General features: G+C 32.7%; 4 protein-coding genes and 1 pseudogene across 6 annotated transcripts in view; 3 read left to right on the top strand and 2 right to left on the bottom strand.

Annotated features, from left to right (window-relative positions):
- The first annotated feature begins 1,597 nt into the window (after positions 1-1,597).
- On the top strand, positions 1,598-29,828 carry LOC111298868 (uncharacterized). 3 transcript variants are annotated; one of them, XM_089746902.1, is made up of 6 exons: positions 1,598-2,251; positions 2,668-2,780; positions 3,013-3,171; positions 27,783-27,875; positions 28,284-28,328; positions 28,547-29,828. In XM_089746902.1, the coding sequence occupies exons 2-6, from the start codon at positions 2,670-2,672 to the stop codon at positions 29,171-29,173; spliced, it is 1,035 nt and encodes a 344-aa protein (XP_089603028.1). In that variant the 5' UTR covers positions 1,598-2,251; positions 2,668-2,669; the 3' UTR covers positions 29,174-29,828. The 3 variants fall into 3 exon arrangements, with proteins under 3 accessions (XP_089603028.1, XP_089603027.1, XP_022749321.1); XM_089746901.1 differs by having other exon boundaries at positions 1,599-2,251; positions 3,010-3,171; XM_022893586.2 differs by lacking the exon at positions 27,783-27,875 and having other exon boundaries at positions 1,603-2,251; positions 3,010-3,171.
- A 2,311-nt stretch (positions 29,829-32,139) lies between these two features.
- Positions 32,140-45,774, top strand: LOC111298869 (uncharacterized). Its single transcript, XM_089747777.1, has 7 exons — positions 32,140-32,307; positions 32,426-32,482; positions 33,162-33,323; positions 44,205-44,249; positions 44,469-44,531; positions 44,673-44,735; positions 44,957-45,774. The coding sequence occupies exons 1-7, from the start codon at positions 32,140-32,142 to the stop codon at positions 45,137-45,139; spliced, it is 741 nt and encodes a 246-aa protein (XP_089603903.1). The 3' UTR covers positions 45,140-45,774.
- Positions 45,775-49,262: 3,488 nt separating this feature from the next.
- LOC111298870 (multiple organellar RNA editing factor 8, chloroplastic/mitochondrial-like) lies at positions 49,263-51,975 on the bottom strand. Its single transcript, XM_022893589.2, has 4 exons — positions 51,491-51,975; positions 50,232-50,329; positions 50,078-50,143; positions 49,263-49,957 (listed from the first exon to the last, which is right to left on the bottom strand). Exons 1-4 carry the CDS (start codon positions 51,904-51,906, stop codon positions 49,404-49,406), a joined length of 1,134 nt encoding a protein of 377 aa, XP_022749324.2. The 5' UTR covers positions 51,907-51,975; the 3' UTR covers positions 49,263-49,403.
- A 13,905-nt stretch (positions 51,976-65,880) lies between these two features.
- On the top strand, positions 65,881-68,054 carry LOC111298871 (ABC transporter G family member 10 pseudogene; annotated as a pseudogene).
- Positions 68,055-68,181: 127 nt separating this feature from the next.
- Positions 68,182-72,089, bottom strand: part of LOC111298872 (cold-responsive protein kinase 1-like) — a 7,123-nt gene continuing 3,215 nt past the window's right edge. Inside the window, exons 6-7 of the mRNA XM_022893591.2 lie at positions 71,512-71,662; positions 68,182-68,909 (exon numbers count right to left, since the gene is read on the bottom strand). Of these exons, the coding sequence (XP_022749326.1) occupies positions 68,544-68,909; positions 71,512-71,662 (517 nt within the window). The 3' untranslated portion in view covers positions 68,182-68,543. The remainder of the gene's footprint in view (positions 68,910-71,511; positions 71,663-72,089) is intronic.

Consider the following 72,089-nt stretch of genomic DNA (forward strand, 5'->3'; position numbering starts at 1 on the left):
ATTTTTATATGTTTTGATGAAATAAAGCTTGCTTTGCTTATATCATGCAAAATTTTAGATTTTGAATTCAACCTAAAACTCATGATCAGCTCCTAAGGTTTTATCCATCTGGACCATTTGTTGAAGGATGTTGGGTTTCAATTTTTGGCTTGGTGGACACGTTATTTTGGGTTTCAATGTGAAGGTTTTGTTTAGATACAATTTTCTTATTTTTTTATTTTGATTTTTATTAGCATGTTTTATATTATGTCAATAATATTTTTAAAAAATACCAACAAATGATTGATTTTCTCGATTAAGAGGTCTTGGGTTCGAATTTTGTCGATAGTCATTTGTTGAGGTCATCTCGAATATATGATCTGCAGTCACATGTCTTAGGCTGTTAGGTATGGCATATTTTGTCCTGATCTGAAAATTGAGCAATCTATCTACCTATTAATTTTTTTTACCAAAAAAATATTTTAAAAAAATGTAATTAAAATAAATAATAATGCTTATGAAAATAAATATTTTAATTTTTTTTTTATTATTGGTATTTATTTTTATTTCTGGGCAAACTTTTATTGTAGAATCTGAAAAAAATTAAATGACTTTTTGATGATGAGACTCCAAAAAATTTGGATAATGATTTTTTAAAATTCCTTAAGTGAGAAAAGTTTTTTACAAAAATTACCAAAAAATTAGAATATTTAGAATAATTTTCAATATAAAAAATTCTTATTTATTTTTCACTTATAAAAGTGAAATTTTATATAATGTAATAGTATCACAAATTAATCCATGTACATCATATTAAAATATATATAATAAATAAAATCTCCGAAAATAAGATCCTAAAGAAATCTAAATAATGTTTTTTAAATAACATTTAGGTAATAAAATTTATCTAAAATGTCGTCAATATATTGAAGCATTTATAATAATTTTCAATAAAAATTTCTCTTTTTTAATAAATAGAATAAGAAATGAAAAATTTTAATATTATTGGATTAAATTATAGTTATCGTATTTTATTACATATATAAATCTTGAAGATAAATATGAACAATCAAGATGAGATATTTGAAAAATTCGATTAATGATTTTTTAAAATTTTCTATGTGAGAAATTTTTTTTAAATGTTACTAATGTATTGGGTTATTTTAAGATTTTTTTTTTCAATAACAAAGTTTTAATATTTTTCTCGAATAAACTAGAATAATAAAAAATTATTAAAATTATTACAATAAAAAAATTAAAAAAATTAATTTTAAATACTAAAATTAAAATTTTTTAGTCAAAATTAAAGAATAAAACATAATTAATTAATATCGTTTTAGATTGACGCTGTGAGAATGTTAATCATTTCATATGCATAATCGATTCTTGAACCTAAACTATTTTTATATATCTAAAAAATTAATTTTTTATAAGTTTTAATTAATTTTAAATTTTTATTAAAATATTAAATTTTAATAAAAAATTAATTATACCTAATTAAAAAAAATTATAAATTTTTTTTATTTTTAAATTTATTTAACGATCTCTAAAAATGTTTACGATATCTTATTTTATCTGTTATAAAAATAGTTTTTATCTCACTCTATGAATGTTTTCCTTACATTTAGCAGTAAAAGTCAGTCCTAAAAGTATTTAAGATAAAAGTGAAATTGTAGGAGTTTTCAAATTCAGATTATGGTCACATAAGAATAGCAAATTTTACACAATTACGAGTGAATGATACCAATATAGCGAATTTTAACATTTATAGTTTTAGACTTAATTTTCCCTAAAGCAAGCAAAAATAAGTTCAAAGAAGAATCAATTTATCCATCTCCACAAAATCATAGTACTAACAGCAAACATAATACTCTTTTTAAAAAAAAAAAAAAAAAAAAAGGCTTTGCAATGAAGTATCCTTAGGGAACAATATGAAGAAGGGTTAAAGATTCCAGCACATTCGGCAACGCGGAACGGAGGTTAAAAACGTTCGATCACTTGAGGCTATCGTGCGATTGAAATGTAATAATGCACCAGACGCTGTTAAACAAAAAGGATTGCGCTTTTTTCTCGCCATCTATGATCTAACGGTTCCAATAATCTTCGTGGGGCCTAATCGGATGGTTCACGTTCAACAGCAAGTCTTTTCTGAGTCTTGACTTTTTTGTCGTTGGAAGTCTTTTGATTCCTTTAAGATTTTACTTAATTTGCAAGTTGTTACTGATCAGAAGAGTAAAGGAGAGTGGAGCTTGATTTTAGGATTCTGAAGCAGGTAAGTGTTTGATTTTCCTTGTTCTTGTTAAATCAGCCTCTCAGGTAAGTGTTTGATTTTCCTTGTTCGTGTTAAATTAGCTTCTTTTATAGAAATGAACCAAAGTTGAATCAGTTTCTTCTCTTTTCCTTTTTTTTTTCTTCTATTCTATGGAGATTAGCTATACCCATTCTCTGTTGATTTCATCTCTTTTTCTGCATTTCCCTGCTTTTATGGGTAGAGTTGACTTAAAGTTGACCTTTAGTTGACTCACTTATCGGTTAATCATCCATGATCTTTCTCTTTTTTATTCTGCAAACAGATTAAGGGGATTATTTATTATGATATTTTTTTGTAAAATCAATCAATTGTCTAAATTAAATATTTTAATTTAATTCTATAGCAATAACCAAAGTAATTGGAACAATTTGGCTCAGGGATGCATCCACAACTAGCTCAATCAGAAGCTTCAAACCAACAACACCGAAGATTTTTTCAAAGGAGAAAAAATAAGAGAAAAAATAATGCACTGTATTGGCAAAAAAAGAAGGTAAAGAAAATATGATATCAATTTTTTTTTCTTTTAGCATATAATTATAACTATAAATCAATAAAATATGATATCATTTTTTTTTTCTTTTAGCATATAATTATAACTATAAATCAATAAAATATGATATCATTTCCATTAATGTGATTTGATGCTTCCCTCTTCTGCTTTTAGTTTAGCTTTCTATTGTGCAAATATTATACTGAATGTTGAAAACAAATGCTTGTAGAAGGAGTATGCAAGGGTAGCTGCGGAAAATAGACACTTGAAAGGCATAATTGAGGGGATGATTTCCCAGTACTTGAAAGCTCAAGGCAAAAATTTTCAGAAACATGAAAATTATGTTTCCCACTTAGCCGGCCAGAATGATCATCGAAGCTTTTATGCCCAGGTAATTAATCTTAGCTTATTGGTAGGGACTGATTAAAATCTTATGTCTCTCTTTGATTCTGTTTTGTCTATAGCCTCAAATCAATAATCATTTAAAACTAATAACAAATGCACATAAAGATTTCTTGAATTTTTCCATGTTCGAGAATACAAACTCGGGAGAGCTTCCACTTAATGATCCCTAACTTTTTTTTTTTCTGGATTTTAGATTAATTGCAAAAAACCTTCCCAAACCTTTCTAAACAAATGAAAATGTTTCTAATCTAATCTCAAAGCTAGTTGAATCAAACATGAAGTAGATGAAACCATTATTTTAAGAAAATAAGCATTATAATATAATAATCTCAAGACATATTTGAAAAAGTATGATCATTCATGAGCAAAAAGTTATATATAGCTTCCTTAAAAGCTCCAAAATTTTGTTGGATGCACCAAAGTCTGCAAAGTTGATGCATCCTATTTTATCCACAATACTATTTGCTCTTTGAATATAAATTAAACACAACATCAATCACATACAAAACACAAACATAACAGTGTTTTATGAGAAAAAAAATGAAGTACTTTGATGTCCTTAAGCAAAATTCTATTATTGTCAAAATATTCAAGTTTCAATAACGTCTCAGCTGTCAAATAACATCAATTAGAAGAAAATATTATGCAAAAAGGTTTCAGATTAGTTCTCCTAATGTGGAAATATTTCAGTAACATAAATCAAGAGCTACTTTATTCCAATGAAATATAAAAAATACAAAAGAATTCTTGTAGTTAAAAAAAGAAATAAAGAGAAGATGAAATAAACGTAAAATAAATATTGAAGCACATATTCACTCATTGTATGTTATTGATAACATGTGTATAATAGTTGATATATTAATATTGAGGAAGAATCAACTTACATAGTATAAAACTAAAAATTTTATACTTTTTTTTAATTATTTATTTTAATGTATCTAAGGAATGAGATTAAACTAATTTTTTTTTTTAATTTTTTACATATCTCTTTCATCTTTTTGATCTATTGAGATCAATTATTAAAAAAATGTGTAAAACCTTTTTAGTTTTACATTATATGAATTGATCCTTTTTTATTAATATTATATTACTATATTATTATATTTTTTAAAATGTGTTATGATAAATTCAATATATCAAGAAAACCAATATAAAAGGCATTGATCTTTCCATCAAATCAAATAAAAAATAAAAGTTTGATCTAAACCATTGAATTATTAATCTTGTTGGGCTAAAAGCTTTCAATTCAATCACACTAGCGGAAGCGAAATTAAACAATAAATCAAACACACAAGAGACAATAATTTAACGTGATTCGGTTCAACTGACCTATATTCATGGATGAGAAACAAGATCTATTAGTTGTAGAGAATTACAAACATACATTAAATTAACCTCACTTAACAATCAATACTCATAAGATGCTCTCAATCTCCTCTAGTCTTATGGAGTATTTTAAACCCAAAAAAATATAAATTCAAACCCTTGTGCATCATTTCAACATAACCAAATACATACCCATATGCTCTCATACATCATACCTACGTGGATCCTCTCAGTCTCTTTTAGTCCACTCACAAACAAACATACACACTCATAAGACGTAGAACCCCAATACTTTTATGGGGTGTCTATCTCACAAAATTCTACAACTTTCTTACATCTTTTTCTTATACCTAACCCTGTAGAGACTTCACATATTTATAACCATACAAATTTATCCATTAAGAACCCTCTCTTCTTAGAATACTTTTTTTGTAAGTTAAACTTGCCTATTAAGAATCTCTCTCCTTTTATAATTTTTCTCTTGCAAGTCAAACTTACCTATTAAGAATCTTCTTTCTCTTAAAATTCTTTTTTTGCAAGTCTTCTTATCCATCAAGCAATATCTAACAAATCTCAAACAAATCTCTTATGAGATTTGAGTTAATATTTCAAACAATCTTTATCTTGACGCAAATTTCATCAATCATCTGTCTTCATGCTAGACATGCTTATCTTCGCTTGCAATATAAGTCTCACAATCATCTTCTCTTCTCTTGTGTTTTCACGTTTCATACAAACTAATCATCAATCTTCAAAACTTAAACTCGAACTCTTCTCTTGAATCGAGCTCTTCTGGACTTGTTTCTTTTCATGTCTCAAATCATGCACTTTTCAAACTTTTAGCTCTTTTCACATCTCGAACTTTTAGCTCTTTCATGTCTCGAATCTTTGGCTCTTTTCACATCTTGAATTTTTAACCTTCTTACATTTCGAATTTTCAGCTCTGATACCACTTGTTGGGGAACACCACAACTCTGATATCATTTGTTGGGCTAAAAGCTTTCAATCCAATCACACTAGTGGAAGCGAAATCAAACACACAAGAGGTAACAATTTAACGTGGTTCAGTCCAACTGACCTACATCCACGGATGAGAAAAGATCCACTAGTTGTAGAGAATTACAAACATACATCAAATCATCAACCTCACTCAACAATCAATACTTATAAGACACTCTCAATCTCTTCTAGTCCTATGAAGTATTTTAAACTCAAACAAACACAAATCCAAACCCTTGTGTACCTTTTTAACATAACCAAACACATACTCATATGCTCTCATACATTATACTTATGTGGACTCTTTCAGTCTCTTCTAGTCCACTCACAAACAAATATACACACTCATAAGACGTAAAGTCTCAATACTCATATGGGGTATCTATTTCACAAAGTCTTACAACTCTCTTACATCTTTTTTTCATATCTAATTTTGTAGAGACTTCACATATTTATAATCATACAAACTTACCCATTAAGAATCTCTCTCCTCTTAGAATTCTTCTCTTGTAAGTTAAACTTGTCTATTAAGAATCTCTCTCTTTTTAGAATTCTTCTCTTGCAAGTCAAATTTACTTATTAAGAATCTTTTTTCTCTTAAAATTCTTTTTTTGCAAGTCTTCTTGTCTATCAAGCAATATCTGACAAATCTCAAATAAATCTCTTATGAGATTTGAGTCATTATTCCTAACAAATCTATCACCTGCTAATAATTAATTAGGCAACCTTTCAATTCCTTTTATAATTTTTTTTTCACTTATATTCTCCAAAAGTGTTTTTTTCAAGAATCCTTTAATAAAGACTTAGTAGATGATACATGCCAAGTTCAAAGTCTAATGAAAAATCTACAATTTAAAATTGACAAAGTACTACTTTTAAATAAGATAAAATAACAATTGATATAGCATCTAACATAAATCATGATGTAAGCAATGGTAGCACTTAAAAACATCCGGTCGATGATCACATTCAACATTTTGTGACATGATGAACTCTTTCATTCTCATTTTTCATTCATAATATTTAAAACTTTCAATCGTGAGAGCTTTGAGAACTGTCTTATCATCTTGGATCTTAAATTAAACCATATAATCTTTACTTAAAGTGGTTAAATCTATAAAAAGAGACCAAAGTTTTAACGCTAATTATTAACTTTTTAGGTGAGATGTTGATCCAAGATGGAAGAATTTGATTTCTCTAAATATTTCCCAAATAACGATTTCAAAATTATTGAATGAAAAATTAAAACAATAAGCTCATTAATGAAAATTATGTGGCAAACAACAACAATTAATAAGCCTAGAAACAAATATAAACAATAATAATCAGAAATAGGTTTAGGATAGAAAGATCAAACACAAAGATTTATAGAGGTTCAGGCTTTCTCCTTAAGGCACCTACATCTTTTCTCTTAGTTGTCATCGTCAAGGCTTCAATATACTAATTGAAGAAAGATTACAACTCTATCTTTTTTTTAGGCTTAGATAGCAACTTGACACTCTACTTTTTAGACTAAATAGTAACCTTTCAATCTCACAACTACAAGAAAATACCTTAACTCTATTGGGCTTGAAGCAATAAAAATAATAATGCTAAAGAATATATCATAATAAACCTATAACAATAGACAACAATCAATAATCAAAAACGTAAAAAAAAAAAATAAAGCACACGAATATTTACATGAAAAATCCTTCAGTGTAGAAAGAAAAATCACGGATCACTAAAAAAATTTTTACTATCAAACAATGGATATACAAAGTTCTTCTCGAGTTAAAACTAGAGTTAATCAACAACTACAGAGCTAATTGAAGAAATCTCACCAAATAGGTGATTCAACAAATATACATTGAATTTATTTCTAGAGAGTTTTAAACTCGATCTTCACCATTCAGAATGTAGAACTCTGAATCATAAACATGATGACAGTTTTAGCTCAATTAGATTACGAATCGACTTCCATTCAACTAACTCTCTTTTCTTATTTTTTTTCTCTATTTTTTCTAGCTTTTCTTTTTTTTCTTCTTGGTTTTTGCAACTCCACCTCAAAATAGTCCCACCTCTTTTTATTAAGTAGCTAGGGCTCTGTGTAGAAAGAAAGACCAAGCCCTATGGCCTTTAATTGGTTCAAAATCAATTATATGGGGCTAGAGCCTATTTTTCTAACAATGTCTCCCTCTAGCATCATTAGGAGGAGATTCATCACTATAGCAGTTTCATTGAAAACTTACTTTGGCCAAAGAACTCATTCTGGTCAAGTTACTGTAAAGCTCAAGCTTTTTCTTGAAAAATATCTTAGTTAACATATCTGCTGCATTTTTTTCTGTATGGACTTTCTTCAATAGCATATGTTGCTCCTCAATCACTGAATGTAACTAGTGATATCTAACATCAATGTGTTTTATCCTAGCATGGTATATGATATTTTTGCTCAAATCTAAAGCACTATGGCTATCATAAAATATCATATACTCTTTCTGATTCAACTTCAATTCAAGAAGAAAATATTTCATCCAAAGCATTTCTTTATCTACTTCGATTGCTACAATATATTCAGCCTTTGTAGTTGACAAAGCAACATACTTCTACAACTTAGAGTGTCAAGATATAGCTCCTCTTGTAAAAGTGAACAAATACGCTAACGTAGATTTTTTATCATCAATATCACTTGTCATGTCAGCATCAATAAATCCTTCTAGAACTGATTGTGAAACTTCATAACTTAAACACATTTTTGAGGGGTCCTTCAAATATTTGAAAATTAATTTTATTGCTTTTCAGTGAATCTTTCCTAGATTAAAAAGAAATTTACTTACTATACGAATTGCATGAGCAATATCAAACTGTGTACAAATCATAAGATACATTAAAGAATCAACTGCAGAAGAATAAGAAATACTAGACATAGTTAGTTACTCTTCCTTAAACATCAGATAAGATTTTTTACTTAGATGAAAATGATTGGCAAGTGGATTGCTAACTGATTTAACATGTTGCATGTTGAATCTACTAAGCACTCATTCAACATATTTTTTCTGTGACAACCACAGCTTTTCAGCTTTCCTATCTTGGATAATGTCAATACTGAAAATCTGTTTTGCTATACCCAAATCCTTAATGTTAAAAGATTTAGATAATTGTTCTTTCAACTTGTAAATCATACTAGCATCTTGTTCCACAATCAACATATCATCAACATATAATAAGAGAATAATAAAGTTACCATCAGAAAAGCTTTAACCTACACACAAAGATTCATTGCCATTCTTTTATAGTTGTGACTCACCATAAAAGAATCAAACTTCTTATATCATTGTAGTAGAGTTTGTTTCAAGCCATACAAGTTTTTTTTTAATTTACAAATTAAGTGCTCTTTTTTTTTTACTTTAAAACCCTCAAGCTGATTCATATAAATATCTTCTTGTAAGTCACAATGCAAAAAGATAGTTTTAACATCAAGTTGCTCAAGTTTAAGATTCAAACTAGCTGCTAATCTTAGTACCACTCGAGTTGAATTCATCTTCACAATTGGAGAGAAGATCTCATCAAAATCGATACCTAATTTCTGAGAAAAAGTTTTCACCATCAATCAAGCTTTGTACCTCATTAGCTTGTTACCATCTTTTTTTCAACTTAAACACATTTATTTTTCAACGTTTTTTTCCCTTTTGGAAGTTTAATAAAAGCATAAGTACCATTTTTTTACAATGATTTTATCTCTTTTTTCATTGCTTTTAACCAGTGCTCTCTATCCGAAATAGTGTGCACATCTTGATAGTTTTCTGGTTTTTCAGCTTTCCTTCACTAGTGTCATAACGTCTAGATCTGGGGATCTATCGTTAGACATTGACTTTTGGGAGTCGCCACCAATCTTTTTTTATCTAGGTGCGATTGATCACATAAAGAATCTGTCTTTTCAGGGAACACCCAAGCTTAAGGGTCCCTAGAAGAATAAGTTCAGGTCTGCTAACCAGAACAGGGTTCGGGAGTTCGGTTACGTGTGAGGAAGGTTATAGCACCCTCACAACGCCCATCAAAAGATGGTACCAGCTTAAATTTGTGTTATCCAAAAGCCTTAAAATTTTACCAAGTAATTAATTATTAGAAATTTTTCTCAATTGACTTTAATACGTTTAGCAGAAAATTGAGAAAATTTTCTCACCTCAAGAGTATGCAAGAAAAACTACTGTTTCACTTGCAGAGGCTCCGTTGTCGGATTAGTTAAAGAAAAATCAAAATCAAAATAGGAAGGAAGGAAAGAATGATTGCTCTTGCGTAGGAAAAATTGATACCTTCAACTTTTTTTCGAAAATATTTTTTGGAAATTTATTTTTAAAGAAAATTGATACTTTCAACTTTTCCTTAAAAATATTTTTTTGGAAATTTATTTTTAAGAAAAATTGATACTTTCAACTTTTCCTTAAAAATTCATTTTTGAAAATTTATTTCTAAGGAAAATTGATACTTTCAACTTTTCCCTAAAAATATTTTTCGAAAATTTTGATTCTCAAGGAAAATTGATACTTTCAACATTTCCTCAAAAATATTTCTCTTTGAAAATTTTTATTTTTTTGTAAAAAATAAAAATAAAAATAATACTCCTCAAAATAACTAACACACAAAAAAAAGTAAATAAATAAAATATCAAAAAAAGATTATCTTGCCTTGAGGAATTCGACGTGGCTCCACTAGATTATCCATAGCCTTCACCAATTTGACACGATCTCTCCTATTTTCCACGAAGGAAATGATGGCTTGAAGTGTTGCTGAACATAACCATATACTCCCATTTGTTGCGGATACATAGAAGCCATTTGCTGTGAAAATATGTCCATATACTGTGCTCCCAGAACTGATTGAAGATGAAAACCAACAAATCGGTTTCCCTGAACAGCCTTGTTATTAATTGCTGACAAATGATTGGTTGTGATTGGCTGAATGTACATACCCACCATCTGATCACTTTTCATATGTTGAGGTCCTTGAGGTTGGTCATGTGTTACACTAACTTGAGTAACCATTGATTGAGGATATTGAGCACCCGCAACTGGGCTAGAGTCTGGCGCCTGTACTTCCCAGAGTGGTGGTGGTAGCAAGCCACTTCTCTGAGCACCATAGACAGGTGAAGAAGGCTGCTGTTGTAGAACCAATTGACCATTCCAGGCAGGGCCTGTGCCTTGAGCGTATGACTGCTCAAATCGAGGCAATCCCGTGTTTGGTGTAGCTCCAGTCGCATGAAAATTCTGCTGCTACTGAGTAGGCTGTCATTTCTGGTCTGTAAAATTCTCATCAACAACCTTCATTCCCACAAATATACACCAATCGGTTTTTCCAGAAATCAACGAAGCTCCAACACTGTCGCCTCTGCATGCCGCTACAGTTGCCCATCGTTGATGCTGAAAATTCACCATGAACCTCCCTTCGACCTACTCATCTCCTATTTATGGTCGGTTTCTCACCAACCATCCTCCAACAGCGTAGATCCAGAAAGGAATCTGTGAACTTTCTTCACTGTTTTGGTTCCTTTACACTGTACGATCATTTTAGGTTCTGAGTACGTCAGTGGCCCCTTATTGCTCTTCATTTTTATTATTTTTGATCTTCAAAAGCTCAACATTCGCTATGGTTTGTCACCGACGCTGACAGTGTATGACCAAAGGGCATTGTGGAAACTTGACCTTGAGAACTATTGTCAGAATGGAAAGCCATCTGCTGGAGTTGCTCTGAAGAATGCGATGCTGTCCCAAAAAATAACTTCTGTCGAGGCTTCTATCAAGTGCATCATCTACTCTCTTTTTTCATCGGCTTGGTTGCCAGGGCTGGGAGAAAATCAGAAATATTGGGCAGACCCCAAAGTCTCCATTATTTTCGAGATGACGTACCCGAACTTGGTGCCAAGGCTGGCCATTGATAGGGGATCCAGCCTTGCTGTATAGCCTTGCTTTCTTAACATCCTGCACTCAGGACCATAGGGGTTAGCCGTTAATGTTTGACCAGCAAGCATTCGTGATCTCCTTCGTTGGGTAACTTTGTTTTGGCTCGAGAGGGTGCCTCCAGCACCTCGATCTAACGGGATGCCCCCAGGATTTTGATTTTGCGATAGACCATGATCCTGGACGGGATCATCATTCATTATGGGTGTAATACCCGAGATATACCACTCACTGCTTCTGTAATATTTTATGGATTGCAGGAAGTGAAAATGGTGGAAAAAAGAGTCATGTATGACACCCCGAATACCCTCATGATCCTCTTTCCACATACCACTGTCATAAAAACCAATCCCTGACTTGATCATGCCTTCGCCTCTGAACACACAAAGCATGGGAAAGAACTTGTCTTTTTATCACCAGCTTGAAGTCGCTGAACCCGAGACTGACATCTCCAGAATTCCTTTTCCCTCTTAAGATCCTGCTTCAATGATTTCGCCTTTACATGGTCACACACGGGCTGTCTAGCTAGCTTCTCCATTTCAGCAGCTCAACCCGAGGTTCCAAGCTATGTCACATCTGCCGTTTGCTCAGAGGGCAGTCACAGGCACGTCACAATTGACAAATGCGATGTCTTGGTCTCTAAGCACTTCATGGAAGGGGAGATCGCCCACCAAAGAGAGGCATTGAGGGCTGGTGGAGATGGGGGCTTTCCCCCCTATTTCTTTTCTCTCCTATTCGGACTCTTCCTCTTATTCAGATTTCTCCTCCATCTTTTTTCCGTTTTCTATTCGGATTCTTCTTCTCTCCTATCCCGATTTCTCTTCCATCTTTTTTTCGTTTTATAAAACCATGCTGTTTTTTATAAAATTTTAGTTCTATTCCCCTTAGTCTTCCAATGCTAAAGATTAGCCATCAATCATGCTTTCTGATCATCGTCCAACTTAATCTCAATCTTTCTTTTTTTTTTTTAAAAAAATAATCAGATAATAAAAAAAATGATAAATATGAAATAAAAAATCTAAAATAAAAATCCCTGCAACTGAGCTTGGATTAGTCTCAATTGACAAAGAATCTCGGACAAAATGGGGTGTCTACAGCTGCCCCTCTTTGCACATTTTTTGTGAAACAGAAATTGTGCAAAGACGTAGACACCCATTCAAGACTCAACTAAATTTTTTTTTGCCCTTTTTTTTTTCTTTTTTTCTTTAATAAAAAAAATCTTGATCAAAGCTCCTCTAAACAGAAGTTCAATGATTTTGAAAAACATAAACAAAGCTCCTCTAAATATAGGTAACTTTTTTTGTTATTTTTTTTTATTTTTTTTATATATATATTTTAAATTTGATCAAAGTTCCTCTAAGCAGAGGCTCAATGACTTTGAGAAACATAAACAAAGCTCCTCTAAATAGACGCAATTTTTTTTGTTTTTTTATTTTTTTTATTTTTTGTTTTTTTTTGTTTTTTTATTTTTTTGTTTTTTTATTTTTTTTTCAAAGCTCCTCTAAATAGAGGCTCAACGACTTTGGAAAGTAAATTGCTCCTCTAAACAGAGGCACCACGACTTTGAGAAAGTAAATTGCTCCTCTAAACAGAGGCATCACGACTTTGGAAAAGTAAATTGCTCCTCTAAACAGAGGCACCACTTGCTCCTCTAAACAGAGGCACCACGACTTTGAAAAAGTAAATTACTCCTTTAAACAGAGGCACCACGACTCTGAAAAAATAAATTGCTTCTCTAAACAGAGGCACCACGACTTTTGAAAAGTAAATTGCTCCTCTAAACAGAGATACCACGATTTTGAAAAAGTAAATTGCTCCTCTAAACAGAGGCACCACGACTTTTGAAAGTAAATTGCTCCTCTAAACAGAGGCACCACAACTTTGGAAAGTAAATTGCTCCTCTAAACAGAGGCAACGAACTTGGAAAGTAAATTGCTCCTCTAAACAAAGGCAACGAACTTGAAAAAGTAAATACTCCTAGACAATCATGTCCGAAGGAGTTGAAAGTTATGTTTGAGGGAATTTCAGGAAATCATGCCCAAAGGTCTTATAAATCAACCCTGATACCAAAAGACATCCTATTTCAAGGATTAGAAACTTACCTGACAAGTTTCTTCTTCATCTTGTAAAATATCTTCATATTTATCTTCTTCATATGGGATGTTGGAACACCCCTGCTTGTTGAATTTATACACTATACTTTTCTGAAAGTAGTGTATGCTATGCAATGTGCATGATTTTTAATGCATGCTATGCAAATGTTGGCCAATTAATTCCTGTTCAATGTATGGTACTCAAGTTTCTCAAGCTCTTTTTTTTTTTCTTGGGTGTCAAGCCCTTTGATTCCTCAAGGATCCAATTACACTGCTATTCTAAGATCGAACCAGTGTAGCTCTCAATTGTCCTTTCCACTCACATTATTTCCTTGTTTAATTTCTCAATACTTTGGAATAAGCTTCATCAATCGATCATCCGTTGACCATCATTCAATGAATTTTTCAGCACTAACAAATTTCAAAACAAGTTTCATCCACCATCACTGGGTCATTACTCATGGGTGTCTCAGCATTAACCATTCCAAAACAAACTCTGTCCACTGATTGTTCAATCATAACTTGTAAGTTATATCGATCAATTCATCTTTGTACTCATCACTTTTCAAGATTTGCCCCATTATATTCTTCATTTGATCACATCATATATCTTTCCAAATCATCTCTTTTAGGTTTCTACCATTTCTTCATCATCTTAGATTTCTTTTCAAATGAATGTAAGATTCTTTTAAGCACATATTCATTCATTCATTATCATTTCAAATCTTGACAAGTACAATGCAATCAAGCATTTTCTCAATTCATTTTAAGGGTGTAACAATAAGGGAACAGAAAGTGAACTATGGCAAAGATAATCAATGAAGATCTATTTTGGTACAGAATAAATGGGAAAAGAAATGTCATTGGGATGGATGGTATGTCTAAATGATGAATATTCAGACAATTTTTAACATTAATCTGGGATTCTTTTTCAAAAACTCATTCCATTTACTGTTGAAGTCAACTTGAGCTTGGCGAACTTTGCCCGTCTTTGAGGGATCTTCAGATGTTTTTGATCTTTCATTCATGTGAGCCATTTGACCTAGATCTTTTTTTTGGTACCAAAATCACCCTTTCAGGTTTTCAATTTGAATCTCTTTTTTTATTTTTTCATTTTTTCATTTTTCTTTTTTTTTCATTTTTTTTCTTTTTTCTCTTTTCTCATTTTTCATCCATATCTTTCATGTGGCATGATTCCATTGCTTCATCATGAGCATGTCTTTGCTCAACCTATGATCATTCAAGTTGAGTATTCACATTTGATCTAAATGGACTTTTCAAGGTTGTAATGTAGGCCAAGGTGAAGGGTCATAAAAAAAAAGATATAATAGGCTCAAAACATGTATTAAAAAGGTTCAAAACCAAAAGATCATTTGATACAACTTGACATTTTGCCCCCACATCGTTTCACTACTTTTTTTTTCTCACACAAAAGATTCTCATTACTTTGCCCCAAGTCATGTGTGGCTTTTATTTTTTTTTGCTTTTCCTTCTCTTTTCATTTTTGAGACCTTTTGTGGTGTTTTTTTTTTTTTTTCAAAATTTACCCTCCAGTGTAGATGTTGATCTTTGGTTGGGGTTCTTCAAAAAAAATGATAAGATCAAAGGGGTAACAATAAATAGTTTTTCAAATGGTAAAAGAAAGATGGCCATTTTTCATCTCAATTGTGAATACCTTTCTTGAACATCATCTATTGAACAAAGCTCATGAACTTGTATAAAAGATTGCACATCTTCAAGATATATCTATTTCACCTTCAGTAACAGCTTACTTTTTGCTCAAATCATTTCTTCACATTGACGTGGATGAGTTCTCAAAATTAAATCTCAGAATTATTATTATCATTGTCTAAATATTCATCATCTGAAATCTAAGAAAGGGAGTATAAAGTTATGAAAGGTAACAAAGCATGGAGTAATGGTCAAGTGAAAGAGAAAAATGTAATGAAATGCATTGACTTGCCTTTATTAAAATGATAACAAGTGAAGTCATATTGTAAAAAAAATTTAACATTATTTGAAAAAAAATCCTAAAATGACAGAAGAAACCTTCAACCAGCCTTATCTCCATTTTAAAATTATCCCCCTATGCGATCAGGTGAAGAATCTCTATTGACATCTTGCCCCTGAATTCATTGTGAATCTTCGGATCCTTTCTGTTCTTGACTTTCGCTCAATACACTAACATTAGGTGCTGTTGCTTTTTCTTGATCAAAACTTATCATTCCATCATTGATCAACCGTTGCACCTTATACTTTAAAGCAGTGCAGTTTTCAGTAGAATGGCCAGTAATTTCATAATGATAGTCACAACGGGCTGTAGGATCATACCACTTTGGATAGGGTGGTTTAAGTGGTTTCATATGGCTGGGGGCAATCAAGTGGCTATTATAGAGTTCTCGATATAACTCTATATAAGTCATAGGGATTGGATCAAATACAGGTTTTTTCGAGTAGTCCGTTGATCTCGTGAGTCACTTGCTGGGTTAGCAGGACGAATTTGGGTTTTTACAGGAGCTTGAATGTTAAGGCGGTAAGTGGATGAATAAGGTAGTTGTGGAGCTAGTTGGTAGGGGTAGGATGAGGCATTGTTCACAGCAGGATAGTATGGAGAGTAACCTTGGGATGGATAGGGTTGATAACCCCTGAATTGTTGTCTATCGAAACTCACAGCTTGAGCTTTAGCTTCTTTCTTTTCTGATGTCTTCTTGGTTTCTCCTCTTTTCAACTTACCATTTTTTATGGCACTTTTAATAATTTCTCCAGAGATCATGTCAGCAAAATTTTTTGTTGTATTTCCTATCATCTTTTCATAATAGGGAGGTTTTAAAATGCTAACAAACAGCACTGTGGTTTTTTTTTCTGTTAATGGAGGTTGTACTTGAGAAGCAATATCCCTCAATTTCTGGGCATACTCTTTAAAAGACTCATTTGACTTTTTCTTCAGATTCTGTAAAGACAAACGATCTGGGGCCAAATCGATAATATGTCGATACTGACCGATGAAGTCATGTGCCATATCGCTCCAAGAGTGAATGCGAGTCCTATCCAGTTGAACATACCATCTGGCAGCAGAGCCAGTAAGACTGTCCTGAAAAACATGCATCAAGAGTTTTTCATCATGTGCATGAGCTGTCATCTTCTTGCAATACATGGTGATGTGGGTTTTGGGGCACTTTGTACCGTCATATTATTCAAATTTCGGTACTTTGAACTTATAGGGGATAACCACATCAGGAACTAGGCAGAGCCTAGCAGCATCAACTGACCCATAAAAGCTAAATCCTTCTACAGCCCGTAGCCTTTGTTCTAGCATGCTAATCTTAGAACTTTTTTCAGCTTTCACTCTCATCTTTTCCTTCTCTTTTTCTTTTAAATCATCTAGATTAGGAATCGATTCTGCTGTCTTTTCAGTGAAGACAGGATTTATATAACTATTATACTGCCCTGGGTTGAAAGCTGATGGCATTCCGGGATATGTTGGATATGCGAAGTGTTGTGGCAGGACCTCTTAAGCAGAATGAGTTTAAGGTGGATCAAAAGCTGGAGGGTACAGAGGGTCAGCCACTTCTTGTAATGGGGGAACTTGCTGGCTTGTACTTTCTTCAACTCTTTTTCTTTTATTCATATTATTGAGAGCCTCCAAAATTTTACTTAGCTCACTTTCAATCTTCTCCTAAGCTTTTTCTAGCTTTTCAAATTTATGGGAACTTTCCTCTTCCATTTGCCTTGCTCTGGACTTTGTGTTGTATGGATGAGCAGGGTTTTCGCTAGATGGAGCTATCCTGGGACTTTGAGTACCATACTTATGATTAGAAATATTATGCTATGCTTTATGTATGGTGCTCATATGAAATGCACATTTTTCTAAATGAAATCTAGTATGAAATGGATGCAAATGATTGTGTTAAAACATGGTCATGAAAATAATGCAGATGCATAAAATCAGATAAACAATACAGTTAGTTTCATGGATGAGATGAAAATGATGCTGATGCATAATGTTACATATGGTAATGAAAATGATACACAAAGTTAAACAATCAAAATGATTAGATAAACACATTTTTTGTGTCTTAACTTCAAGGTATATCTATCATTGGGTAGAAAGGGTTCTATCCTAGGTTCAGGCACTCTTAAGGTTCATTATATGCGATTTTAGGGTCAAAGTCTAAAGGTCTTCAAATTGTTCCTTACATCTTTGTCCATCACAGACTAGTAAGGCACCTTAATCTTCACCCATTACAGGCAACAAGCAGAAAAGGTTCAATATGAGTGGGAGTATTTCGCTAGCCACTGCGGAGGCATTAGACCTCACGGAAGCAATAGGTATTTTACTCCTCTCTTAGAGGGACGAAGTTCGGGTGTAGAGCTCATGTTATGCACATGCACATGCACATGAATGACATAATTAACAAGATAAATAAACATGAATGAACAATAACACATATATACAAAAAGGTTCAATTTTATTAGGCTTTTGGATAACACAAATTATTTGCTGGCCTGACTCTCAAAGTCTCCAGTGGAGTTGCCAAGCTGTCGTAACGTCTAGATCTGGGGATCTATCGCTAGACATTGACTTTTGGGAGTCGCCACCAATCTTTTTTTATCTAGGTGCGATTGGCCACCTAAACAATCTGTCCTTTCAGGGAACACCCAAGCTTAAGGGTCCCTAGAAGAATAGGTTCAGGTCTGCTAACCAGAACAGGGTTCGGGAGTTCGGTTACATGTAAGGAAGGTTATAGCACCCTCACAACGTCCATCAAAAGATGGTACCAGCTTAAATTTGTGTTATCCAAAAGCCTTAAAATTTTACCAAGTAATTAATTATTGGAAATTTTTCTCAATTGACTTTAATACTTTTAGCAAAAAATTGAAAAAATTTTCTCACCTCAAGAGTATGCAAGAAAAACTACTGTTTCACTTGCAGAGGCTCCGTCGTCTGATTAGTTAAAGAAAAATCAAAATCAAAATAAGAAGAAAGGAAAGAATGATTGCTCTTGCGTAGGAAAAATTGATACTTTCAACTTTTTCTCAAAAATATTTTTTTAAAAATTTATTTTTAAGAAAAATTGATACTTTCAACTTTTCCTCAAAAATATTTTTTTTGAAACATTGATTTTCAAGGAAAATTGATACTTTCAACTTTTCCTTAAAAATTCATTTTTGAAAATTTATTTCTAAGAAAAATTGATACTTTCAACTTTTTTCTAAAAATATTTTTCAGAAATTTTGATTTTCAAGGAAAATTGATACTTTCAACTTTTTCTTAAAAATATTTCTCTTTGAAAATTTTTATTTTTTTGCAAAAAATAAAAATAAAAATAATACTCCTCAAAATAACTAACACACAAAAAAAAAGTAAATAAATAAAATACTAAAAAAAGATTATCTTGCCTTGAGGAATTCGACGTGGCTCCACTAGATTATCCATAGCCTTCACCAATTTGACACGATCTCCCCTATTTTCCACGAAGGAAATGATGGCTTGAAGTGTTGCTGAACATAACCATATACTCTCATTTGTTGCGGATACATAGAAGCCATTTGCTGTGAAAATATGTCCATATACTGTGCTCCAAGAACTGATTGAGGATGAAAACCAGCAAATCGGTTTCCCTGAATAGTCTTGTTATTAATTGCTGACAAATGACTAGTTGTGATTGGCTGAATGTACATACCCACCATCTGATCACTTCTCATATGTTGAGGTCCTTGAGGTTGGCCATGTGTTACACTAACTTGAGTAACCATTGATTGAGGATATTGAGCACTCGCAACTGGGTTAGAGTCTGGCGCCTGTACTTCCCAGAGTGGTGGTGGTAGCAAGCCACTTCTCTGAGCACCATAGACAGGTGAAGAAGGCTGCTGTTGTAGAACCAATTGACCATTCCAGGCAGGACCTGTGCCTTGAGCGTATGACTGCTCAAATCGAGGCAATCTCGTGTTTGGTGCAGCTCCAGTCGCATGAAAATTTTGCTGCTACTGAGTAGGCTATCGTTTTTGGTCTGTAAAATTCCCATCAACAACCTTCATTCCCACAAATATACACCAATCGGTTCTTCCAGAAATCAACGAAGCTCCAACACTGTCGCCTCTGCATGCCGCTACAGTTACCCACCGTTGATGCTAAAAATTCATCATGAACCTCCCTTCGACCTACTCATCTCCTATTTATGGTCGGTTTTTCACCAACCATCCTCCAACAGCGTAGATCCAGAAAGGAATCTGTGAACTTTCTTCACTGTTTTGGTTCCTTTACACTGTACGATCATTCTAGGTTCTGAGTACGTCAGTGGCCCCTTATTGCTCTTCATTTTTATTATTTTTGATCTCCAAAAGCTCAACATTCGCTATGGTTTGTCACCGGCGCTGACAGTGTATGAGCAAAGAGCACTGTGGAAACTTGACCTTGAGAACTATTGTCAGAATGGAAAGCCATCTGCTGGAGTTGCTCTGAAGAATGCGATGCTATCCCAGAAAATAACTTCTGCCGAGGCTTCTATCAAGTGCATCATCTACTCTCTTTTCGTATCGGCTTGGTTGCCAGGGTTGGGAGAAAATCAAAAATATTGGGCAGACCCCAAAGTTTCCATTATTTTCGAGATGATGTACCCGAACTTGGTGCCAAGGCTGGCCATTGACAGGCGATCCAGCCTTGTTGTATAGCCTTGCTTTCTTAACATCCTGCACTCAGAACCATAGGGGTTAGCCGTTAATGTTTGACCAGCAAGCATTCGTGATCTCCTTCGTTGGGTAACTTTGTTTTGGCTCGAGAGGGTGCCTCCAGCACCTCGATCTAACGGGATGCCCCCAGGATTTTGATTTTGCAATAGACCATGATCCTGGACGGGATCATCATTCATTGTGGGTGTAATACCCGAGATATACCACTCACTGCTTCTGTAATATTTTATGGATTGCAGGAAGTGAAAATGGTGGAAAAAATAGTCATGTATGACACCCCGAATACCCTCATGATCCTCTTTCCACATATCACTGTCATAAAAATTAATCCCTGACTTGATCATGCCTTCGCCTCTGAACACACAAAGCATGGGAAAGAACTTGTCTTTTTATCACCAGCTTGAAGCCGCTGAACCAGAGACTGACATCTCCAGAATTCTTTTTCCCTCTTAAGATCCTGCTTCAATGATTTCGCCTTTACATGGTCACACACGGGCTGTCTAGCTAGCTTCTCCATTTCAGCAGCTCAACCCGAGGTTTCAAGCTATGTCACATCTGCCGTTTGCTCAGAGGGCAGTCACAGGCACGTCACGATTGACAAATGCGATGTCTTGGTCTCTAAGCACTTCATGGAAGGGGAGATCGCCCACCAAAAAGAGGCCTTGAGGGCTGGTGAAGATGGGGGCTTTCCCCCCTCTTTCTTTTCTCTCCTATTTGGACTCCTCCTCTTATTCAGATTTCTCCTCCATCTTTTTTTCGTTTTCTATTCGGATTCTTCTTCTCTCCTATCCCGATTTCTCCTTCATCTTTTTTTCGTTTTATAAAACCATGCTATTTTTTATAGAATTTCAGTTCTATTCCACTTAGTCCTCCAATGCTAAAGATTAGCCGCCAATCATGCTTTCTGATCATCATCCAACTTAATCTCAATCTTTCCTTTTTTTTTTTAAAACAATAATCAGATAATAAAAAAAATGATAAATATGAAATAAAAAATCTAAAATAAAAATGAATAAAAATCCCTGTAACTAAGCTTGGATTAGTCTCAATTGACAAAGAATCCCGGACAAAATGAGGTGTTTACAACTGGTAACTAAAATAAATTTGAATTTGGATACCTGGTAGATGGCTTACGTTTTTTAGTAGATCTTCTAGGTTGAGACTCTATATCACTTGATGTTGAAGGTAGCTCCTCTTGCTCAACACTCTCGAGTAGAGATGATTGCTCTCCCTACTCAAAATTGATTATATCTGGCTCATCACTAACTGTGGTTGGTTTATTTATATCTTCAAGTTTTATTTCTTACTCATTTTCACCATTTGTGGCTATTTCCTGTGGAATTCTTATTGATGTTGAAGCATCACACTCAATAGTAATTTGTGTAGTCTTCTCATTTTTCACAAAGTCTGCTATAGTTTTTTTTTCATGAAATATCACATCTTTGCTTTTAACTATTTTTTTTTCATTGGATCTCATACCCTATAGTTAAATTTCTTATCATTATATTTTACAAAGACACACTGTGTGATTTTACTGTTAAGCTTTGACCTATGTTTTTTCGGCATATGCATAAATACTTTACACCTAAAAACTTTTCAAGTGAGAGTATGATGCATCTTTCGTGTCTACACTTTTTCTGAAATGTCAAAGCCCAAAAGAACTGATGGTGATTTGTTAAGCAAATAATAAGCTGTGTGGACTGTTTCACCTCAAAATGACATCAGTAATTTTGTCATCCTTAACATGCATCTGACTTTTTTTATAATGGTGCAATTCATCCTTTTAGCTATATTATTATGCTATGGTGCTTTAGGGTTTGTTATCTCATGCTTTGAACAGTACTTTTCAAAATTTTTAGATGTGTATTTTTCACCATTATCAGTCCGAATATACTTCAAGAGTAACCTTGTCATCTTTTTTACCATGACATGAAATTTTTGAAAATACTGTAGTACCTGACTTTTGTATTTCAACATATACACCTAAGTCTTACGTGAAGTATTATTAATAAAAGTAACAAAATACATGCTACCACCTAATAACTTAACCTCAATGGGATCACATATGTCAGAATAATTTAATTTTAATATATTGTTTTTAGGACTCTTACAAAAAGAAACTCTATGATATTTACCAAACAAACAATCACACGAATCGAAAGACATACTTTTGGTCAAGGGAATAAGAGACTGTCTTGTCAAAACTTGTAATCCATTTTCACTCATGTGTGCCAACCTCTTGAGCCACAAGTTTGCTGAAACATTATCTTCAACAGCATTTATCTGGTTATCATTCAATTGCATCCATGTCTTATATATTGTGCAACATAATTTTTCTTTTGCAATTATCATAAATCTTTTGAGAAGCTTTCACTGTTCATTCTTTTGTTGACTCTCATATCCCTCTTTATCAAAAACATTAATAGCAAGCAAGTTCATTCTCATATCTAAAATGTGTCTGACATCATTCAAAGTCAACATGCAGCCTGTATTAATTTGTACAATAATATCATTAACCCCAACATCTGCAACATACTTTTGTTTCCTATCTTGGTGTAACCAAAGTCTCTTGCTTTGTAAATTATAAATAACTCTTTTAGGAACACAATGATATATTGCTTCTGTGTTAACTATCCATTCAATGTCGGGATCACTAACATGATTACAATCATTATGTATATAAATCAAAGTAATTGAATCACTATCTGAATTCACTACTGTAATATTACCATCATATGAACTCTTGTTTTTCTCATCTTTTTGTTTTTCTTCAAGATTTTACAATGTGATTTTATATGACCTGTTTTACCACAATGAAAATATTTCACTTTATCTTTGGATTTGGATCTACGTTTAGATTTACTACGACCTTTTGAGTTTTGACCTCTGTTGATGTTTTTATCCCTGCTCTTTATGACTAAAGCTTAATTCTCAAGGTTTACATCTTTTTATCTTGCTTTTTCATTAAGCATACTGTCTTTTACTATCTCCAATGTCATCTTATAATAAGAAGCTGAATTAAAAACAGTCACAATTAGAGTATTTCAGTTGTCTGACGATAAATCCAAGAAAAACAATGCTTTCATTTCATCATCCATCTTTGGCTCCATAATAGTCATTCAATTAAATGTCTTGAAAATCATTTTAAGTGCTCTGTAATCGATCGTCCATTCATGTATTGTAAAGTTGTAAGCTTTTTAACAAGCATAACTTTATTCATACTTATTTTTTTCTCATAGTAGTCAACTTTTTTTTGCCTATTTTCTTTCAGTTTCATCTTTCATATTTGCTAGTTTAGCCGAATTACTTAATACCGGCTCATACAAATCTTTACAGTATAAATGACTTCCATCAAAGGCTTCTAAATTGAATAATTTGATGCTATCAATTTTATTATGGAATTTGTATCACTTTTCATGATCTCAAACAGAATTTACTTCTGTCTTGGGCTATTTCTATATCGTTATCTCAAAATAACCTTCGTTTTAATACCACTTGTTAAGCCTGAAGCAATAAACACAACAATGTAGAAGTAATATATCACAATAAACCCACAGCAATAGGCAACAATCAACAATACAAAATATAAAAAAAATAAAGCATATCAAGATTTACATGAAAAATCTTCTAATGTAGAGAGAAAAATCACAGACTATCAGAAAAATCTTTACTATCAAATAATAGATATATAAAGTTTTTTTTAGCTAAAACTAGAGCTAATCAACAATTAGAGAGATAATTGAAAAAATTTTACCAAATAAGTAACTCAACAGATACACACTGAACTTGTTCCTAGAGAGCTTCAAACTCAATTTTCACCGTTCAAAATGTAAAACTCGAAATCATAAACCTGCTGATAAAGCTTCAGCTCAATCGAATCACGGATCGACTTCTATTCATCCAATTTTCCTTTCTTTTTTTTCTCTCTATTTTTTTTGGCTTTTCTTCGTTCTCTTCTTGGCTTTTGTAACTCCACCTTAAAATAGTCTCACCTTTTTTTATTAAGTAGCTAGAGCTTTGTGTAAAAAGAAAGATCAAAGCCCATGGCTTTGATTGGTCCAAAACCAATTACATAGGGCTGAACCCTATTTTCATAACAACCTTTTGATTACAAAATCACTCAATTGAAATGTAAACTAGAAAACCTATCAAAGGCTAAGTGTTTGCCTAATGAAGCACAAGGATATTGATGAATTAATACAACAAAGATGGCTTGGATACAACAAATATGGACTTTTGACTCTAAAACTCTTGATTTTTTTAAGAGAATGAAAATATGACTTGTTAATGCTTGCTTTCTTGTTTCTTCAACCTTCTTGGTATGTTGGAATTCTCAATTTATAGAGGAATTGAGAAACTAGGCGTTAGAGAAGCTTGGGAAATGAAAACACATGATTTTTTTCTTTTGAAACTAGTCGTCGGAGCTTGTTTGGGATGAAAGGATTGATTGGTTTTGATAGGGAATCGACTGGTTCTTGAATTTCACTAAGTTTTTTATCGTTACAGCTGAGGGATCGATTGGTTTTGGTACCCGATCGATTGGGTCAGCTAGATTTTGGATGCTGAATTATTCTAGATGAATAGTGCCACTAGTTGTCGCTTGTTTTGTAGTCTACTCACTAATTTGATCATATCTTAAGTTATACAAGTTTAAATCAAAAATTGATTGAACATTTAGAAACTAGACTTAAAGAATTTTTTATTCATATAAAGTTCATCATCTAATTCATTGTATTCAAATTATAATAAATTTTCAAAACTATCTCTTGTACAGTTTTTAGACAATCATATAGTGTTTAGTAAAAATTTAAAATTTTTTCTTAGAAAATTTGAATTTTAATTTTATTTGATCCTTTAGAAAGTAAATTCAAAGAGCATTCCAACAATATAAAATTTAAATATTAAAATTTTATGAATTAATACAAAAAAAAAATAAATAAGTTCAATATTAAAAAATTTTATTCTAGTAAAACAACTTTTATAAGTTAATCAATATTATTAAAATTGTATTGAGTTCAAAATGAATAAGTTTACTTTAAAAGTAATAATTGGACTTTCATTTAAGTTCAAATAAATAATGTTTAAAGAATATTTTGATTTGAGAAATAAAGAAATATAAAAAAAAATTTGTTTACACTTTGAAAAATATATTATTTATTTAGTACAAAAAATAATAAAATTTAAAAGCATGTATTAAATAAATTCTTTTAAAAATCTTAATTAAGTTTATTTAGTTTAATTTTTTTATTTTAAAATAAGGATCAATTTAAGTAAGTTCACATTATAAACCTTTACCGTAAGCAGGAGCTAGCCGTATATGTTTAACATTTTTAGATAATTTTCATGATTGTTATAGATCGTTTTTTTGTTTCAAGAACTAAATTGCTCAACCAGTATAGAACATAATAAACAGATTCATTGCCTTAAATCAAATATTAACTTTTTACGTGATTCGAATAGCACGTAAAATCTAGATGTCATGTCTATCCTTGATTGCTCCTCCCCGTCATATAACCATAACAGCCATGTTACTCTTCGTGTCAAACAATGGAAGCTAAAAAATAAGAAAAAGTTAAGCTAATCTTTCGTCCTAAATATTTACTTATTGTAGTAATTCCATGATATACTAAGTATAAAGTTTTAAAGTACACTTTTGAGTAACATATAAACATTTAAATAAATACATTAGAGAAGCAGGTGTAGTTCTAGCTTCCCATACGCAACATAGAATAATGACTATACAAAATTTAGGAAATATAACTTATTGGTTCCAACGTTTAAATGTTTAAGTATCATCTTCAGATGTTAAAGTCAAGTATTATTAGCACTTAAGATACAACAGAGATATTCTCTCCTTTGCTTCAAATCATAATATCATTATGAAAATATCATTGTTTTTAAAACTATTACCTTTAACGGCTAAGGCAACCTGCCATTTCATCAATATTTTCAAAAATATTACTATTAATTAAAAAAAAAAACCAAAATCAAATAGAAAACTAAAATTATCACTTAGATCATTTTTCTTTTACAAATACAAAAAAGAAAAGCTAAAGTAAGATCCTAAATATTTTTCATTAAAAATAAGTAAAAAACGAATCCAAAGTTTGGATCGATCGAAAATAGGCTCTAGTTGGTTGGATCTAATAAAAATAGCAACAAAAGTTTGGGAAACTAAATTGGGTACCTTTCTTTAGTGGGTTACAATTGATCAACTCCTTAATGACTGTTGCGAATTGCTAAAACTTAAGCCTGTAGAAAAAAATCCTTTTGGTGATCGATGATACCAAAAAGTGAGAAATTATCGTGGCAACCCAAAAAATCAAAGAAGGGTTAAAATTTTTTTTTTATTCTATCAAATTTTTTTTTGTCTTATCATTAACTACTCTTTCTTTTAAGATCAAACTCTTTAACCAACTCTGTCTTTCTTCACACAATTATAATGATTAAAAAAGCAGAGGAAAGGACAAATGGTGACACGCAACACAATGGTTAATGGTCAAAGTTGAGATGAAATTAGTAAAATTAAAAGTATGATTTTTATTAAAAGATAAAAAATTAAAAATAAATATAAATATAGTAATTTGTATCTTTTTAAATTAATTTAATTTTTATATAAATTAAAAAATATGATTTGATTATATTTTGACAAATTTAAATATGATACAATGAAATTATATTAAAACGATACGAAAAAAACGTATATGAGTTTTAGAAATATATTTTTTATATTTAGTATGTCAATAAGTGTAAAACACAAAAAATATATTTAATTAAACTGTGTTATATGATTACACATAATAAACACAGGAAACATATTTGTCACATTTGATACAATTAATAGTTTTTTATATTTATTTTAATTTAATATAAATATATAAAAATTATTTTAAAGTTTTAATTATAATACACAATTACATATTTAATATAATTATATAAAAATTATTTTAAATATTTATTTATAATGGACATTTAATATGCAATTATTTTTAATTTTAATAATATAATTACAATATAAATAATGACTTTAGTATAATTGTACATCATTATTCAATAGCTTATTATTTTGAATTTTATTAATTGTAACTCAATAGATAATTTATTTTAAGTTACATGATTAAAAATTCATAATATAATTATATTATAAACATGATATATATACAGAAATCAATGGCTTGTTTTATATATTTTAATTTATTCTAATTCATATGATAGTTGATACTTATGTATAATTATAAAAGATTATATAATTTATTCTAAATGATATATTGATATGTATACCTATGAAAATTAAAAATATATAATTTATTTTAAATCATATTATAAATTATAAAAAAAAATTATAAATAACATAACATATATAAAAATTATATTAGTTTGATATTAAAAATATATATTAATTTAATATTTTCAATAACTTTTATAAGTTATCATTTATATTATATTTATTTGTATTATTTTTAATAAATTAATGTTTTAAAATAAAATTATACTTAATTTAATGTCGAATTATTTTGAATTAATTTTTGTATCATTTTGGATTTGGATCATTTCAGTTCGAGTTATTTCAGCTTCGGATTATTTTGATTCAAATTGGACAGGTTGAGATTATTATTTTTTATAATCAAATTGAGTTGAGTCGAATTCAGGTGAGTTGAATGAATTTTTTGAGTTCAAATCAGAATTGACAAATCTATGAGAATGAATATACTCATGTAAAAATAACTAATTTATATTTAATACAGCTATGCATGTAAGAATTCACTATTTCTTTAATTATTTCACATTAAAAATAAAATGCACACTTGAGAAATTAAACCACAAATTTGAAAATTGGACTTTGAATGATATTCAGGAAACCAAAACTCACCACATAAAGGGGATCAAATGTGAGTCAAGTTAATGGCAAAATTGAAACCTCCATCAAGCCCCAAAACTGTAGTATGTAGAAAAAAGAAACAAGAAGAAATCAGGATTTAACATGCTATCATATATATATATATATATATCATGTGATTTTATTGATGATAATTCCGTTTCTTAATTATAATTTGAAGGTCCAACAAGGCGTGGGCTTTCATACAGCAGGAAATGATGACGAGGTATGATAATTGCTTATAATTGTGTTGAATGGATTTGTTTTGAGATATCTGCAAAGATTTTTATTACTTTTGAGAGTATCTTTTAGACATTTTTACTTAAATAGTATCTTTACATGTTTATTAATGTTATCACATGCATTTTTTTTTTTACTTAATTACAATATTTTTCTTTTAACTCCAGACTTGTGAAATATATATCCCAAAATTATTTATTTCAGTTCGATGTTACGGATGTTTTGGAACTCGATGAATTAGACACTCCGTTGTCTAATGAACTGGAAAATCCAAAGAATTTTCAGACTATCCAGAAAAGTACCATGAGTGACTTTCTGAAGAAAATTGATGACGATGTTGCAAGCAGCATTGATTTCCCTGACTTTATGGTATGCTTTGGCGGGGAGCACAAAAAAATTGGCAGATATAGTTTCCCATCGTCTTTAGTTTCTACCGTGGAAAGAATCACCAAGGTCTATGGTGATGTTTCTGCTGCGTGTTTAATGAACTCAAGTGTTACGGAGAAAATCTATCTATTTTTCTGTGCTACAATTAAAGAGATGGAGGATCTAAAGCTTCAACAAGTTACAGAGGAAAAACTGTTGAAATGGAGGGATGCTATTAAGGATGCTCTTCGCATCAATTTCAAAGTCGATTTTGCTATGCACCATTTGAAGAGAATCGCTCGTGCTTATTTTGGCTTCATAGGAAGCCAAGAGCTTCAGAGCATGGATGACAAATTGGATGCCTTGAAAAAGGAGCGTGTGGAGACGTACCAGGATTTCAAAGACTATATTGCTTATGCAAAAGACTTCTATGGCAAGTCTGTCAGCACTGGTTTATTCCCTTGATCCTTCCAGTTCTCCGGCACCAAGAACTTTCTACATTTCTAGCTATTTCGGGTGTTGGTTCTTTAATTTTGGGCCCTTTTTTTTTTTTTTCCCTCTTATCTGGTTTATGAAGTTGTTCATGCGAGATGGACTAATTTCTCTCAAGGTTCTGATGTTAAGGAGTTTTCTAGATTACGGTCGTTACCTGAAAACAGTACGGTTTACTCACCTTGCCGTACTGTGTTTTATGTGCCGAGCGTAACATGTTTAACTCTTTTAACATTTGATTAGTTTGGATACGTGGTGTGAGAGACGACTCTCATCTGATTGTTGGTGTCGCTATAGGAGTTCATTCAAGATGGCACGTACAATAGACTCTCACCACGCATCCAACAAAGTGGCCTATTGTCAGAGGTTAAATTAAAACCTATTTTTGAACCCTAACTTAAAAACTAAAGTTTTTTAGGTTAAGGGATCAAGAATACGTTTTGATCTGATCTCCAACAGATACATTCATCTTTGTGTAAAAGTACAATGGTTTGCTTGTATTGCATGTTTGGGTATTTGCTATTCCAACTTGACCTCTATCGTATGTAATAACAATGGCCTTTGAGTTTGCAGACAAAGTATGAATTTGATCTTCTATATTAATTATTAAATCCAAGATTTTCATGCATGCTATGCCAATTACATTTTTATCCTTCGTTGGAGATAATCTTTTATCATTCTATACTATTTTGTCATCCATTTGCTGGATTGAGCTCCTTTTCTATTTTTTGGGTCAATTATTTTTTAATATTTTCATTATCACCATTTATATGTGTACGTTAGATTCAAATTGAAATTATGAAAGTCATACCAATGATGATTTAAGATATATTGAAAGGTAATGAACAAAATATAATGATGTCATCAGAAGGGAGAGGATAATTGAAGGCAAAATAGAATGAACAAAATGGAGCAAATAAATATGTAAAAACTTATTTTCTACAATGGTCTTGACGATTTTTATCTGTTTTGCTGAAATAAAGCTTGCTTTGCTTATATCATGTAAAATTTTAGATTTCGAATTTAACATAAAACTCATGACCAGCTCCTAAGGTTTTCTCCGTCTGGACCATTTGTTGGAGGTTACTGGGCTTCAATTTTTGGTTTAGTGGAAACGTTATTTTGGGTTTCAAGGTGAATGTTTTGTTTAGATATAATTTTTTTACTTTTTTATTTTGTTTTTTATTAGTATGTTTTACATTGTGTCAATAATATTTTTAAAAAATATCAATAAATGGTTGATTCAATCGGTTAATGTTGTTTTCCTCAATTAAGAGGTCTTAGGTTCAAATTCTACCGATAGTCATTTATTAGAGTCATATCGAATACACGACCTGTAGTCACATGTCTTAAGCTGTTAGGTACGATACATTTTGTTCTTACTTGAGAGACTAAGCAACCTATCTATCTCTTAATTTTTCTTATCAAAAAAAAAATATTTTAAAAAAATATAATTAAAATAAATAATAATGCTTATGAAAATAAAATTTTTTAAAAAACTTTTTATCATTGGTATTTATTTTTATTTTTGTGAAAACTCTTATTGTAGAATGTGAAAAAAAAATTAAATGACTTTTTGATGATGAGACTCCAAAAAATTTGGATAGTAATTTTTTAAAATTCCTTAAGTGAGAAAATTTTTTTAAAAAAAATTATCAAAAAATTAAAATATTTAGAATAATTCTCAATACGAAAAATTCTTATTTATTTTTCACTTCTAAAAGTGAACTTTTATATAATGTAATAGTATCACAAATTAATCAATGTACATCATATTAAAAATATATATAATAAATAAAATCTCTGAAAATGAGATCCTAAAGAAATCTAAATAGTGATTTTTAAATAATCTTTATATAATAAAATTTATCTAAAATATCGTCAATATATTGAAGCATTTATAATAATTTTCAATAAAAATTTCTCTTTTTTTAATAAATAGAATAAAAAATAAAATTTTTTTAATATTATTGAGATTAAATTATAGTTATCGTATTTTATTACATATATAAATCTTGAAGATAAATATGAACAGCCAAAATGAGATATTTGAAAAATTCGATTAATGATTTTCGAGAAATTTTTATGTGAGAAATTTTTTTTAAATGTTACTAATGTATTGGGTTATTTTAAGATTTTTTTTTCAATAACAAGGTTTTAGAATTTTTCTAGAATAAACTAGAATAATAAAAAATTATTAAAATTATTACAATAAAAAAATTAAAAAAATTAATTTTAAAAACTAAAATTAAGATCTTTTTAGTCAAAATTAAAGAATAAAACATAATTAATTTGTATCGTTTTAGATTGACACTGTGAGAATGTTAATCATTCTATATGCATAATCGACTTTTGAATTCAAACTATTTTTATAAACCTCAAAAATTATTTTTTGATAAGTTTTAATTAATTTTTAATTTTTATTAAAATAATAAATTTCAATAAAAAATTAATCATACCTAATTAAAAAAATTTTATAAGTTTTTTTAAATTTTTAAAATTATTTAACGATCTCTAAAAGTCTTTACAATATCTTATTTTATCTGTTATAAAAATAGTTTTTATCTCACTCTATGAATGTTTTCCTTACATTTAGCAGTAAAAGTGAATCCTAAAAGGATTTAAGATAAAAGTGAAAGTGTAGGAGTTTTCAAATTCAGATTTGGTCACACAAGAATAGCAAATTTTGCACAATTACGAGTGAGTGATACCAATATAACGAATTTTAACATTTATAGTTTTAGACTTAATTTTCCCTAAAGCAAGCAAAAATAAGTTCAAAGAAGAATCAATTTCTCCATCTCCACAAAATCATAGTACTAACAGCAAACATAGTACTCTTTTGTTTTTTTTTTTTAAAAAAAAGGCTTTGCGATGAAGTATCCTTAGGAAACAATATGAAAAAGGGTTAAAGATTCCAGCACATTCGGCAACGCGGAATGGAGGCTAAAAACGTTCGATCACTTGAGGCTATCGTGCGATTGAAATGTAATAATGCACCAGACACTGTTAAACAAAAAGGATTGCGCTTTTTTCTCGCCATCTATGATCTAACGGTTCCAATAATCTTCGTGGGGCCTAATCGGATGGTTCAAGTTCAACAGCAAGTCTTTTCTGAGTCTTGACTTTTTTGTCGTTGGAAGTCTTTTGATTCCTTTAAGATTTTACTTAATTTGCAAGTTGTTACTGATCAGAAGAGTAAAGGGTAGTGGAGCTTGATTTTAGGATTCTGAAGCAGGTACGTGTTTGATTTTCCTTGTTCTTGTTAAATCAGCTTCTCAGGTAAGTGTTTGATTTTTCTTGTTCGTGTTAAATTAGCTTCTTTTATAGAAATGAACCAAAGTTGAATCAGTTTCTTCTCTTTTCCTTTTTTTTTTTTTTCCTTCCATTCTATGGAGATTATCTATACCCATTCTTTGTTGATTTCATCTCTTTTTCTGCATTTCCCTGCTTTTATGGGTAGAGTTGACTTAAAGTTGACCTTTAGTTGACTCACTTCCTGGTTAATCATCCATGATCTTTCTCTTTTTTATTCTGCAAAAAGATTAATGGGATTATTTATTATGATTTTTTTTGCAAAATCAATCAATTGTCTAAATTAAATATTTTAATTTAATTTTATAGCAATAACCAAAGTAATTGGAACAATTTGGCTCAGGGATGCATCAACAAATAGCTCAATCTGAAGCTTCAAACCGACCACACCCAAGAGTTTTTCAAAGGGGAAAAAATAAGAGAAAAAATAATGCAAGGTCTTGGCAAAAAAAGAAGATAAAGAGATCTCTTTCTCTGTTTCTCTATGCTGTATTTTTTTTTTTCTTTTAGCATATAGTTATAACTATAAATCAATAAAATATCATAACATTTCCATTAATGTGATTTGATGCTTCTCTCCTCTGCTTTTATTGTAGCTTTCTATTGTGCAAATATTATACTGAATGTTGAAAGCAAATGCTTGTAGATGGAGTATGCAAGTCTAGCTGCGGAAAATAGACACTTGAAAGGCATAATTGAGGGGATGATTTCCAATTACTTGAAAGTTCCTGGCAAAAATTTTCAGAAACATGAAAATTATGTTTCCCACTCAACCGGCCACAATGATCTTCAAAGCTTTTATGCCCAGGTAACTAATCTTAGCTTATTGGTAGGGACTGATTAAATTTTATTTCACTCTTTGATTCTGTTTTGTCCATAGCCTTAAATCAATAATCATTTAAAACTAATAACAAATGCACATCAAGATTTATTGAATTTTTCCATGTTTGCGAATACAAACTTGGGAGAGCGGTAAATTCCACTTATGATCCCTAACTTTTTTTTTTTTTTTCTGGATTTTTGTTTAACGAGAATCATTTGAATCGGATCATTTAGATCCTAACTTTTCTAAATGGTTATATTTTGCTTTTTTGTCAAATTCTTCTGTTAAAACTAACCTAATGTCCATATTGTAGATTATGTGATATGTCATTGTCACGTGGACAATTTTTTTGGCATTCCTTGCGTGCATGTTTTTCAATTGTCAACAAAATAATGTAATGAAATTATCAAAATAAAATCATTATGAAACATCAAACAAATAGAATAGTTAAAGAATTATTAATATTAAAATAGAACTAGAATATATAAAAAGTTAGGGATTATGAATGTATTTACTCCTTGAGTGAATAAATTTGATTTGATTTGTTATGTAAATTGTGAAGATGTAAATCTGTCAATTGGGCGAGTTGGGTTAGGTTTAGATTGCGTTAATTTAGTTGGGGTCATTTTGGGTCTTAAAAAATTGGGTTAATTTTGGACTGGGTCATTTCAGTTTTTAGTTACTTTGAGTTCGAGTCATTTTTGGTTCAAACCAATTCAATTTTGGGTCATTTCAATTTAGTTGTTTCGTATTTGACACTTGGGTTATTTGGATTTAAATCATTTGAGCTCGAGTCATTTCGAATGCAATTTATTGATTTTTAGAATTAAAATAAATTAAATTTAAATAGATTATTTAATCAAGTTTGAGTAAAATATATCTCAAGCAAATAAGCATTAAACACAATATCAACAGGCATGAGGAATATGTTAAAATCATACATTCAAGAGAAAAAAAATAAATCATACTCAATTCAAGCTTACATATATTAAATAAAATTGGTATATTCAAGATATATCAACAAAGCATATATCAATATCCATTAAGCACTCAATGTTTAACAAGAATAGGCAACTAATTTCATGTTCACTTAAAATAAGTTTAAAGGTTACTCATCTCCATTGTGTGTCTAGAGTATTCAATCTTCAATCTCACATTATAGTTTCTTGCTCTAGTGCACCCACAAAAGACATTCTTCATTTAATTTTTGGTATTCAAATTGCTTTGGGTCCTTGAGAGTTAGTGACTAACTCTCTTGTTCTTTTAGAATCTATATTTGCCTAATTCTAAATGGAACTTTTCTCTTTATAGGACAAATATGTGTGGTATGATGATAAAAATTACAAAAATTATATTTAATCATTTTAATACTTGAATTATTAACACTCTTATGTTTTTAATTCATCAACTCATGAAATTCCATTCTCAATTTTAAATTCTCATTTTCTAACATTTCATTCTTCTTTTGGCAAGCTTCAAATTTCATTTTCAATTATTCATTTTCTTTTTCCAAATCATTCTTTGTATTCATTAAAAATTTATTTTCAACTTATAATTTTGAAATCATTTTTTTATGTTTCAAGTACATTTTCAAACTCAATTACTAAATTATTGTATTCATCTTGTAACTTATGAAAATTATATTCATTTGAATTAATAGAATTAGAAGTTATCTCCGGTTCTTCAATAGCCATGAGACATGATGCATATTGGTTGAAAATTTATCATTCATATAACTTATCCAACTTCCTCCATATCTCATTAGAGGTTGAACAATTTGAAACCAAGTTGAAGTTATGAGAGTTAAGAGCTTCATAGAGTAAACACTTGGCTTTAGCTTCATTCATCACTTGCTTCAAATAGTTTGCATCATTTGAAGGAGTTCAGAGCACTCTTTTTATCATTAATCAAGCTTCAAAATTTTGTAACATGATGAACACCTTCATTCTTATTTTTCATTTACAAAATTTAAAATTTTCGATCATGGGAGCTTTGAAGACTCCCTTACCATTTTGGATCTTAAAATAAACTATAAGATTTTTACTCAAAATGGTTAAATCTACAACAAGAGACCAAAACTCTAATACTAATTGTTAGCTTTTTAGGTGAGATGATAATCCAAGATGGGAGAATTGGATTTCTTTAAATACTTTTTAAATAACGATTTCTAAATAATTGAATGAAGAATTAAAACAATAAGCTCTTTAATGAAAAATATGTTGCAAACAACAACAATTAATAAGCCTATAAACAAATATAAACAATAATAAGGAATAGAAAGATCAAACACAAAGTTTTATAGAGGTGTATGCCTTCTCTTCAAGGCACTTACGTCTTTTCTCTTGATTATCCTCACCAAGGCTTCAATCCACTAATTGAAGAAAGATTACAACTCTGATCTTTTTTGTAAGGCTTAGATAGCAACTTGACACTATTTTTTAGGATAAGCAACATCTCAATCTCACAAATACAAGAAGATATCTTACCTCTTGATTACAAAATCATGTAATGGAAATGTAAACTAGAATACCTCTCAAAGTCTAAGTGTTTGCCTAATAAAGCACAAGGATATTGATGAATTAATACAACAAAGATGGCTTGAATACAATAAATATGAAATTTTGACTCTAAAACTCTTGATTTCTTTGAGAGAATGAAAATATAACTTGTTAGTGCTTGCTTTCATGTTTTTTCAACCTTTTTGGTGTGTTGAAATGCTTAATTTATAGAAGAATTAAGGAACTACCGTTTAAGAAGCTTGAAAAATGAAAACACATGATTTTTTTCTTTAAAACTAGCCGTTGGAGCTTGTTTGGGACGAAGGGATCAATTGGTTTTGATAAGGAATCAATTGGTTTTTGAATTTTATTTTTTTCACTGTTACAGCTGAGGGGATCGATTGGTTTTGATACCTAATCGATTAGGTCAGCCAAATTTTAGATACTGAATTATTCTAGATAAACATTGCCACTGGTTGTTTTTTATTTTGTACTCTACTTGTTAATTGGATCATATCTTGAGTTATGCGACTTTAAATCAAAAACTGTTTGAAGATTTAGAAAGTAAACTTAAAGGATTTTTTATCTATATAAAACTTATCATCTAATTCATTGATTCAAATTATAGTAAATTTTTAAAACTATCTCTTGTGTAGTTTTTAAACAATTGCATAGTGTTTAGTAAAAATTTAAAATATTTTCTTAAAAAATATGAATTTTGATTTTGTTTGATCTATTGGAAAGTACTCAAAAAGCTTTCCAATAGTATAAAATTTATGGGAAAATATTTATTTATAACTGGTTGTAATCTTATAATCTATGTATTTATATTTGTATCTCTAAATTTAAGTATTTGTATCCCTAGAATTAAAGACAAAAAATTATGATAGACAATCTCTCAATTATAAGATCAATTTTTAAGAAGATTTAGATTCCTAATTTAACTCTTATTTAGTTGTATATAAACCTAAGGTTCTTGTATAATTATTAATAAACAGTTTTTCAATATATATTTAGTTTTACTTTTAGTTTTTCATACAGTTTTATTTTTTAATTTTTTCACATGGTATCAGGGCTTTTAGGCTTTTATTGAGAAGTAAAATTTTCAGCCTTTATTGCTTACTTTTATTTTAGGCCTTCATTGTTGAACGCGGTTTAGACCTTCATTATTGAACCCTGTTAAGGCCTTCATAGTCATTCTATTTTTTCATTATTTAGCCTTCATTGCTAAAAGTCATTTTTGGTTATATCTTAAGACTTATTTCAGTTCAAATAAATATATCACTATCATCAAATTTGAGAAAGTGTCAACTAAAAAAATCATCAGAGTACTATAGATGTCTTGAAAATAAAGAGAGTTCGATAGAAAAGAGATTGAAAAGTTGAGAAACCTATTGAAAACCTTTAAAAAATTTATTGTGGTATGTTCATTGGGTAAGATCTCTAGTTCAGGTAAAGCTTCTGATTTTCATGAATTAAATGTCTCGGTTAAGCTTATTACGAGTTTTTTTATCATTAACTCAAGAGTGACAGACCATATAATACATTTCACAAAAATTTAGTGCATATATCCTGTGTCCTAGTAATAAAAAAATTGTTGTTGCAAATGGTTCACTTATTACAGTGACAGGATTAGGAGATGTTTAAGTTAATCTCTCGTTTGTTCTAAAAAATGTTCTTCATGTTCCTAGATTGTCTATTAATCTGATAGCTATATAAAAACTTATCAAATATATGAATTGCAAAATTATTTTTTATCCCTCTTATTATGAATTTCGAGACTAGAGTTCAGAGAAGAGGATTGGACTTGTTAAGGAGAATAATGAATTATACTATCTTGAGAAATCAAATAACATAAGTAATATTAAAAATAGTTTACTTTTGTCATTTTTTTCTAAAAATTTTTTAATAAAGATAAAATCTGGCTTTATCATTTTTGTCTTGGATATCTTTCTTTTGAAACTTTGAGAAACATGTTTCCTTCTTTGTTCAAAGGATTAAATGTTGAAGATTTTCATCGTGATGTTTATGAACTTGTAAAACACAGATGTATCTTTTTCAATTAGTAACAAAAGAAGTTTTACTCCCTTTTACTTGATTTATAATGACATTTTGGGTCCCTTTACAGTTCTTAACATTTTTGGTGCAAAATAGTTTATTTCATTCATAAATGATTGTATCATAGTTTTTTAAGTTTTTTTTAGTTAAATTCAAATCAGATGTGAATAATGTGTTTTTAAGCTTTCAAAACATGATCTAGAATCAATTTGGAATGAAAATCAAGAGATATAAGCCTGATAATGCAAAAGATTATTTTAATCAGAGTCTATCCACTTATTTTCAAAAGGAATAGATTATTCATGAGTGATCTTGTGTTAATACTTCACAACAGAATGGAGTGACAGAGAAAAAATAGTCATTTACTAGTCACAATTCAAGCCTTTTTTTTTCAAGCAAATGTATCCAAATCTTATTGGAAAAAAACTGTTTTCATTGTCACACACATTACAAATAGGTTACCTTCAAGGTTTTTGGGATTTAAAACTCATATAAAACTACTATCACAATTCTATCCCAATTTAATACCACAAACAATCTCGTATCTAAGATATTTGGTTATACATCATTTGTTCATGTTCATAGTCATAACGAAAAAAAGTTGGATCCAATGATGATTAAGTGTATTTTTGTGGGTATTCATCAATTTAGAAAAGGTATAAGTGTTATCATCTTCCTATCAAAAAATTCTGTCTGTAGATGTCACTTTTGAAGAAAATAAATCATTTTTTACTCAATCTTATCTTCAAAGGGAGACTTCATTTATGGAAGATAAAGATAAAAACTTTTTTTTGCTTGATTTATCCCATTCTTCAATATTTTCCCTATTAATTTTTTTGAGTCGAAACCTGTTTCTGCTAAACTCAAGTCAAACATTGAATTTGAGTTTGAACTCATTCCAAATATAGAAAATATGACAAAGGATAATATTGTTCTTGATTCTATGAAGAAATTACAGGTATACTCAAGAATAAAAGTTTTAGATCTTGAATCAATGTCAGTCCAAAAATTTGATCCTAACTCTGAAAATGAGGTAATTACAATTTTTTACTGTTTCTCAAAATGAACATGAATCTTTTAAAACTATAACTAGTGATTATGATATGCCTATTGTCATTAGAAAAGGAACCAGAGAATGTACTAAGCATCCACTATATATAATCTCTAATTTTGTGTCATTTGAAAATTTTTCATCATCCTATAAAAATTTTCTTGTGAGCCTAAACATTATTTTTATTCTAATTACATTATCCGATGTATTATCCAGTGAGAAATTGAGGCCTTAGAGAAAAATAAGACATGAGAACTGTAGAGTTGCTTAAAAAAAAATTCAGTGAGGTGTAAATGGATTTCACTGTAAAATATAAGACGGATGGTACTGTTGAAAGGTATAAGATCAAGTTAGTGGCTAAGGGCTACATTCAAACCTATGGAGCAGATTATCAGGAAACTTTTGCTCCAGTTGTCAAGATGAATACAGTTAGAATTTTGTTATCATTGGCTGCAAATTACAATTGGTAGCTTCAATAATTTGATGTAAAAAATATTTTTCTACATGGTGATTTGGAAAAAGAAATATATATAAAGGTTTCATCGAGATTTGGAGGTCATCTAAAAGCAAACAAAGTATTCAAGCTGAAAAAAGTTTTATATGACCTTAAACAGTCTCCTAAAGCTTGATTCAAGAGATTTATCAAAGTGATGCTAGCAATGAAATAGCAACAGAGTCAAGGAGATCATATATTGTTTATCAAGCACTCTGATTTAGGGAGAGTCACAATTCTATTAGTATATATTGATGATATAATTGTAACTGAAGATGATGAAAAGAGAAAATATCTAAAACAGTATTTGGCTAGAGAATTTGAGATAAAAGAGCTAAGGAGATTGAAGTACTTCCTAGGAATTGAAGTAGCTCACTCACCACATGACATTTTTATCTTACAACAGAAATATATGATGGATCTTTTGAAAGAAACTGAAAAGCTCGCATGTAAACTTGTAAATATCCCTATAGAGCCTAATCATAAAATTGAATAAGCAAATGAAGATATTGTTATAGATAAAAAAATGTACCAAAGATTAATTGAAATATTTATTTATCTCTCACATACTAGACTTGATATAGCATATGCTATGAGTATGGTAAGTCAATTTATGCAAAATCCTAAAGAAGTGCACTTACAGGTTGTCTATCGTATATTGCACTATTTGAAGGTCAATCTTGGGAGAGGTATCTTATTCAAAAGAAATTCAAGACTAGTTTTAGAAGCATATATAAATATTAATTTTGCAGGTTCAGTAACTGATAGAAGATCCACCTCAGGTTATTACACTTTTTTATGTGGTAATCTTGTGACTTAAAGGAGTAAAAAATAGAATGTGATGGCAAGATCAAGTGCTGAAGCAAAGTTCAGAGCAATGGTTCAAGAAATTTGTGAACTACTATGGGTAAAGATTATCTTAGAAGACTTGAAAATCAAGTGGGATGGACCAATGAGAGTCTACTATGATAACAAATATGTAATAAGCATTGTGCACAATCTTGTGCAACATGACAAAACAAAACACATTGAAGTAAGTTGGCATTTCATAAAGGAAAAACTAGATAGTGGGTTGATTTGTACACCTTATATATCAATCAAGAGTCAACTAGTAAATATGCTGACTAAAAGTCTCAACAGTGCAATATTTCAAGAAATTATTTTCAAGCTGGGAATGAAAAACACGTATTCACCAGCTTGAGGAGGAGTGTGAAAAAACATTTATTTATAGCTTGTTATAATTTTATAATCTATGTATTTATATTTGTATCTCTAGAATTAAATATTTGAATTTCTAGAATTAAGGACAAAAAATTATGATAGACAATCTATCAATTATAGGATCAGTTTTTAGAAAAAATTTAGTTTTCTAGTTTAACTCCTATTTAGTTATATATAAGCCTAAGGTTTTTGTATAATTTTTAATGAGTAATTTTTAATATACATTCAATTTTACTTTTAGTTTTTCACATAGTTTTATTTTTTAGTTTTTTCACAAAATTCAAATATTAAGACTTTGAAAATTAATATAGAAAAATAAAACAAGTTCAATGTTGAAAAATTTTGTTTTTGTAAAATAACTGTCATAAGTTAATCTATTTCTCAAATCAATATTATCAAAATTATATTGAGTTCAAAATAAATAAGTTTACTTTAAAAATAATAATTTGACTTTTATTTAAATTTAAATAAATAATGTTTAAAGAACGTTTTGATTTGAGAAAAAATAAATAAAGAAAGGTTTGTTTACATTTTGAAAAATATATTATTTATTTAGTACAAAAATAATAAAATTTAAGAACATGTACTAAATAATTTTTTTAAAAATTTTAATTAAGTTTATTTAATTTAATTTTATCATTTCAAAATAAAGATCAATTTAAGGTTAATAAGTTTACATTAAGAACGTTTACTATAAGCAGGAGCCATATATGTTAACATTTTTAGATAATTTTCATGATTGTTATACATAGCTTTTTGTTTCATGAACTAAATTGCTCAACTGGTATAAAACGTAATAAACAAATTCATTGCCTTAAATAAAATATAAACTTTTTACGTGATTCGAATAGCACGTAAAATCTAGATGTCATGTCTATCCTTGATTGCTCCTCCCTATCATATAACCATCACAACCATGTCACTCTTCGTGACAAACAATGGAAGCTAAAAAATAAGTAATTCCATGATATACTACGTATAAAGTTTTAAAGTACACTTTTGAGTAACATGTAAACAATTAAATAAATACATTAGAGAAGCAGGTGTAGTTCTAGCTTCCCATGCGTAACATCGAATAATGACTATACAAAATTTAGGAAAAATAACTTAGTGGTTCCAACGTTTAAATGTTTGACTATCATCTTCAGATGTTAAAGTTAAGTATTATTAACACTTAAGATACAACAGAGATATTCTCTCCTTTGCTTCAAACCATAATATCATTTTTTTTAAAACTATTACCTTTAACGGTTAAGGCAACCTGCCATTCATCAATATTTTCAAAAATATTACTATTAATTAAAAAAAAACAAAATCAAATAGAAAAATAAATTAATCACTCACACCATTATTCTTTTACAAATACAAAAAGGAAAACCTAAAGTAAGAGCCTAAATATTTTTCATTAAAAATGTGTAAAAAAACTAATCCAAAGGTTGGATCGATCGAAAATAGCCTCTAGTTGGTTGGATATAATAAAAATAGCAACAAAAGTTTAGGAAACTAAATTGGATACCTTTCTCTAATGGGTTACAATCGATCAACTCCTTAATGACTGTTGCGAATTGCTAAAACTCAAGCCTGTAGAAAAAAAAAAAAAACTCTTTGGTGATTGATGATACAAAAAAGTGAGAAATTATAGTGGCAACCAAAAAAATCAAAGAAGGGTTTAAATTTTTTTTAGAAAGGAAAGAAAGAGAAATCATGAGGTGGAGAGAAAGAAAATCTATCTTATTTTCGTCATCCCTCTCTTTTTGGTCATCATCATTTGTTTTTTTACCAAAAGCTCTCTTCTTGATTCTTCTTCTTTCTTTTTTTTTATTCTATCAATTTTATATTTTGTCTTATCATTAACTACTCTTTCTTTTAAGTTAAAACTCTTTCACCAACTCTTTTTCCTTCTTCACATAATTATAATGATTAAAAACACAAAGAGGAAAGGACAAATGGTGACCCGCAACACAATGGTTAATGGGCAAAGTTGAGTTGAATTTAACAAAATTAAAAGTATGGCTTTTATTAAAAGATAAAAAAATTTAAAAATTTAAAAATAAATATAAATATAGTAATTTGTATGTTTTAAATTAATTTAATTTTTATATAAACTAAAAATGTGATTTTATTGTATTTTGACAAATTTAAATATGATATAATAAAATGATATTAAAACGATAAGAGAAAAACATATGGGTTTTAAAAATGTATTTTCCATGTTTAGTATGTCAACAGGTGTAAGAGACAAAAATTATATTTAATTTAACTGTGTTATATGATTACACATAATAGACATATGAAACGTATTTGTCACAGTTAATATGTTTAATAATTTTTTATATTTATTTTAATTTAATATAAATGTATAAAAATTATTTTAAAATTTTAATTTTAGTACACAATTACATATTTAATATAATTATATAAAAATTATTTTAAAAATTCATTTATAATGGACATTTAATGTATAATTATTTTTTATTTTAATAATATAGTTACAATATAAATAATGACTTTAGTATAATTGTACGTCATTATTAAGTAGTTATTATTTTGGATTTTATTAATTGTAACTCAATAGATAATTTACTTTAAGTTACATGATTAAAAATTCATAATATAATTATAATATAAACATGATATATATATATATATAGAAATCAATGGCTTGTTTTATATATTTTAATTTATTCTAAATCATATGATAGTTGATACTCGTGTATAATTATAAAAGATTATATAATTTATTTTAAATAATATATTGATATGTATACCTATGAAAATTAAAAATATATAATTTATTTTAAATCATATTATAAATTATAAAAAAATTATAAATAACATAACATATATATAAATTATATTAGTTTGATATTAAAAATGTATATTAATATGATATTTTCAATAACTTTTATAAGTTATCGTTTATATTATATTTATTTATATTATATTTATTTTTTATTAAATTAATGTTTTAAAATAAAATTATACTTAATTTAGTCTCGAATTATTTCAAATTAATTTGTGTCATTTTGGGTTTGGATCATTACAGTTCTAAGTTATTTCAGGTTCGGATCATTTTGATTAGGGTCAAAAAAGTTCGAGTTGTTATTTTTTATATCAAATTGAGTTAAGTCAAATTCAGGTGAGTTGAATGATTTTTTTAAGTTCAAACCAGAATTGATAAATCTATAGGAATGAATATACTCATGTAAAAACTATCTAATATATATTTAATGCATCTATGCATGTAAGAATTCACTATTTCTTTAATTATTTCACATTAAATATAAAATAATCACTTGACAAATTAATCCACGAATTTGAAAATTAGACGGTGAATAATATACTAGGAAACCAAAACTCACCGTATAAAGGGGATCAAATGTGAGTCAAGTTAATGACAAAATTGAAACCTCCATTAAGCCCCAAAACTGTAATATGTAGAAAAAAGAAATAAGTAATCAGAATTTAACATGCTATGATATATATATATATATACACACGTGATTTTATTGATAATAATTCTGTTTCTTAATTATAATTTGAAGGATCAACAAGGCGTGGTCTTTGATATAGGAGGAAATGCTGAAGAGGTATGATAATTGTGTATATTCGTGTTGAATGCATTTATTTTGAGAAATATGAGAAGATTATCATTACTTTTGAGAGTGTCTTTAAGATACTTTTAGTTAATTATTAACTTTACATGTTTATTAATGTTATCACATGCATGTTTTTTTTTAACTTAATTACAATATTTTTCTTATAACTCCAGACTTGTGAAATATATATCCCAAAATTATTTATTTCAGCTCGATGTTATGGATGGTTTGGAACTCAATGAATTATTGGACTATCCATCATCTAATGAAGAGGTATGATAATTGCGTATATTCGTTTTGAATGCATTTGTTTTGAGAAATATGAAAAAATTATCATTACTTTTGAGAGTATCTTTTAGATACTTTTACTTGAATATTATCTTTATATATATATCCCAAAATTATTTATTTCAGCTCGAGGTTATGGATGGTTTGGAACTCAATGAATTATTGGACGATCCGTTGTCTAATGAAGAGGTATGATAATTGCGTATATTCGTTTTGAATGCATTTGTTTTAAGAAATCTGAAAAGATTATCATTACTTTTGAGAGTATCTTTTAGACATTTTTACTTAAATATTATCTTTACATGTTTATTAATGTTATCACATGCATGTTTTTTTTTTTAACTTAATTACAATATTTTTCTTATAACTTCGGACTTATGAAATATATATCCCAAAATTATTTATTTCAGCTTGATGTTATGGATGGTTTGGAACTCAATGAATTATTGGACGATCCGTTGTCTAATGAAGTGGAACATCCTAAGATTTCTCAGAACAAGAAGCGTGTGGCGACATATGAGGATTTCAAAGACTATGCGGCTGATGCAAAAGACTTCTATGGGAAGTCTGTCAGCACTGGTTTATTCCCTTGATCCTTCCAGTGCTCCAGCACCTAGAACTTTCTACATTTCTAGCTATTTTAGGTGTGTTGCTTCTTTAATTTTGGGCCCTTTCTTTTTTCTTTTTTTTTTCTCTTATCTGGTTTATGAAGTTGTTCACGGGAGATAGACTAATTTCTCAGAAGTTTCTGATGTTAAGGAGTTTTCTAGGTTACGGTCGTTACCTGAACGACAGTACGGTTTACTCACCTTACCGTACTGTGTTTTATGTGCCGAGCGTAACATGTTTAACTCTTAACATTCGATTCGTTTGGATACGTGGTGTGAGAGACGACTCTCATCTGATTGTGGGTGTCGCTTTAGGAGTTCATTCAAGATGGCACGTACAATAGACTCCCACCACGCATCCAACAAAGTGGCTTATTGTCAGAGGTTAAATTGAAACCTATTTTTGAACCCTAACTTAAAAACTAAATTTTTTAGGTTAAGGGATCAAGAATACGTTTTGATCTGATCTCCAACAGCTACATTCATCTTTGTGTAAAAGTACAATGGTTTGCTTGAATTGCATGTTTGGGTATTTGCTATTCCAACTTGACCTTTATCGTATGTAATAACAATGGCCTTTGAGTTTGCAGACAAAGTATGAATTTGATCTTCTATATTAATTATTAAATCCAAGATTTTCTTGCTTGTTATGCCAATTACATTTTTATCCTTCGTTGGAGATAATTTTTTATCATTCTATACTATTTTGTCATCCATTTGCTGGATTGAGCTCCTTTTCTATTTTTTGGATCAATTATTTTTTAATATTTTTATTATCACCATTTATATGTGTACGTTAGACTCAAATTGAAATTATGAAAGTCATACCAACGATGATTTAAGATACATTGAAAGGTAATCAACTAATTATAATGAAGTCATCAGAAAATATAATGAAGTCATCAGAAGGGAGAGGATAATTGAAGGCAAAATAGAATGAACGAAATGGAGCAAATAAATATGTAAAATCTTATTTTCTACAATGGTCTTGACGATTTTTATATGTTTTGATGAAATAAAGCTTGCTTTGCTTGTATCATGCGAAATTTTAGATTCCGAATTTAACCTAAAACAAATTAATTATTAATTATAATTGAAGAGGCTCTTACAATATGTTTAGGTTATATTCATAAATTGAGTAATATAATAACGTATATAGAATTCATTTTGTCTATACCTTATTTTTTATATAAAAAAAATCATATTTTAAAAATTAAAAAATTACAACTTTACAAATGTTGCAATTCAAATCTCTATTTAATGATTATCATTTTTTAAAAATAATTATATGAAAATAAAATTTCCACTCATTGGATCATTTTCTTCCTAATTCTCTTACAAGAACTTTTATCACATTCTATTAACTATGAGTGAAAAAAAATCAAAAAAATAAAAAATTGGTTTGAAATTGTAATATTTGATTTGATTTGGATTAATTTTTTCTTATTTAGTTCATATTAATTTCGAATATTAAATATATATATATATATATTAAGTTCAAATCGAATTTTGGATCAAAGAATAAATAATCAAAAAAATCAAAGCAAGCTAAACTTAATCATATATTTTTATTAGCTTTTGTATATTTTAAATTTCATAAAATAAAAATAATCATTTTATATTTAAATCTATTTAAATATATTAAAATAATATATAAAAAATTTTAAAAATAATGAATCGAATCAAATCGATAAAATTTTGGTTCGGATTAGATTGATTTTAAAAAAGATAGATTCAGATTTGAATTAAATTTTAAAAATTTATAATATTAAATATTATTAAAAAAAATTGAATCGAATTGAAACTATTATCACTTTTACTATTAACATAAATATTTGTTTCTTTCATCCCTTTATATATCTTGTTTATATTTTTATATTTCATTGTTTTTGAAAATAAGATGTGGTAGTGGTGTACATATAAGAGTGTTTATTCAATTAGTTTAATTAATTTCGAATCGAATTATTTAAAATTGAATTAATCAAATTATATTATTATTTTATTTTCATTAATCAAACCGAATTTATTAATTTTAAAAATTAATTAATCAAATTAAATTCGGTTAGTTCAGTAAATTTTTTTTAAATTATTTTCAATAATTAACTGAAATTAATTTTATATTTGTTGATTAACTGAATTAGATCTATAATTCAATTAAAGAAAAATGGAATTTTGAACACCGTTGTGTACAGTACATAATCAGAGCTTGCTTTGACATGGGCTGTCTTTTGAGGATGACGTTAGCTATTCAAATTGCGTTATGCCAATAATGTTAAATAGGGTAAATTTCATCTAGATCCTTTAAATTTAGGCAAAATTAAAATTAAGTCATTAGTTTAAAAATTAGACACTTTACTTTAAAGTTGTTAACATTGTTAACCAAAATTGAACAATTACAAAATTATTCAAATCTGAAGTTAAAACCTTACCCAAAAAAAATTAAAAACAAGAAATTTTCAAATACAACAAAAAATCTATCAAAGAATCTAAAGAGAAAATTTTGGAAATCTATTAAGAGAGAATTTTTTTTTTCTTTGTGAGGGTTTCAAAGAAAGGAATGAGAGGAGGATAAGGATTTTTTGTTTCTTCCTTTCAAAAAAAAAAAAAAAGAAATAAAATGAAGGAAAATAGCATTTTTAAAGAAAGAAACGAATTAATTTTTTATTTTATTTCGAAAATGTAACTCCTTTTATCTTTAAAATATGTTTTTGAATTTTTTTGTAATGTAGCCTTTTTGAAAAACTAAAAATATAAAATTTAGAAAAACACAAGAAAATTTTTATTAAATTTAACAAGACCACAAAAATCATTTGAAATAATAAAAATAAAAAGTTTTTTAATTTTAATTTTTTAACTTTTCTAGAAAATGAACTAAAAAAAAACTTATATTTAAAAAAATAAAACGAATTAAAATAACAAATTCTTAATTTCTTTTCTATTGTAAAAAATATGAGGTTCTTCTTTTTCAAATTGAGTATTTCGAGTTTTTTTTCATTCAAGGGCGTAATGGTTTCTACAACATCCTATTAACAGATTTGTTAATGGCAGTACCAATTTTTCTAATTAAATTGATAATTTTGATGCAAAATGTCTATTTTTTAAATTAATGGACTTAAACTAAATTGTGGCTAAACTTGAAAGGCTTTAATGGAATTTATCCTTTTAAAAATGCTAAACAAAAATCAAGGGGGGCAGGTAAGGGTCACGGTCCTAAAAAAATTTCAACTCTCTGATACTAACCGGTCCCATTAAATTCTTACTTTGACTTTTTTTTCCATTGAAATTACTATATTAGCTCTCTTTATCTATTTTTTACCGTTGCCCCAGTGTGCATCAAGTACAAACTCTTAATGTTTTCATCTTCTTGGCTTAGTAGTTAAGAATGTTTAAGAAGACATGTGAGGCTTAAGTATGTATAAGCATGTTTACGAAGAATGGTAGGAAATCCTACTATTCCCATCTCTTATTCAATGCATAAAAAAGAATATAAACTTCAAGGGTTCGAGTGAATTTTATATTAACTTTTTTAATTAACTAATTTACCTCATCTTGGTCATCTAATCCTTTGAGCTAACAAAAAGTGTATGCTAGGAATTGGGATTTTTTATGAGAAAATTTTTTGCAGCCATTTTTGGCAAATATAGACGAAATCTTTTAAATCGTTGAGATTCAAGTACTTCTACAGATCTTTTGAATGCAGACTTCGGCCCAGTTTTAAATACTGCTCTGATATGATGAATGCCCTCTTCTGAGATGGTGACCACATTTCTTTGCAAGCTCAGTAACCTGAGAGAAGATTTCTGAATGCTCAATCTAAGACAAATTTCACATTTCCAGTGTCAAAAGTGAAGACGAGAACTCTAGAACAGAAAATGGCACATACTTTTGTTTCAAAAAGGGAAGATAGATGGAGTTGCATGGTCTATGAGCTATAACTGCTTGAAATGAAAAAATCAGAGAGCAGGAACTAACTACCATCAAAAGAAACAGAATGCAACACAATTTTAAACCTGGGCAAAATCTGTTCATAATTATATAAAAATTTACCTGGCACCATCAATATCATCGTCATCACGCTAAACAGCCAACCAAATTTCATGCCACAGAATGCAAACAAAGAAATATTAATAACTTATCCAACATATTCAACAGCAGTACAACACTTATTTAGCAGCCATAAGTCCTAGACATATCCTCTTTATCTACAGCATTGCCTAAAATAGTCTCTGAATTCATCTAAACCAAACATTTAAGACTGGTAGTTTCCATTGGGCAAGTTTCCTCCACCCATATTTGGAGCATAATTATCCACGTATTGAGCATTCGGAGTAGCTCCTTGGTAAGGAGTGTTTCCATAGTTAGGGCCATTCATGTTACTCGACCATCCTTGATTTGGTGGCATATTCCCCATATTCCCCATGTTGTTGGGCGGCATCCCTCCCATGTTGTTGGGCGGCATCCCTCTGGGGGGCATTCCTCCCATGTTTCTGGGGGGCATCCCTCCCATGTTGGATGGCATCCCTCTCGTATTGTTGGGTGGCATCCCTCCCATGTTGTTGGGTGGCATTCCAACTGTATTAGAAGCCACATTCTGCATGCCCTGGTTTGGAGGAGGCATCTCCCTATTCTGAGTATCTCGGGACTGCATGTTCTCCCTTCTTCTCTCATAATTTCTGGACCGATCATAATTCCGGGGTCGGTCATTGCGCCGATTCCTTTCATTGGCTCGAGCATTGTTCCTCACCCATTCCTCATGGTACTTTGGATCATATGGAACTGCTTGCCCGTTAATGAAAGGTTCCCCTGAAAAACAATAGCTTATGTTAAGTATTAATAGCTTAAAACAAAAAAAAATCCAACAGAAAAAATATTGAAGATTAAAAAAAAAAAAAAACGAAAACAGATAAAAAGATGCATATTTACCTCCATAATCCTTATTCTTCACATCCAGGTAGGAATCAGGAAGAACCCACCGAACTCCAGGAAGTTCTGAGAGGAAAACAGAAATTTATGAGAACATCCATAAAAAGCTTCAGTTAAAACAACATTGCAATGACAAGAAAAAGAGGAGATGCACCTTTGATCTTATATGAAACCTCTTCAGACACCAGAGCTCCAAATGCATAGTAGTGTCTGGTAGAAACTGAATAAATTTTCATTCTTGCATCTTCCTCACTGTATACAAGACACACAGGAAATAAACAAACCACAATTACAAAGTAATATATGCACTTCCCATTCCCATTACCAATATCAATTGATTATGGAGTAAGCAAAAACAAATATCTGTAGAAATCCATTCCTAAAAATACTAAAAATGCTGCAGTGCTTACATATCAGGCCAAAGAGCCCTTGTAAAATATCAATTGATAATCTAATATGCTGCGGTGCATACATATCAGCACATACATACTAAAAATTGATTACCAATATCAATTGATATTCTAATATGCTGCAGCTCATACATATCAGGCCAAAGAGCCCTTGTAAAATAGGCATCATATATTTCCAGAACAAATAGGAAAAAAAGTTGTTTCATAGACAGCAGTCAATATGCAGAGATTCTTCTATCCAATTATATCATACCCCTAATATGCCAACAACCAAAAAGGCTATAATGACAAAATTATCTGTTTGTGTGTCACAAAGAGATACTCCAAAAAACACTCCATTTCAAAAAACTTCAACAAAAATATATGCACTTCATCAGAAACAAAAATAATCTGTAAACAAAAGTTTAGAAACTAGAGCAATTGACAATAAGTTTCACATTGAATTAATAGAGAAATTCCATTCTTATCGAAGGACATCTTCATTTATTAAAAGAAATCACCACCACTACACAAAAATCTAATGATTTTCTCAATCCAAACAAAAAAAAAAAATGTAAAACATTGAATTCAACATATTATTTCTCTTCTTTCCATTCTTTTCCAAACTCAAAGGAAACAAAACCACTTAAGATCAATACTAAAGAATTAAACCTGGCAACTTAATTGGATCGTAATCCAGCAGCCTCTAGTCTCACAATCGCAGTACTTAGAATGAAACTATATTTAATCTGCACCCTAATTATTTTATCACCATTGGCAAGAAAAGGCTAGAACCAAAACAGATCCTTGAATAAATAAGACTCTATTTCCTCAAAGTTGCTAAAATATAATTATAATAATAAACACCAAAATTTATTGAAAATGAATAAAATAATACTAAAAATTTAAAGTCATATAAAAATAAAATCAGTCATTTTCTTATTAAAAATTGTTTTATTTGTTTATTTTATAAACAATTATCTGAAATAATGAAACAAACAATAAAAATAGCCCAACAAAATACCTGCCCACAACTTGAGCTAGGGTTTTGATATAACTAGAAATAATATCATCCCTAGTAGCATCCTCCTTAGGCGGCTCCATCACAACCAGCCAATGCTCAAAATCACATCCGTCAAGTAAAATCGTCTCTTTAGGGGGCCTGTTAGAGTAATTTGGGTTTGGGTCATTGAGGGAAGATCTGGTGGCTCGGGTGGAAAAAAATTTTACCGCGGGGGAAAGGGACTCATGAAGCAGAAAAGAAGAGCAAGGTGTTACGCGGAGGCGACGGAGAAAAGAGAGGGAAGGAGTTGGGGATGGGGGGATGAGGGATTTGGGGGAGCCAGCAGCAATGGAGAAAAGGGAAGAAAACGGGCGGGAGAAAGGGAAGAAGATGGAAGTTAAGGTTCGGTGTTTTGCGATGAGAGAGCGAGTCGCCATTGTTGGAATTGTTTGGGGGAGGCTGAGAAAATTATGAGCGGCAGAAGGGAACGGAAAATGAAACGAGGGTTTAGTAAGGGTTTTATTATAATAACAGGAAAGATGAAATTACTAAATTGTTTTTTCTCTTTTACATTTCTCTCCAATAAATTGGAAAGTTTTTAAAAATTTTGAAAAGTCTCCGATTTATTTTGTAAGTTTTTAAAAGTTTCTATATTAAATTATTAAAATAAAATAAAAATTAAAGAATAATATGCATTATTTCCCTAAATTCTTTTATTTATGAATTGTTTTCCTTAACTGAATTTTTTCCTAATCCCTAGATATAGCTTTTCATTTATTAATATGAAATTGGTAAATTACAAAACTTAATGCATATCTAAAAGTTTTGAAATTGAGATGAAAAAGAGTAATTAAGTAATTTTATTTAAAGATAATTTTGAAAAGGAACGTTTTAAATACATTATCAATTTTTTTATATACCTTTTAAAATTTTTTTAAAAAATATTTACATAATAAATATCAATTTTATCCTTTAATAAATAATAAAAATATGCTCAATAACTTATACACCCAACCTTTCTTATATTATATTTTCAAAAATCTATTTTTGAAAATACAAATACACTTTTTGGAAATAAATTTCAAGAATATAATGTAATTGTATTCTCGAAAATTTATTTTTGAAAATACATAAATACATTTAATCTTAAAATATATAATATATTTAATTTAAATTTAAATAAAAATAAATAAAATAATTTTATTGGAGATAATAAAATAAAATAAATACATTTATTCTTAAAATAAATAATACAAATATGAGAATATTGAAAAAAAGTTCTCGACAAAGAGATGAAAAGAGTCAAGTCATCAATATGTCCATTCTTATTTGATCGTCATCAATATGTCCATTCTTATTTGATCATATTTATAAATGAAAGAAATATATTAGTTCACAAGCATGCATAAGCATAAAGGTATTCTTGTCTTGAAACCAAAAAAATCAAGAACACCCTTTTGCCCATGTAAAATTAAAAAATCAAAAAAAGGTATTCTCAATTTTTTGGAGTCTAAAATAAAAGAACAAGTTTGTGTTATATATGTTTGAAAACACTGATTTCAATTCAATTCGTACACATAATCGAGTAAATTGGTCCATAAGTGCATATATTTTCAATTAAGTCGTTCTTGAACAACTCATAGGATATGAATTAACATGATTAAGGTTTTCAGTGATTAAAGGTAAATAATCTACTTCTGAAAGTAAAATCGAGTTTCTCAAAAATAGATATTCGAAAAGTTTTAAGGTTTTTTCAAAAATAGATTTTCGAGAAATTTTAAAATTTCTAAAAAATAGATATAAAAAAATTCTTAAAGATTCTTAAAAATCCATTTATGAAAAGTTCAATTTCACTTATTTTTGAAAAGTGAAGAAAGAAGAAGAAAAAAAGAGTATGAATAGAAAATAGAAAATGAGGGGTAGAGATATATTTAGTAGAAATAAGAAATTGAGTTTTAAATTTATGATGTATTTATGAGTGAGGTGTATAGAATAATAAATGAAGTGCAAATAAAATTCCTTTTTTGAAAAATGGAGAGAAAAAATAGAAATGTAATTAAAAGTACCATTTAGGTTTTTTAGTAAAATTGACATTAGACATTTTTTTTAGAGAGCTTTTTGTTCAATTAGGATTATACTCGTGTCACGGGCTCTGACCTTAGACTCAGGATCCGTGCTGCCTTAGGCTTAGAATCTCTTCTTTTATGCCTAAGTCAGCCTAAAACACAAGCGTACGGGCACTAGAACAACGGGAAGGGTCGATTATGCAAGTTAAAGAGAAATAAGACAAGAAGACAGAATTCTGAAAATGCTCTTGTATTCACTGAAATAGAAGTGTTTGATGGTGTACAAATGAGGGTGGAGCAGCCCTCTATTTATAGTTGAGGCTTCAGCTACAACTTAATGGCAAATCCCTAGAATAAAATCTAAAATCATGGGAGTACAATCAATCAGGATGCTAGCTCCTGATTTTTAGAGTCAACCAAATCTGCCAGGATGCTTCAACTGATCCTGCCTGCTTCCAGAAGCTTCCCTTGAGTGTCCAGCACCTTGGGCCCTTCTGGATGTGGTGCGGGCAGCTTGTATGCCAGGCCTTGGTCTCATGGGTTGGCCCGCAAGTCAGGCGGGCATTCTGAGCTCGTTTGCTAGGCTTTACGCACAGATACCCGTCAGTACGCCTGGTCTGCGGCCCTCAACCTCTGGCTCGCCTGCTGGTCTGCTTGATGTGCCTGGTGTGCCCGTCCAGGGCGTGACATTCTCCCCCACCTGATTGCGTAACGCCCTCGTTGCGTCTTCTGCATGGTACTGCCTGATCTGGTCCCCGAACTGTCATAAGTCATCTGCTGGTTCCCAGCTCACCTCACTATCTGAAAGTCCCTTCCAATGTACCAAGTACTCATGTCTTGGTTGATAGTTCTTCCGTCTCACCTCCCGATCAGCTATGATACTGTGGACCTCTTTCTCATATGAGGCCCTTGCTTCCAATGGCTCACGCTTTGACTCTACCCGTTCTGGATCTCCCTCATCCTCATAGAACGGCTTGAGCATGCTCACATGGAACATCGGGTGTACCTTCAACTTGGATGGCATATCCAGCTTGTAGGCAACCTTGCCTACCCTCTTGACTACTCGAAAAGGTCCCTCATACCTCCGGACTAGGCCTTTGTGCAGCCCCCTATGGTACACAATGGGATGCAGCTTTACCAATACCAAGTCTCCAACCTGAAACTGCACATCCCGCCTCTTCTGGTCTGCCCACTTCTTCGACCTCTTGGCCGTCTTGTGTAGACAAATTCTGGCCAAGTTAGTTTGCTCCTACCATGCCTTGGCAAACTTGTATGCTGCTGGATTCGGCCCTGTATAACCTACAGCAATCGAACCGGGTGTTAGTGGTTGTTGCCCTGTCACAACCTCAAATGGGCTCTGGTTCGTTGCCTTGCTCCTTTGCAAGTTGTAGGAAAACTGCATAATATCTAGTAGCTTTGGCCAGTCCCTTTGTGTGGCACTCACATAGTGCCTAAGGTAGACCTCCAATAGTCCATTTACTCGTTCTGTCTGCCCATCGATCTACGAATGCATGCTGGTGGAAAAATTTAAGTCTGACCCTAACAGCTTGAACCGCCCGTCCCGATCACTAACAATGGTCCTCGACACTCTCCAGTAATTAACCACGTTCTTCAGGAACAATCGAGCTGCCTCCTTGGCTAGGCACTCCTTGGTTGCTGGAATGAAAATTCCATACTTGGAAAACCTATCCACCACTACCATGATGCTTCCAAACCCTTCTGCTTTAGGTAGACCGACTATAAAATCCAGAGAAACACTCTCTCATGATCGCTCTGGCACTGGCAATGGCTCCAAGAGACCTCCTGGTTTCTTGAGCTCCACCTTGTCTTGTTGGCACACAAGACAAGTCTTCACATAGGCTCCACATCGTCCCTCATGTGCGGCCAGTAGTACCGATCCTCGATCAGCACCAAGGTGCGGCTCACTCCTGGGTGTCCAGCTCACCTTGAATCATGACACTCTTGTAAAACTTCCTTACGGAGCTTTTCGTGCTGCGACACAAATAGCCTATTGCCCCTGGTGTACAGCAAACCATCTTGTAACCAAAACCACCTAGTCTTACCTTGCTGGGCGTACTTCATCAAAGCCTTGGCTGCAGGATCATGCGTAAGTCCCTCCTTGATGCGCGACACCAGTGACCCCTCTGGTTGGTTAATGGCAGCAAGGTTAGCCTTTCTGCTCAGGGCGTCTGCCACTAGGTTCACCCGTCTTGGCTTGTACTCCATCTGGAAATCAAATTCCGTAAGATGTTGGTGTTGGAATAGAATCGGTGTACCATATGGTGCCTTCGATGGCCTGATGAAGCCAGCATCAACTAACTCTTTAAGCTGCTTCCTCAACTTCTCCAACTCTGGTGGAGACATTTGGTAAGGGGCTCTGGCTGGTGGCTTGACCTCGGACACCAACTTGATCTTGTGGTCCACCTCCCTCTTAGGTGGTAGCTTGCTAAGTAGCTTTACGGGCATCACATCACTAAAGGTCTTCAGCACTTTTAGCACCTTCAAGGGTCACTCGATCTCCTTTTCCCTTGACTCATCATATTTCAAGACTGCTAAGAATGTGTCTTCTTGTCTGCTTACTGCCTTGGCAAATTGGATGGCTGACACCACCCGCGACCCAACTCCAAACCTTCTCCTCAATGGTACTAGGCATTGGCACCGTACATCCAAGATGTAAACACAATCGGTAAAAGGCACAAGGAAGGCGTTAATCCAAACAAGGAAATCCAACCCAATCACAAACTCATAGTCGTCAAGGGGTATTACCTCAATGGTCTCCTTACCATTTCAGTCTCCAAGCTGTAACTCCACTCCCCACGCTACTCCAATGGCTGGAACTTCTTTGGAGTTCACCGTTTTAATGGTACCAGTCCCTTTTTATACCTTCAGTCCGAGCTTTCGGGCTCCATCACCTGAAATGAAAAGATGTGAGGCACCCGTGTCCACCAGTGCACTCACTTCTGACCCACAACCATCAGATCCGTAAACATCAAGCCTTTTAGCTTGCGGCTCCCCTTACTCTGGACAGCATTGAGCACCAACGACCCAAGCTTTGCTACCCCTGACTCTGGCTCCTCGTCAGACTCTTTGTCTACAGCAGCCAGCTTGCCCTTCTGTGGGCAATTACACGTTATGTGGCTCCCTCAACATAGGTAGCATGCTAGTAGCTCTCGGTCCCCTTTTGCTTTCCACTTGCCTGCTAGTGGCTTCCTCTCGCCATCCTTAGTTAAACGATCTCGATCTCCATCCTTGGACTCCCGGTCACGATCTTTCCCCTTGGACTGCTTCTTTCAGTCCCTATCGTCCCTGTCTTTACCCTTGGGCTTGGTAGACTCGAACTTGTTCAGAGGCTTGAACTCTATCAAGGCCTCAGCAGTAGTCATGGCTTTAGCCAAGTCATGAACTCTTCTCCTTTGTAGCTCATGCTTCACGCACGGCTTCAGCCCATCCATGAAAGCAAAGAAGGTATCCTTCTCGCCTAGATTCGAGATCTGTAGCATTAGTTCAGAGAATTTCTGGACATACTCTCTTATGTCCCCTTGCTGGCTCAGCCTGCGTAACTTTGCCCGCACCTCATCGTTGGCATACTCTGGGTAAAATTGTTCTCTGAACTCCTTTTGGAACTCTGCCCAGGTTTCAATTTTGGTGCTCTCACGCCTGACATCATCACACCTGTGCCTCCACCATAATAAGGCTACATCAGTGAGATACATAGCAACGGTGCTTACCTTTATCGCCTCATCTTGCATGCCCATGGCCTGGAATACCCCAAAGGTAGTTGTCTACTTCTTTAGCCGCCCTAGTCCCCTTGAACTCCTTAGGCTTGGGGACATCCAATCTAGATTTGGACACTCCAGCAAACATGCCATTCCCAATGGCAGTCTTGCAAGTAACGAGCTCACTGGCAAGCTCTTCCATCCATTGGCGCATGGCCTCCATGCCATCGTGCAAGGTCCGCACTTCAGCCTCCAAGGTCTGATTCTTTCGGGTGAACACGTCCAAGCCTTTGTTGAGAGCAGCTTCCAACTCACTTTGGATCTCCTCTCCCATGAAGTCTAGCGATGTAATGTGAGTCTCTACTTCTTCAACCTTCTCTCTTATGTCACCCACGGTCACCTTCACCTTGGCCAGCCTACCGTCCATGGTAGACCAGATATCTCTAGAACTGACTTTCTTGCCTCTTTTCTGGCCATGCTCTTGGGCCTCTGGTTGTTGGCTAGCAACGTCGCTTTGGGATGCCATCTCCTCAATCACGATCTAACCTGCATAACACAAACATGCAAAATCAAACTTACTCTGATACCAACTGTCACGGGCTCCGACCTTAGACTCAGAATCCGTGCGGCCTTAGGCTTGGAATCTCTTCTTTTATGCCTAAGTCAGCCTAAAACACAAGTGTGCGGGCACTAGAACAACGGGAAGGGCCGATTACGCAAGTTAAAGAGAAACAAGACAAGAAGACAAAATTTTAAAAATGCTCTTGTATTCACTGAAACAGAAGTGTTTGATGGTGTACAAATGAGGGTGGAGCAACCCTTTATTTATAGTTGAGGCTCCAGCTACAACTTAATGGAAAATCCCTAGAATAAAGGCTAAAATCATGGGATTACAATCAATCAAGATGCTAGCTCCTGATTTTCAAGGTCAACCAAATCTGTCAGGATGCTCCAGCTGATCTTACCTGCTTCCAGAAGCTTCCCTTGCGTGTCCAGCACCTTGGGCCCTTCTGGATATGGTGCGGGCAGTTTGTATGCCAGGCCTTGGTCTCATGGGCTGGCCTGCAAGTCAGGCGGGCATTCTGAGCTCGTTTGTTAGGCTTTGCGCACAGATACCCGCCAGCACGCTTGGTGTCACGGACTAAGCTTTCTCTCAACAAGCACTAGCCCGTGCGGCACTTGAATGGACGTTTCCACCCAAGTTAGCCTTCAATAGATCGATATCTGAACAAATAACCATAAACCATGGTTAGTCTCAAGCATTCACAATAAGGCACAATATATCAAGGTCAATCTCAAACATACACACACAACAAGGCACATTCACATCGAGAAAGAAAGAAACGCATCAAGGCAATAATCGGGCATTCAATCGGGGTGAATTTTATTATAAATGAGAATCATACATCGAGACCTCCCACCATCACCAGGGCCAGGGGGGCAGCCCTTGGTGGGTGGCCTAAGCTCGCATAGCACCCGGTAAGACAGCCCAACACTACGCTGCCGGCTCACCCCTCCTAAAGAGCCTTAGAGCTTTTAGAGCTATGCTATCAGTAACCGTTACAATGTTTGAAATGGGGATACTTTTCCTAACACAAGGGATCTATCCGACCATGGCCCTATACATGGGTGGCTCATGGTAACCTAAGTCTCGATCATGGCCCTATACAAGGGTGGCTCATGACATCCTCCCCCACATATTCTATCGACGTCCTCGTCGACTTGCTGGCTTGAAATTCTTCAATCTTCCTTTGAAATCTCTAGAGGTCGTGTTCTCTCTCCCAGCTAGTTTCTTCTAGTCCTAAGCCCTCTCACTTTACTAAGTATTTTCGAACTAGTCTTCGAGATATCTTGGTTTCCCTGTCGGCTAAGATCTCTTCGACTCGACGCTCTGAGGGTGGCTTCATGGTGATGGTGGCTCTGGTTGGCTCTTTTCGACTAATATCTATAAGATCTGCATGGAAAGGCTTCAGGTTGTTTACATGAAATATTGGGTGTACCTTCATCCACTTTGGTGGGTCGATTTTGTAAGAAGCGTTCTCCACATTGGAAATGACCCTTACTGGACCTTCATATTTACGCACCAGTCTATGATATGGTTTGTTCTGGAACTAGCCGGACCAAAACCAAATCACCAACTTAGAATTGCTGAGCTCTGCGGTTTTTGTCTGCCCATTCTTCATTCGCTTTGATGCCTTCTTCAGGTAAGCTTGTGCAATCTCTGTGTTTTGTTTTCACTCCTTGTTGAAGTTGAAAGTTCTTGAATTTTTTCCTCCATATTGTTCCAAAAAAGTGTGGGGTAGCCTTGGTAGTTGTCCGGTGACCGCCTCAAAAGGGCTCTTATTAGTGGAAGAGCTTTTGTTGGAATTAAAGCAGAGTTGAGCAACGTCCAACAATGAAAGCCAGTCCTTTTGGTTGGCTTGGACAAAATGCCTCAAATATTCCTTCAACAATCCATTGAAACGTTCCGTTTGGCCATCGGTCTGAGGATGGTAGCTCGAAGAGATGTTGAGTTGGGACCCCAAAATCTTGAAAAGTTCCCTCTAAAAGGACCCCGTGAATCTCGGATCGCTATCGCTGATGATGTTTTGAGGGAGGCCCCAATATTTGACCACATGTTTGAACAATAGTCAAGCTGTGTCTTCTGCTGTACAATACTTGTGAGCGGGGATGAATGTGGCATACTTGGAGAACCGATCAATTACCACCAAGATAGTTCCAAGATCACCAACCTTGGTAGGCTCGAAATGAAATCGAGGGAGATGCTTTCCCACGGTTTGGTGGGTACCGACAATGGTTCCAGCATGCCCGTAGGTTTCCTCTTTTCAACTTTATCTTGTTGGCAGATGAGGCAAGTCTTCGTGTAGTCCATTACATCTTGTCGCATGTAAAGCCAATAGTATCCATGTTTCAGTAACGCTAAAGTGCGTTGCCAGCCTGGGTTCCCACTCATGGGGTGTCTGGCATTCCCTCATCAGCATCTGTCTTAGCCCTCTTGCTCTCGACATAAACACTCGAGGCCCCTTGGTCCACAAGACCCCATTTTCTTGCCAGAAGTATTTGGACTTCCCTTCTTTCACTAGTTTCAAGATGGCATAGGCTTACGAGCCCTTCTCTAGATGATCTCCAATCAACTTATGAATGTCCATAGTGGCTCTGCTAGTTGCCTTTGGGGCCATTCTTCTGAGGGCAGCCAACTCTGGTCTCTTGCTCAAGGCATCCGCCACTTGATTGGTCTTTCAAGCGGTATGCTCAAAATGAAAGTCGAACTCCACTAAAAATTCCTGCCACCTAGCTTGTTTCGCCGTAAGCCTTGGTTGGGTGAGAAAATGGCTAACAGCTGCATTGTCCATCTTCACGATAAAGTGTGAACCCAACAATTAATGTCGTCAAGCCTTCAAGCAATGAACCACCGCCAGGAGCTCTTTTTCCTGGGTCGTATATTTCCTCTCTGCTTCGCTTAGCTTCCTACTTTCAAATGCTATCGGGTGATGTTGTTGTAAAAGCACACTTTCAATAGCAAAATCAGATGCATTCGTCTGAACTTCAAAAGGCTTTTCAATATCGGAGAGAACTAAGATGGGATCCTTCATAATAGCATCTTTTAAACTCTCAAAGGCCTCTTGGCACTCGTTGGTCCAACACCATTTATGCTCCTTCTTCAATAACTCCGTGAGGGCCGTGGTCTTACGAGAGTACCCTTTCACAAACCTTCTATAATAGTTGGCTAGTCCCAAAAATGAGCGGAGTTCACTAACATTCTTTGGTGTTGTCCACTCCTTGATGGCCCTAACCTTTTCCATGTCCATTCGAATGTGGTCACGTTCGACAATGTGATCGAAAAAGTGAATTTGGGTCTGAGCAAATGCATATTTCTCTCTTTTTACATATAATCGGTGGTCCTGCAGCCTTTTAAATACCCGACGTAAGTGTTCTTGATGTTCTTCCAAGGTGGAGCTGTACACCACTATATCGTCTAAATAAATGACTACAAATTTATCAAGGTAGTCATGGAACACTGATTCATCAATGTACAAAATGTGACAGGAGCATTGGTCAGTCCAAAGGGCATAACAAGAAATTCAAATACGCCATACCGTGTTACACAAGTGGTCTTTGGCTCATCTCTCTCAACGATTCTGACCTGATGGTATCCAAATCTCAGGTCTAGTTTGGAGAAGTACTTGGCCCGACTCAATTGATCAAACAAGTCTGCTATAAGCGGGATAGAATATTTGTTTCTTACGGTGACTTTGTTCAGGACCCTGTAGTCAACACATAAGCGTAAACTCCCATCATGCTTCTTCTAGAATAGCACTGGCGCTCCGAAAAGAGCCTTTGATGGTCGGATGAACCCGGCTTATAGAAGCTCATCTAACTATTTTCTCAGCTCGACCAACTTTTGCGGGGCCATATGATAGGGAGCTCTAGCTGGGGGTTTTGCTCTTGAGAGGAGCTCAATTTCGTGGTCCACTGCTCGTCGAAGGGGTAGAACCTTGGGCAACATCTTTGGCATCACCTCTTCGAATTCTTCCAACACTCTCTTCACGCCATCGGGTATTGGTTCTATTTTCGACCCTTCTTTGTAGATCGGCATGGCCACAAAAGAGGGTTCCCCTCTTTTTACCCCTTTCTTGAATTGCAAAGCCGAAATCATTTTCTTTCCACTCTTTAGCAAGATATTGGTTGGCACCACACATGGGTGTTCCCCTAAAAACAACAAGCAGCTAGCAGCGGGGTTAGGGATCACCTAAGCCAACGTCATGAAGTCTAATTCGAGAACGACATCAAAGTCATCCATAGGGGAGACTGTGAAGTCTACCTTCCCTTCCCATGGCCCCAATTTAGTTGTCACACCCTTGAAGCTTCCACTGATCGCAAAGGCTGGCGAATTGACCGCCTTCATTCATCCACAATCTTTGTTAACCTAGAGGCCACACCTTTTTGCTTCTTTTGGTGTGATGAAAGTATCAGTTGCACCTGTATCCACCATGGCCTTGGTGGCCTTCTCATTGATTATTAGATTCACATACATCAAGCCCCTACTTTGCTCTTTCTTTATAGTGTTCAATTGGGTACGAAGGGCACTGAAGAACCTTATTGAACCCATCCTGGCTGGCTCATCTTCAGCTTCTTCAACGCTCTCTGGCGTTTTTACGGACTCTTGAGACGAGGTCCTTAAAGCATTAAGGGCTCCCCGGTACGGGCATTCAGCCACTCGTTGCGGCCCCTTGCAAAGAAAGCAAGCTAGCGGTTGCCTAGGCTTAAAAATCCCCGCGTTGCTTGTCTTGGGCTGGGTGCTATCTCGCCCAAAAGACCTCCTGTCTAATCCCCTACTGAAGGGTCGATCCAACCTAGTCACCTTTCCCCCACTCCCAAAGTTAAAGCTGCTGCCAGTTGATGGAGGATTTTTCTGTTTTGAAGAGCCATCATTGTAATCATGAAGACGTTCAGCTGCAGCCATGACCGTGGCCACATCTTGCACTTTCTGCCTTTGTAGTTCTGTCCTCGCCCAAGGCTTGAGGCCCTCAAGAAAATAGAACATCTTGTCCTTTTCGGACATGTCTCGAATATCCAGCATCAGGGTAAAAAAGTTTCTTACGAACTCTCCCACCGTTTCGATTTGCACCAACTCTCGAAGTCTCTTTCGAGCCATGTACTCCACATTCTCCAAAAAAAATTGGTTTTTCAATTCTCACTTCAGATCCGTCCAAGTCTTAATCAGGCACTCGTCATCGACAAACTTGGAGCGCCACCACAGCTTGGCATTCCCTGCGAGGTACATCGACGCCATTGTCACCTTGTCTTCTTCTGAACTTGTGTGTACAGCTCGAAAGTATTGTTCCATGTCAAACAAGAAATTTTCAAGTTCCTTAGCATCCCTTGCCTCCTCATAGCATCGAGGCTCCGGCACCTTGGGCCTTTGTCCCCTGTCCATCGAGCTCGAACCCGATCTGGCCACAACCATTTGTAGGATGCTCACCTGTGCTCTGAGCTCCTCAAACTCCTTTTGAAGAATGTTCAAGGCATCTCTAGCTTCTTCGCTCACATTGTGGAGAGTATCGGACAACTCCCGCTGGGTTGTCTCGATCTCCCTCACTCAGTCTTTCGTCACCATATGAGTTTTCATTGCGGCCACCGCAGCCTCAAGTTCTTCAATTCTCTGTTGATGATCCGGTCCACCACTTGTGGCCATCTCATTCATTTTCTCTAGCACTTCTCAACCGTGCTCTGATACCACATGTCACGGACTAAGCTTTCTCTCAACAAGCATTAGCCGTGCGGCACTTGAATGGACGCTTCCACCCAAGTCAACCTTCAATAGATCGATATCTGAACAAATAACCATAAACCATGGTTAGTCTCAAGCATTCACAATAAGGCACAATATATCGAGGTCAATCTCAAGCACACACACACAACAAGGCACATTCACATCGAGAAAGAAAGAAACGCATCGAGGCAACAATCGGGTATTCAATCGGGGTGAATTTTATTATAAACGGGAATCATATATCGAGACCTCCCACCATCACCAGGGCCAGGGGGGCAGCCCTTGGTGGGTGGCCTAAGCTCGCATAGCACCCGATGAGACAGCCTAACACTACGCTGCCGGCTCATCCCCCTAAAGAGCCTTAGAGCTTTTAGAGCTATGCTACCAGTAACCGTTACAATGTTTGAAATGGGGACACTTTTCCTAGCACAAGAGATCTACCCGGCCATGGCCCTATACATGGGTGGCTCATGGCAACCTAAGTCCTGGTCATGACCCTATACAAGGGTGGCTCATGACACCTGGTCTGCGGGCCTCAACCTCTGGCTCACCTGCTGGTCTGCCTGATGTGCCTGGCGCGCCCGCCCAGAGCGTGACACTCGCACTACGCTTATTAAACGCACAAATAAAAATCAATATAATTATGAAATAATGTTATATTAATGTTTGTATATATTTTAATAAACAAAAACACACGAAAAGTACATTAAGTATTTGCTTTCAAAAGCATATTATAGATGAGATATTACAAAAATTATATTGATATATAATTCTTATATATGTTAAGCATAAAATCTTATTCTGTGACGGATATAGGAGAGTAAGTGATTTTTTTTATTTACTCATTATTTTTATTTAAAAATAACAAAAAATCCAGTGATATCTATCTTATGCTTAAGATTGACATTTCTTTCCTGATTGTTTAAAGTTGTTTTCCTTCTCAATAATGCACTGTATCAACTAAAAGACTTAATAAATACATTAATCTCACCAACTAAAATATTTCAATATATAAATTATTTTGGGAGCTTAGGGCTAAAAGTTAAAAAAGACAAACCTACCACAAAGTTTGAAAAATGAATAGAAACCAAAAAAAAAAAAAAAGAACAAATATCATCCATGCACTTTCCCTATTCCTAAAAATCAGATAAACATGCTATTTTGCTATAGTTTATTGGATTGCGGGAAATTAATAATAGTACTTGACAGACTCCTTTTGCAGCAAGCATTTTAAGAGAGATAATAAAAAAAAAAAATTGTTGACTTAATGAAATTGCAAAAATTAAATAGGATAGGCGACAGAAAATCATTACAGCCATGATAATCCACGTGCCAGTGCATCATGATGATAGCATTGCCATTTAAGCATATTATATTTCCTGAAATTTCTGAAAACTATTCTTCTTCACTTTTTCTATACATTGGTCCTATATACAAATCGTGTTGCAACCATTACAGACGAGTCAAGTAAAATATGTTGATGGCTTGGAACTGTACCTGGTACGTATAGAGTTTGACATATATCAGAGGCATTTGCTGATTTACTCTACTATAATGCTTTAATGCTATGCTGTACAAGATAAAGTCTTGGGAACATATTCAAGCACCAAATTAAGATAGTGCTCATCCTTATTAGTCATTGAAAAGTAATGCTTGAGTGACACAAAATTGGGATGATAAAGTAGGCGAATTGTTTGCAACTTACAGGAGGAAGGATTCTAGATTCAATCTTAACAACAATCGATAAAAATAATATTCTTTCTTTTCTTGTCTTCTTTGTAATTTTTTGCCTACAATATAATAAAAACTTTCGTCACAATGAATTATGAAATTTGTTTAATGTCAACATATTTTTATACAGCTTTGCCAGTTTGGGCCTTTGTGACACTTTCAATTAAATATATCCCAAACATAGTATAAAAATTTTATTGTGTTGAACAGTTTGAAACGAAAACATTAATAATATTTTTCTTTCAAGTCAAAGGAAAACTATAAAAATAGCTTAGTTTGATATACATAGACAGGTAAGAGTTGCCTTAATTTCATAGTTCAAACACAAGGTAGGGAATAATTGATTGATTAAGTTCAAATTTGATGACCAAATTGGGAATAATTGTGTTGTTTCATTACAAGCCCCAAATTGAAAATTTCTTAGGATGACCAATTGTTTTAGCTTTCTCCAACCAACCTTATTTTAGCTGTCAAGGTAGGGAGGATTGGGTGAGGCCACCAACATTAACCCCTTGGGCAGTCAATATATTAGCTCACCTGAAAAGCTTTTCAGTATTGGCCGAAGACTATCATTTAATTTTTGTTTCATTTCTTTGATTCTTTTTCTTTTTTCTGTATTTTCTTTGGGTTTCTTGTGAACTGTCTCATTTATCCAAACCCCAACAAAACTCTTCTTTCGTTTAGGGAAATTAAAAACCAAGTCAAGTAAGCCCAATGCCCCAAAACAGGCTAAATTCACATGCATGCAAATTTAACTACTTGCTTTTGCTTCGTCAAGGATACCCAATTTGGTATTTGTTAGTTCATCTCCTTTTATATCCTTTCTTCATTTAACCTCAGGCATCTCAGTTTTCCTCTCAACTTTCACCATTCTTCCTCTCAATGGAATTGCCAGTGAAGTCACCGGTTTCCGGTGGCCAGAAACTTCCATACAGGGTAGAAACTAAAAATTTGTCTTACAAGTTAAGAAGCAAATTTGAAAAGTTCAGATTGAATTTTTGTGGCCGGATTAATCCAGATAGAGCTACCAAGTTCATTTTGAAGGGTGTGAACTGTGAAGCTAGGCCTGGACAGATTACAGCAATTGCTGGACCAAGTGGAGCAGGAAAAACTACATTGCTAGAGATTCTTGCTGGAAGGATACCACCCTGTAATGTGGCATCAGGTGAAGTGCTGGTCAATGACAGACCTGTTGATGTTAAACTGTTTCGGAGAGTTTCAGGATATGTTACCCAAGATGATGCTCTATTTCCACTGCTTACCGTTGAAGAAACGCTCATGTATAGTGCGCTTTTGAGGCTACCAGGAGGGAGGAAGGAAGCCAGTTCTAGAGTGAAAGGGCTATTGAAGGAACTTGGATTGGAGCATGTGGCAGCTTCCAGGATTGGTGGGGGATCAAATAATGGGATTTCTGGTGGAGAAAGGCGCAGAGTATCAATTGGAGTTGATTTGGTTCATGACCCTGTCGTTATCCTGATTGATGAACCAACTTCAGGATTGGATTCAGCTTCAGCTCTTCAAATAGTGACACTGCTAAAATCAATGGCAGTTAATCACGGTAAGACTATTATTTTAACCATCCACCAACCAGGTTTTCGAATCCTCGAGCTGTTTGATCGCATTGTTTTGCTTTCAAATGGATTTGTCGTTCATAATGGACCATTGAATCTTCTGGAAGAGAGGCTAAAGTTTGCTGATCATCGCATCCCTCGTCGTGTCAATGTTCTTGAATTTGCCATCGATGTAATAGAAAGTTTGGCCGTTTCAAATTCTGTATCTGAAAGTAACTTAAACCGTGAAGATTGTAGAATATTGAGGAGCCCCATCCATCTTGAAAGAAAGCTTCTCTTCTACCCGAATTCTCGGTTGGAGGAGGTTTTGATATTAGGACAAAGATTTTGCAGCAACATATTTAGAACCAAGCAACTCTTTGCCACAAGAGTTATACAAGCCTTGTTAGTTGGATTTGTACTTGGAACCATATATTTCAATGTTGGAAATGATACAGGAAGGATTGGCTTACAAACTCAAACAGGATTTTTCGCCTTCACTCTCACCTTCTTGCTATCTTCCACAACAGAAGGCCTGCCAATTTTCTTGCAAGAGAGAAGAATTCTAATGAGAGAGACTTCGAGAGGAGCGTATAGAGTTTCCTCCTATGTCATAGCCAACACCATAGTTTTTCTTCCTTTTCTTTTGATGGTTGGCATCCTCTTCACATCACCAGTTTATTGGCTAGTTGGCTTGAGAAGAGACAACATTGATGGGTTTCTCTACTTCTCCTTGGTGGTTTGGATGGTTCTTTTGATGTCCAATTCTTTTGTGGCATGTTTCAGTGCTCTTGTGCCAAACTTCATTATGGGAAACTCAGTGATTGCAGGTCTGATGGGATCTTTCTTTCTTTTTTCAGGGTATTTTATAGCTAAAGATAAGATACCAAATTACTGGATTTTCATGCATTATTTGAGTTTGTTTAAGTACCCGTTTGAGTGCTTTATGATAAACGAATTTGGAGGAAAACAAGGCCAAAAGAGATGCATAGAATATGAGAATGGAGAATGTCGTTTATTTGGAAGTTGGTTCTTAAGACAGCAAAATCTGGAAGATTCACACAAATGGAGCAATTTAGCTGTGATGTCGGGCTTCATAATAGGATATAGAGTGCTTTGTTTATTGATTTTGTGGCATAGATGTTATAGAGCAAGACACTAGATCATCTTTTCTTCTTTTTTTCGTTGTTATTATTATTTAATAGCTATCATTTTTTTTATTCACTGATCTAGCATATGACTTTATGCAAAATCTATCTGCTTGGTTTATTTAAATTCATTCAGGAATTATACCTTGTTCATTTTTTTGTGACTGGAGGAAAAAACAAACTCCTCAAAACAGTGAAGAGATTGATTCATTACAAAATACACAGAATAATGAAAATACACCTACAGCTTTCTGTTTATAATGGAAAGAAGAAGCCGAGTGAGCAAGGAAGAGTTCACTCACCTGAAGTCACAAAAGTATTGTTCATATACACTCTGGCTTTGCAGTATTTTTTCTTGCACATTTTTCCTTTTAACAAAACTCAAGTGAATTTAAAAAGAATCAAAATATAAAGGCCTAATTGATTACAACTTACATAAATTTATAGCATTTTCAGGTCCCACAAGCAGAAAAGATGAACAAGGTATAATTTGGCTAGCAATTTCCAAAGCCCTGACTCTTACTCAGAAAAAACCAGGGAAAAAATTTCAGAACACTAGCCAATGATTACCAAAACAATATATACCAACCTAATTGCTTCGGTCATATATTGAATTGAATGTCATTGCAGCATAAGATGTGGAGATACTTTCTGATGATGGAGAATTCACCTCTTTGCTTGTGCCTTCAGAAGTCATGTCATGTTTGTCTTTTTGGCCTCTTAGACTCGTGAATTCCGAAAGCAAGCCAGGTCTTGATATATCCCGGTCATCCACAGCTTCCTCACCCATTAGCATCTTCACCACTTCAGACATGGATGGTCGGAGCTTTGGCATGTCTTGGGTGCAAAGTAAGCCAATCTTTAGGAATTTCTGAGCTTCTTCATCATTATGCTCTCCATTCAATGATGTATCAATCAATTCCACTAGTTGTCCTCGTTCATACAGGTCCCACACCTGCAGTTGTATATCTACTAAGCAAGGAGACTCCAAATCTTAAATCTAACACCAAAGAACCAAATGGAAACAGATGAAGCTCAGAGTACACAAAATACAGTACACATGTTGATTGGGGATAATGAGGCACACTTCCACTGTTCCACATCATGCAATTTATCTACACACAGATGTTTCTAAGATTAGGATAACCCTGAGAAAATCATTGTTATGCGTCCAACCTAAAACTAATTGGATATAGGTAGAGAGGCCCAACTTGAATGTAAAACCACAGGAAACTCCTGACTTAACAAACGTTGAATAATAACTTAACAGGCTCCCTCGTGTGTAGATCCATTACTAATAATCAAAACAGAGAGGCCTATCATGTGACAAACTCAGAAGGGATAACGAGCAGGAAGAATGGAACAAACATGGGTTTGATACCATGTTGAAAGTTCAACCTAAAACTAATTGGCTATACGTGGAGAGTCCCAAGTTTAATATAATACCACAATAAACTCAAGACTTAACAAATGTTGGATAATATCACTCAACAAGCACCAACTACTTTTTGAAATTAAAGGAGGTCCCATTTTGAAGTGAAACTATACATTGACGATAATAGTTTGGACTAATTACAACATTTATGCCATAGGTCCACATCCCCTATCTTAACAACTTGTTTATAGGCCATGTATCATGTACAAGCAATTTTGTTTCCTTCTCCAATCTTTCTTCCTACTACAGTCAATTACGTATCATGAAAGCCCTTTAAATAAGTCTTCCATATAGTAGAAGCAAGATGCTTCTACAAAAGGAAATAATCCAATAAGCCAAAAGAAGTTTTTTTAGTTTCTCCTCTCACTTCATGATGAATGAAGCTAATCTTTTTTTGTCACCAATTTACTGGTTACATGAAAAGAGAAAGGCTAAAATACTAAAAGAGGTTCTGAACTTCGCCACTTTATTTAGATAAAACCCTATACTTTTATTATACTCAAACAAACTCGTACTTTTTATTTGTATCCAAATAAGTGCTTATTTCAAACAAAAAATTGATTTATGTTAAAGGCTTATTTAGGTAGAAATTAAATGCTAAGCGCTTATTTGGATACAAATTAAAGTTTAAGGACTTATTTGGGTGCAAAGTAAAGGTCAAGGGCTTATTTGGATGCAATAAAAGTATGGGAATTTATCTAAGTAAAGTGGTAAAGTTCAAGTTTTTTTTATTATTTTAGCCAAAAAGAAACTACATGTAGGGCTAGAGAAAGAGAAATATCTGATAATCATGGTAAAAGAATAAAGTAAGGATTAAAAATTAGAAAAAAAAATTACATGAAGAGGTGTGTACAAATGATCCCCATGATCGTAGATACAAAAAGCTTTCTTAAAACACATTATCAAACTCTTCAGTATATTTTTTTGAAATAAAACTATCATGAAATGGCCAAGTTAAGAAAACCATATAGCAGCAATTACTTATTTACTACAGCATAGTTTCTCTCCAATATTAAGGTAAGATAGCTTGACCCATGAAAAGACTGATGTTGACCCAAACATGGAAGACATTATCAAGAAACTGCCACCAGATAATAAATGAATGGTGATGCAATACAAGTATATCCAAATTGTCAAATGAAGTCAGCTCACATGTGAAAGAATTAATAAAGCAAGAATAGTCAGCACGACCAGTCTCAAAGAAAATAAAGATTCTTGTTTCTTTCAAATAGTTGATACATCTTTAACTGAGCTAAAGTGATTTTCCAACCCTATCAGACACATTTTTGTGGAAGATTTAAGGAAAATAAACTTAATATCTTCCAGATATGTTTTTTAAAGCCATATTTTGACAATTGTTTAAAACTAGAGTATCCACCAAATTTTTGGCCAAAATGGTGTCTTATATGCATGTGCTCATCCGCGGTCGCTCAGCATAGAATTCTAAAATGCCTAATCTCCCAAGAAGCGGTAATAAAGCAATGATTTTAGTTGGTTTCTACAGACTGACAATTTCATCATGGAATGTAATATGACTTGAATGGCAACTCCTTATGTGTTGGCTGTAGAAAGAAAGCCAAGTATGCAGTCATCGGCTTAGCTAAGTGGAGATTGATCTTAAAGATGGGACCCAAATCATGTGAATCTGCTATTTGACATCAAACAATAGAATAAGTACAGACATAAACACTTGAGCAATTCAGGAACCTATAGCCTTAAGCTTTTGTAAACAGGCGGATACACCTATGCATCCAATCTCCCTAAGAAATCCAACTGCGAAATACTGCATGGTTCTATTAACACTACATGGAACATTGGCAAGCCAAATCTACTTCCTTTGTCTTTTTGCAATTTCAACCTTTTTCTCATACTTCTCAGGAAGATCACTTGCATGAAAGTCTATCTTTAATACTATCAGGAGTATGTTTTAATATTTGTTTAAGCTAAAAACTGTAGAACCAATGGGGATTGAATTCATACATCTCACGTGGGTTATTATCTCTCCATGTGTTTCTGCATTGAAAGACTATTCAAGCTATGAGTTATGTGGATAATATGTAAAGACTCAAATAACCCTAGCAATGAAGGCTACAAAAATATAAGAACATAGGGAAATTCATACCCTTTCAAGTAGATATTGATCTGACAGAGGTAATCTCTTGTTTGTGTTGCATCTACCGCTAACAATTTCCAATAGCAAAACACCAAAACTGTAAATATCTGCTTTCCTTGTCAGCTGACCTCTTATAGCATACTCAGGTGCTAGATAACCTCTATATAAACCAGAAGGATACACAAACAAATTAACAATGATGAAAGGAGTTAGGTCTATTGTTAATTAAATTAAAAGGAGACCTAGATTAAAAGTATATATGGAAAGCTTGTACCGTGCATAACAGTTTCTAGTACAATCAGATTTTAACAGATCTAATAGCATTTTATGAGAGGCCTATGACAGTTTAAATCATAAGTTATCCATTACATATCACTCACTCACAAGAAAAATAAAAGTGACAACAGAAATAGGTTAAACATGATAAAGAGTAAAAAAAAAAAAAATTGGGTAAAACCAGAAGACCTGGTAGTTAGAAAAATCACCAACCATCCCACAAGAAAAAGACGTATACTTCATATTAAAAACAGTTAAAATGACTATTCTAGAAGATTATGTCAAGACCATATTTTATTGATACTTTAAAA

Source organism: Durio zibethinus, chromosome 18 (genome assembly GCF_047325235.1).
Source record: "Durio zibethinus cultivar Kanyao isolate XHJ-2024 chromosome 18, ASM4732523v1, whole genome shotgun sequence".
Taxonomy (NCBI): Eukaryota; Viridiplantae; Streptophyta; class Magnoliopsida; order Malvales; family Malvaceae; genus Durio; species Durio zibethinus.

Excerpts from the sequence above, each read along its gene's own strand:
- LOC111298868 (XM_089746901.1), top strand. The coding sequence starts at position 2,670 with ATGCATCCACAACTAGCTCAATCAGAAGCTTCAAACCAACAACACCGA. Across the intron at positions 2,781-3,009 it reads TGTATTGGCAAAAAAAGAAG|AAGGAGTATGCAAGGGTAGC; the intron begins GTAAAGAAAATA and ends AAATGCTTGTAG. Across the intron at positions 28,329-28,546 it reads CAGCAGGAAATGATGACGAG|TTCGATGTTACGGATGTTTT; the intron begins GTATGATAATTG and ends TATTTATTTCAG.
- LOC111298869 (XM_089747777.1), top strand. The coding sequence starts at position 32,140 with ATGGAGGCTAAAAACGTTCGATCACTTGAGGCTATCGTGCGATTGAAA. Across the intron at positions 33,324-44,204 it reads TTCAAAGCTTTTATGCCCAG|GATCAACAAGGCGTGGTCTT; the intron begins GTAACTAATCTT and ends TATAATTTGAAG. Across the intron at positions 44,250-44,468 it reads TAGGAGGAAATGCTGAAGAG|CTCGATGTTATGGATGGTTT; the intron begins GTATGATAATTG and ends TATTTATTTCAG.
- LOC111298870 (XM_022893589.2), bottom strand. The coding sequence starts at position 51,906 with ATGGCGACTCGCTCTCTCATCGCAAAACACCGAACCTTAACTTCCATC. Across the intron at positions 50,330-51,490 it reads CTAGCTCAAGTTGTGGGCAG|TGAGGAAGATGCAAGAATGA; the intron begins GTATTTTGTTGG and ends TCTTGTATACAG. Across the intron at positions 50,144-50,231 it reads GGTTTCATATAAGATCAAAG|AACTTCCTGGAGTTCGGTGG; the intron begins GTGCATCTCCTC and ends TTTTCCTCTCAG.